Raw genomic sequence first — 72,089 nt, forward strand, 5'->3', positions numbered from 1 at the left:
ATATCAGCATGTCTGACCCAGTGAGTAATGTGGCATAAGTGTAGCAAAACATGCTGCTGAAAATCCAGTACCTGGTACCTTCGAGATTTTCACTTCAGGCTAGCTGTAGTTTGTTCCTGTGATTGCAGCTCTGGAGTAGCCCACTAGTTTCATTTGGAAAAGGAACCCATTTGATGTGTGGTGTGACCACACCGAGCACCAAAGCATAGTAAGGTGAGGAGTTTGGCAAATCAGCTTTTAAAGGATATGTTCAATCTCCTGAACCAAAGTGCCAACACAGAGGCCTGAAAATTTCACTTTTTAACTTACTCATGGGTAACCAATTTCATCCAAAGGTACAAGATGTCATTTAAAAATGTGTGATGCCTAGGGAGGCACAGCTGACTAACAGCAGCTATGAGATATGGGAGATTTCTTAAGTAGTCATGTTAGGGAATAAGCACTGCACAAACACACCTGACTTGGAGCAGTTCTAGCAGGATGCAGAGCATAACTCTGCTCCTACCATTGTATAAGGTAGTCAGGTTCCAGGTGAAATAGTAATTTCATTATTTTTGGAAATATTTGTAGTAGCACAGATATGAACTTAGACACTTTGAGGGTACAAATTGTAATAACTCCAGCTTTGACATTTCCTCTACCACATCCTTCTTAGGGGAACCATGGGAACCAGCACCATTTGCTTCCAAAGAGATGAGTGTTTCTTGCAGGCACAAAATACAGAGAAAAAGAAGGAGTGTCAATAACCCAACTGAAGTATTCGGGTACTATGTTATTCAAGTGATGAGCTACAAGCTTTGGTTTTCTATGTAGTTTTTTAACCACTTTTTATCTTCTGCATTTGGATGAGGTCTCAGTTATAAAGGACATTAAGAAGAATTTCTTCACCAAAAGGGTGATTAGACATTGGAATGGGTTGTCCAGGGAGGTGGTGGAGTCACTCTCCCTGCAGGTGTTTAAGGAAAGACTGAATGTGGCACTTAGTCCTATGGTCTTGTTGCAAAATGTGGAATATGTAAAATTTCTTTAAGAAAGTATGTTCTGTAACGTTTGATCTTTGCATACTTTCAAGCCTAATCAACAAGAAGGGAGATCTAACTGGTAAAACAGAGATCCACTAACAAGCTCTGAGGGATCTCCAGGTGTTAGAAAAACAAATTACATGTTGGTAGAATGACCTGTTAAGGTTTAGCGCTAGACAGGCTTCAGTGTTCTCAGACCTCGGGAGTGGTTAACAGAGCTTGGAAAGAAGGATGTACCCCTGATAGTGGACATAAAGAATGCAGAATTTATGGGCCATAAGAGCATTTGGCAGAATCCCCAAGATAAGGAAGAAACTAATAAAGACAACTCAGCAACTGTGCTGCAATCAGTTCCAGCTGGGTAAAAGGTAAGTACAGAAAGGGAAGATCATGGCCACAGACTCACAGCACCAACCCAAGAAACCACCAACTCAAATAAAGACTGAGCACATAGCCTAACTAACATGAGGCGGAAGAGAATCTTTAAACAATAGAAGATAAAATACTAATTTATAAGAGAACTATGTAACTTGTAGCCAATGGATAGTAATTCCTTTGCTGAAATGTATGAACAGTGTATAATGTATAGATAAAAGGTCTGATAGTTTGTGTGCTTTATTTGTGGAATACCACCGAGTACCCAGGTTTGTGCAACTCTGAAATAAATAATCAACATCTCTCGAGTGTGCGTTATTTACTTGTTGCATACCGGGTAATGAATCAGAGTTTTGTGACAGCCTGGTTGACAAAGGTGCTGTTTTGTCATAGGTCAGACTCAATGACCTCAGGGGTTTTCCAACATCATTGCTTTTGTGCCTCTGTGGTTCTGCCTGTCGCTAAACTTTATTAAAAGCTGACATTTAAAAGCACATGCTGTTACCTTTAACCCTTCTGTGATAAATGGAGATGATTCATCCTAACTAAATTGTAATTATTTAGGAAGTTATTATTATAAAGCAATAAAGGGAATTGGCGTTACTAGGCAGATGGACCCCTTTACAGATGTTACATGTTAAAGATAGGATACAGGATGTAGTTTTAAGATAAGTAATGTCCCAAGACAAAATCGACCTTGAGATGGACAAAGTTGGAACGACTTTAGGCATAGGGCCTGAAATTATGAAATGTATGACTAATTAGTAGAATATAATGCTTACATAACATAACACTTAGTACGCATGCACTACCTGTAAGGCTATCCAGAGGACAACCAGAATGAGTGTAAGCCTTCATCCAAAGACCACCAAAAGAAGACTGAAGACCCCCAGCAACAACTGAGGCATGCGCCATGAAGAATAGTGACGTAAGATTTAAGAATCAGAAGTAGGAGGAAACTTATGGGAAACATTAATGAATATGTATAAGGATACAGTACATAAGTTTAATTTGAAGTGCTTTGTTTTGTATGTGAGGTAGGATGAGAAGCCCTCTACATACCTTGGTTGGTTTTGTACATGAGGTGGGGTGAGAAGCCCTCCCCGTACCCTGGTTGATTTTGTTTATGCTGTAATGATACTGAATTACTGGCAAACTATATTCACATATGTGTGTATATATATATATATATATATATCTATCTGTATCTGAATATATTCACATATATTCACTAAATCGTACTCTTTTACTAAATTGTATTTCTTTTATACCAAATTGCTAATGAATCTGAATAAATTGTATCTACTAAACTGTATTATTGTATTTCTTGTATTCAATTCACCAAACTGTATTCTTTTTTTGTTGTTGTTGATATTAAATTGCTGTGAATAGACCTAGATGTCCAATTTTGATTTCACTTAAAACACTCCCATCGCAGCCGCACCGTTTGCAAGACCCAAAACGCCGGGCGCCTGCCAAGAGCGGACGGCAGGATTCCTGTTGGGCGCTGAATCACGGAGCAGCATCCCGTGCCGGGGGGTGGCCGAGGGACTGTCCTGCTGCCCCGCTGCCTCTCTCCCCCGCAAGATGGCGCCGGCCCGGCCCCTCAGCCCGGCCCCTCAGCCCGGCCCCTCAGCCCGGCCCCTCAGCCCGGCCCCTCAGCCCGGCCCCTCAGCCCGGCCCCTCAGCCCGGCCCCTCAGCCCGGCCCCTCAGCCCGGCCCCTCAGCCCGGCCCCTCAGCCCGGCCCCTCAGCCCGGCCCCTCAGCCCCGCAGCGGCCGCGGCCGGAGGTTGCGCTAGGGGGCGCGCGCGGCCCCGCTCCGTCCCCGCCGCCGGAAGCTTCGCACGCGGGGTGGCGGCGGGACATGGATCCTGAGGAGGAGATGCCTGAACTTTCCGACGGCGAAGGCGCCTGTGACGAGGAGGAGGAGGAGGAGGAAGAGGAAGGTGCTGCCGTGGCCCAGCAGACCTGCTGCCTCTTCTGCGACAGGTGGGGGGCCGCGGGGCTGGGGCCGCGGGGCGCCATGAGGAGCGCGCTGCGCTCCGAGCGCCCGGCCTCGGCCCGCGGGAGGTAGATGGTGAATTCCTACTTTGTAGCCTCGCTCTGTAGCTTATTGATCGTGTACACGGACTCTGTGGAGCCAAAGGTGTGTTAGATTCAGACTGAAGGAAGGAGTAACGTGGTAATCCCCTTCCCTCTTGCAGAAGCTGCGTGAAGGCTCTTCTCTCTCTCTGTTGTTTTTTTTCCCTCTTTTTTCCCATCGCCATATGGGCGAGACGACGAGATGAGATGACGAGATGAGGGTTTTTATTTCGATGCAGTAGGTCAAGCTGCCCCACTCACCTTGTGCTAATGTGGTTCTCAGGTTTAACGCAGGCTTTACTCTCAGGGAGTGTTTGAAGTTAACAGGATCTGTTAAATTTTTTTTTTTTTTGTTCATTGGCTTTTGTTTCAAAATGTTTGAAAGGTAAAATCTTTCTGAGGCATGTAAGCCAGTGCCTGGTCATCCTTTCTCAAAGGCAGGAAATGTGTTCTGAATTGTGCAGAACAGAACAGAGTTCTGAGTCAAGAACAAGTCAGAAGAGAGCATATAGCACTAATAAGTTAGAACTTAATATGTCAGTATTGGATATTTAATAGTTTGTTATTTACAGGTCGTTTAGTTCTGCTGAAGCTGTGTTCTCCCACTGCAAAACAGAGCATCAGTTTGATGTTAGTGATGTGATCCAGAAACACGGTAAGTTTTTTTCATGATTTGTCATTTCTTTTTGTGTACTTATTTAAAATAAGTTGCAAATATTAATTTGTTTCTGTCTGATCTCCTGGTTTGCAGCTGAAGCTTCCAAGATTGAATAAGATGAGCTATTGCAGAAAAATGCTTGTACATTTTTTTATGCTGTCTGCTTCCTGCATGCTTTTTCTACTGGTAAAGTTCTCAACTAGTGACAAAAGTGAGATTGATCTCTGTTGGCATGTGCTGATTCTTCACTGCCTACTTGATGGACCTGAGCCAGACACTACATGATTGATCTGGTTTGATCTGATCTGCTGGGAGCTCTTGCCTGACCAGTGATGCTGTTGTTGGGCTCAGTATTTAGCAAAGCCCATGGCTTGTGTCTTTCAGATGATCATAGGAAGGCTATCCTCCCGTGTCTGTTAAATTCTTTTTAGTCAAGTTTAAGGTTGGCTGTCACTTGAAGCTGCCATTATATATTATATATTGTAAGATCTATTATAGTATATATTGTAGATCTTACAATATATAATATATAGTCTGTTTTCTGTCTAAAATCCAAGAAAAAGTATTTTGGGTTTATCTTTGCTGTTCCTGGGGAGAGAACACATTTAAACTACCATTGCTCTTGCCAAAGTGGCAATTTTAAATCAATATTGGTAGATATTCTTGATGACTAACATCAGTTTACTTTCTTTTAAGCTGAAAGCTAAAAATATGAACAAGGGAGCACAACAGCCTAAAATGTCATCAAGGTAGCTGGTAGGACATAAAACTGTCTATACTGATGTACTTGATTGCTAAATGAATGAAATCCCTCTTCATAATTCCCAGTTGGATGTCTTCCAGTCTTAATTTGTGGCAGATGTATTTGCCCTGAGGGTGAGAATTTCCTGGGTTAGTCCTGTAGTGAAGAAAAATATAAATGGCAAACTTAAGATAGGAAGACTGCTCTAGATAGTGATGTGTACCCAAGAGGAAGTTTGAAACAATTATCAATTGAACAGGTAATTAGTATTCACATAACTGTAAAACATGTGGTCTTCTCTGTAATACAAATGCTCTCTCCCTTTTTATTTTTTTCCTCTCAGGACTCAATTTTTATGGATACATTAAACTAATAAACTTTGTCAGATTAAAGGTAGGTGTGCTGCATACTACTTCTGTGCTCTGACTCTGGAGAATAGTGCTGTGCTTTCAGTTTGCTCATTTCTAATAATTGCATGAGATTTTGTATTGTAGTTTTAGAAAAAGAAATCATTGGAATTAATGTAACTGTTGATTGGTTTATATAGAAATGAGGCTGTTTTAAATATATTTAATTAATGTAAAGGTTTTCAGAAGAGGATGTTGAGATTTGCACAAAGCCTCCATACTGTGCATTATTATCTTATTTTATTAGGTTTTTTTGGGCCTTCGACTCTGCTGTCTCACTTCAGAAAAGGGTTCACTTCTCAAGAACTGAAATTTCTCAGTCCTTGCATGTGTCCTGGTGTAAAAGCCTTTCCTGAGTGCATGAGCTGGCCAGACCCCTACTTAGTAAGGACAGTATCTGATACCTTAAGTTACAGAACTTAAAACTCTGCTAAAATGATACCTGAGTCAGGAAAGCTAATGAGAACCTACAGTTTTAAGATAGGCTTTCCTATAGCTTGTGTGTCTTTTGACTTTGTTATTTCGTTATTCCCTAAAAGTTGAGGTTAAAACTCAATACCGTCTTACTTTATTAAGTATTTTTTACTTCAGTCTTCAAGTCTTAAATCCTCAAGTAGTTATTTAATGAATAACTATGTAAACACAGAAAGGCAAAAACTGAAGCCCAAAACTGACTTCTCTTTTCCTAACCAAGTATTAATTGGATGCAAAGAGGAGACTACAGTGTGTCTGACTTTTGTCCCTACAGCACTGTTTATGCAAGAACACCTGACAGGATTAGTATCTTGGCATCAATTAGGCAAACACCTGAGTGAACTTCATTCCTGAGAGCAGTGCAATCCTGCAAGTGTATCCTTCAATATCTATCAATGTGCTGTGCATTACTGCTTGCACTGAATTCCTTGATCCTGGAGTTGCCTGGGCTTTCCCTGGCTTTCTTACAAAGCTCCTTCAGTAATGCCCTGCATATTTTACTGTGTGACAGAGTATGTCTTTGCCTTGTTTTCTTGAATGAAATTGAAGGGCTGGTGTTTTCAGAGAAACTTAGCTTATATGTTTTTCTCCTGTCTAGAAACCATCTGGAGAATATTTAAGTTCTCTTAGCAGTCCACTGCCTTGGGAAGGAGAGGAGTATTTGAAACCAGAACTGGAAGATGATCTCCTGCTTCAGTTTGGTAAATAACTGCTTCAGTATGACTCCTGCTTTGTGGGGTGAATGTGGTACTGTCAAAGTTCATGACATGTGAAGCATTGTCACTGTTACTCAATTGATGTATGTATCTGAGAAAGTCCACGTACTAATTATATCTAATTTAATTATATCAAAACCAAATGTCTTTTCTAGAAATAATCAAACACTGGTATTTAAGGAAGCCTGAATTCTGGATTTATTTGCCTTAACTTAGACCATGCTTCTGGCATATTGCCTTTTTTTGCCTGGTCTTGTGTTCTGTAGTTAGCCCTGTCAAATTCAGTGCCTTTTGTAAAGCAACCAGCTTGTGCAAAGCATCCAAAGACACAAATGGTATGAAATGTTTATGATCTGCTGTGAAGCCGTACATGATTGGCAGGTATTCTTTTTCCTCCCTCTTTCATCAGACATAGAAGATCTTTGTGAACCTGTGAAAGTTTTGCCTTCTAATGGTTTAAGTGATACCATGGTGCTCCTTGAACAATTAAAACATGCGGAACACAGAGCCAGAGCTGCAGAAGCAGCCTTGGCTAGAGCACAAGATGATCTTCAGAAAATGAAGTAAGTCTCTGAACTGAAGTTTTGGGGTGTTTTTGTTTGATGTGTTTTAGATGAGATGTTCATGTCCAAAGACCAATAGAAATGGAATGAAGTAGTAGAATTTAGCTGTGGAATAAACCTTGGGGTGGGACTGTAGGTTTGACTTGTCTGTTGTAGATTGTTAGTAAATGTCTTGTAGATGCACAGCAAAAACTCCACTAACACCTGCACAAATTGAAAGAGCAAAGTATGCTTAGGAAAGCTAAGCAAGCTCAGCATTCAGAAACAGGTATTTTCCTTCAGACTACTCTTTCTTTTTGAGACACCTTTCTGTTAGTCCTTTAGATAGGAATTTAAACATTGAGGATGGACACACTGAAGAAGAGAGACACTGACAAATTAAATACAGAAGTCCAGGTATTTTCAGAGTTAGCTTCAAAGAGTAGTTGTTAGTAGAGTCCAGTTACAGTTTGGAGAAACTCTCAGTGAAATTAATAAAACAACTTTATTCAGGTAGTTCTATTTTCAGTATCAGGTGAGGGTAGTAAGAATATTCAGTACATCACAGTCAGGACATCCCCGTAGTTACTTCTGAGTCTTGAAGTCTGCAAAATATGGATTGATGATGCTCATGGATAACATGGTAATATAAATTTTGTTTAAGTCCTCTACAAACATGCCATTTCAAGATCACATGGACTGGGCAGTGAGGAACAGAAATTATATTTAAGAGACTTGGAAAAATAATTAATGTTCTTTTGTGTGAGAAGTTAATCAGCAAAAACCCTTGTGTTGCAAAATACATTTGAGGGTTTGTTGTACAGTTTGACAGTACACACCTGGTGTTACAGGTAACTAAGTACACCAAAATATATTCATACATTCAAATCCTCTCAGCTGCAAACAATTACTAATGTCAAAAATTATCAGTTTTGTCTTCAGGTGAGTTTGAATTTTGTAAATTGTACTTTACAGCACACAGTGCTTTTCTGGTATCTCTGTACATTATGCATTAATTCATCGTAATTAAAAAAAGTAAGAATGAAAGAAATTTGTCATTGTGCTTCAAAAGCTTCGTGGTATTTTTCTGTGTGTCTTTTTGCCTTCTTTGTGTTCCATTAATTTGCATTTAAAACACAAAAAAAGCTTTCTCAGGTCATCAATTTCTTTTGAGCTCTCTAAACTTCAGTGAGACTTACAGATTTTTTTTTTAAGTTAGTATATAAAGTTATCTGCTCTTGTAAGAGGGAGTCTAATTTTTCTTTCTCAATGCAGCCTCTTCAGTTCAGCAGGGATTGGCTGGCAGCAAAAATAGCCAGATGTAGATCTGATGAAGCAGAACAGTTTTAAATTATGGACAGATGAGCCAGTTGCATTGTAGTAGTCTAAATGCTGTAATTCAGTGGTTTGTGCTTTAGGTTATTCCACAGAATATCATCTGCTTCCATTCAGGTAAACCTCTGTGAAACAATGACAGTAACATTTCTATCAATCAGATCTTGTAACTTAAGAGATTTAAGAGCACAGCTTGTCTATGCTGAGTTTTTTAATTTGTCACTCTCTTTAGAGGTGATGGCTTTTGTTTTTACTTATCTTTTTTCTTGATAAGAAAGACAGCAGGGCCCCTCTGTCTTTGGAGTTTCTTTGGTGCTTGTGTTACGTGCGTAGATTAGAGGAACTACTGGCTTAAATAATTTTAAATTAAATCATTTAAATATCACACAGTGCTAATTACACTTAATTGGATGTCATAGAATCCATTTTATGAAAGTTTAAAATTGTATCATGTAGCTATTTGTATAAAAATAAACAACATGCAAAGTACTGTGGTAAAGCGCAGTGTTAAAAATAAGATCTAGACTGTTTCTGAAGTTTCTGAAACTGTCAAAATTTCAATACAAAATCCCTTACTATATTCCCTTCCCTATCTAAACTAGCTGAGCAGCGAAGTATTTGAAATGTTAGGAGTGAAATAGTATTTTTGGTTTTGTTGTTCTATAAGGAGGGTATTGGTAATGAGATTGTTACCTACAATTTCTGTATGTGAAGTTCCTATTTAAGAAAGTATGATTGCTGTTACAGGTGAGTGTCAATGGCTTTGGAGTGGTCTAGGATGCAGCTTTTGTTGCTGTTGGACTGTAGACCTTGAAAGAATATTGTCTGGCTGAAATAAGTTTGATTTTTCACTTCATTGTGGGTGTAGTATGATCTTCTTGTTAACGTCTAATAACTGTTTTCATTATAAACCCCTTGATTGTGTATTTTGTCTTCAAACCTGCTTTGAGGAATGAGAACATGGAATCATGGAATGGTTGAGTTGGAAGGGACCTTAAAGCTCATCCAGTTCCAACCCCCCTTGCCATGGTCAGAAACACCTTCTGCTGTCCCAGGTTGCTCAGAGCCCCATCCAGCCTGTCCTTACATCCACAGCTTCTCTGGGCAACCTGTGCCAGAGCCTCGCTGCTCTCACAGTAAAAAATTTCTTCCTAATATCCAGTCTAAACCTACTGTCTTTGAGTTTAAAAGCCGTTTGTCCTTGTCCAGACTCCCTCTCCCTATTTCTTGTAGCCCTTTTAGGTACTAAGTGGCACAGTGGGGTCACACTGGAGGCTTCTTTTCTCCAGTCTGAGCAATACCAATTCTCTCAGCCTTTCTTTACATGCTGTGGGAATGCAAGACCAGGGAGGAGGGAAAATAAACAGCATGAAATTAAAGTAATAAATTTAATTTTAAGCTCGGTTTTCTTTTCACCCAAATGCCTCAGTTTTAAAATGCTTTTTTCTCCCTTTCAGTAGTCACCCAGTGTTGTGTGGGCTGCAGTTCTTGTGCTCCTTGTGTATTGAGTCCGTATCCGCATTACACAGCCTGGAGCACCTTGACAGTGCAGTGCTGGCTTTTGTACCAGCAAGTGCAAAATAGATAATTCTGCCTTAGAAATAGAAACTACCCCCCAATATTTCACTGCTGATAGTTGCTTGCTGTAACCAGAAAGCAGGGCTTGCAGGAGGGTGCTGGAGGGAGTGCAGCAGTGCAGCAGCCCCGGGGAGCCTGCAGAGGGAGGATGTGCACACCTACAGCTGCTCCCATTGTTACCCAGCCCCTGGATTCCTTCTCCCATGCCCTTCCCCCCACCCCCCACCCCCCCCCCGCCCAGCCTCCTTTTCGTGGTCCCATAAACGCGTCTCAAGGGTATATTTCAAATTGGTTACAGACAATTTGCTCAGGATTTTGTGATGAACACAGATGTCAGGAGCAGCTCGTCATCCAGTGCCATTGCAGACCTTCAGGAGGACGATGATGGCGTTTACTTCAGCTCCTATGGGCATTATGAGATACACGAAGAGATGCTAAAGGTTAGAAAGTTATCGCCACTGCATCTTAGTAGGACTAAAGAGGAGAGGTGAAATGAAGTGGGCTGTGTGCCCTTAAATATACTGCAGAGCAGCTGCATTTTTAACCCTTTCTGTCCAGGAGAGGTTTTTTGGTGGTAGTTGGGCCGAGAGATAATTTTTCACTTTTATTTCCTTTGTATACATTCTGTTTGCGGGAAGCATTACAAAATCATTTACAGTTATGCTTGATATATTACAATACCAGTACCACAGCCCTACCTTGCCAAAAGCAGCTTTTTCCTGCTTGTTTAAAACATGGAGGATAAATATAGTATAGGCAGTGAATATTTTTCTTTAGTTTTATATTTTCCTCATAATTGACATTTGTTAAGCAAGACTGTTTCTCAGATATTGTGGTTTTCTCTTGCACTGGGTAAACAGAAATTGTTACTTGTGCAGGGTTAAGTGTACTGATGACATGGAACAGCTGGAGTATGCTCCTTTCATATGCTAAAGATAAAAAAAAAATTGATGCTTAAAACTTCACAAAGGCAAACCTCTGTATGCCCTTTAGACTTTAAAATAAGGAAAAACAAGCACAAAGCCCAACACCTTAAAATTAACTTGTAAATTAAAATGTCTTAATGCTTCCTTTCAGAAAAAATGTCATAGCTGTGAGAGTTACAAGCAGTTTTATCATTTTAAGGCATAAATAAATAAAAGTCCTGTCTAAAGTCAAGGCAGAATACAGAGCTGTGGGGTGACTTTGTGCCTGCAGCTGGCATATAAAGCTTTCAGCTTCATAAATCATTTAGTGGCCCCAATGCAGAAATACACATGAATCTGAGTTAAGAATAGTTCGACTGTGAGGTTATTTTTAAGGGGAGGAGATTTTACAGAAACACAGAGATGGCTGCAGAAGAAGAATGTTTTCTGAAATGTATGTTCTGTAGAAATATAGCTTAAGTATAACTTGAAAATAAATAAAAATGATAGTTTTTTGGTTTTGCAGCTGTATAAAGCTGTCATTTAAGACAATGTCGGCCATAGGATGAGGAATCCTTTCTGTTGGCTAATAAAGTTTACAGTAAATCTGCATCTCCACACAAGGAGATTGGTATAAAATTGTACTTTACAGATGGAAGGGTATGTTTGTTGGAATGCTTTTAAGAAGACTTTTGACATTCCAAAACATAGGAAAATGATCGTCCTTATTGTGTGCACATTGAAGTTTTTTCTTTATGCTAGGCATTCACTTCGATTTTTTTTCTTATGTTTACCATATTTACATAAATACAGTGGTTTACTACATGAACATTTTTAAGCAAGCAGTCTTTCTGTCTGAGTTGTAAGCCCATTTCGGAAACTGTTCAGTCTTGAAACCCTTTTTTCCATTATGTCTGATAGTGATATGTCTGACAAAATTTCAATTTGGGTTTTTTTTTCTACAGATACTTCAAAGGTTGAGCAAGAATATTGTTACTTCACAATTGCCAAATGACTGGTGTTTCCCTTGCATTTCCTTACATTTTTGCTTGATAAATTCTTGGTTGTCATCTTGGTAAATTTTTTTACCGTTTTACTTAAGCCAAGAAAACATTACATGGAAATGTCAAGTGGGAGAAAGGGATGGGTGAATACAGACCCAAAGTGCCTGGTTGTGGCTACAACTGCATTGAGTTGGGGCAGGGCTGAAGCAATGTGAGGGGCAGGATGCAAGGCTGAAAGCTTTCCAGCTGTCTGCTTTCTCAATTGATTATTTATTTTTAAACTTTTTTGGTCCTACCATCAAATCCTATTATATACTGCAGTAGAAGTGAAGTACTAAAAATTCAATTGCTCTGAATATAATATATATAATATATATATATAATATATATTATATATATTATATATATAATATATATAATCATAGCAAACCAATATGGTTTTAAAGGGTCATGATAGTACTTTTATACCTAAAGCTGGATTTTAGGATTTTCAAGGCTCAAAATAATTTTTTGTCTCCAAAATTTTTATTATCATAAAAATGTACTCAGTCACTGGTTTTGATCTTGTTCTTTTATTAAAATAGACTTTGATATTTTTCACTGTAGAAAATTTCTGTTTCTCTGTTGTTTCTAGAAATTCTTAACTTGCTGTAGTAGAAAAACTGCCTAGATTTAATAAAAGTACTAGGATTTTATACTTCAGCTTTATTTGCACTAGACAAAAAATTGCTGAGTTGTTTTTTTTTACTTGTCTGTAACACTTGAACTGCAACAGCAACTCTAAAACCTATACTTGTCTGTCAATTTGTGTACCTGCTGATGCATGTATGTTTTGTTCTAGGCTTGAAAATATTCCAGCTTCTCTGGCCATGTTGAATTTCAGTCAGACTTAGTTACTGTGTTGGACTTCCATCAAATGGGCAGTATAGCTTTGACTACTAGCTTGTCATCAGGATTGCAAATTTGCAGCTTGTTCAGAAATAAAACCAAGTTAATTTGATGCATAACTTTTTTTTTTTTTTACAGAAATCTCCGTGTCACAGAGGTGTCAGAGAACAAAATGATATAAAACATTTTATGAGCTTGTGATTCAAATTTTCACCGTTGTATAGGAGCTTTCTATTTAAGTTGGTGTAATTTTATCACTCTATTGCTGCTGTTCCTGGTTAGTATTAAGTTAGTTAATTAGTATTATTATTAATACCTGGTTGGTATTAAGAACTTTGAAATATTCAAAAGAAAAGGCAGAATCAGGAAGCCATGAGACAGCTTCTTATCTTTCCTTCAGCTGAGGCAACTGGCTTCATTTACCACAGTAAATTCTGCAATATTATTATACAGAAGTGTTATGGTTGCAGGGCCCATGTAAATGCAGTATGTGCAAATCATCCTTAGGCCAAGTTGGAAAGCAAGTTGTTCAGCATTTTTGAATTTTATGCTGTGCCCAAGTAGAAAAAGTGAACCTGCTTTGTTCTTTAACTGATAGGATAAAGTCCGTACGGAGAGCTATCGTGACTTCATCTATCAAAACCCACATATCTTCAAGGACAAGGTAGGTAAAATCGCTCAGAAGGTACAGTAATTTCTACGGTTTATTTTGTCTCAAATGGCAGAAAACCTGCAGGATAGCTACTCTGTAGCTCTGGGAATGGAGAGTCACAGGATTTGATTTAATATGCTCTGGCTTTATTAGGTGGTAGAGAGCTGTTGAGCTGCTGGAGGGTGCAGCTTGCTGATAAGAGCAGTGGTGATCTCTATTGTCATTGTGCTGTGTGCCATGGCAGGGCGTTCATTAATTATCTTGGCAGGGTGAAGTTGAGCCTCTCTTGCTGAGGATATTAGGTGGAATCTCTCTGAGGGCTCTTTACCAGGATTAAGTATCAGGATTATGCCTGATACAGTAAAAATGTCCTGGAAGACCTGTGTAATTAGAGGTGGGAAAGAATTCATGTGGAACTGATTTTTTTGAATTAGTGCTGTTTTGTGTCTCCAGACTGGGTGGTTATTATTAAAGGGCTTGGAACTATGAGCTAGTACTTCATTTGCAGTGAGGGATTTCACTGATAGGATCTTACAGTGGTTATGGCCCCAGTATGGTAGTAATCCTCTTGTTGTCTTTTGTATTTCTGCTGGCTGTTTCTGATGACTTTGTTGTGTTTTGAGCTTATAGAATCATAGGATAATTTGGGTTGGAAGGGGCCTGCAGAATCATCCAGTTTGAACCCTTCTGCTGTGGCCAGGGACAGCTTCCACTAGACCAGGTTACTCAGAGCCTCATCCAGCCTGGCCTTGAATGTTTTTTTTTTCAGGGATAAGGCATTCATGCCTTCTCTAGGCAACCTGTGCTGGAGCCTCACCACCCTCACAGGGTAGAATTTTTTCCTAGTATCCTATCAAAGCCTACTCTCATTCATTTAAATCCATTCCCCCTTCTTCTGTCACTCCAGGCCCTTGTAAAGAGTCTCTGTTTATCTTTTAGGCTCTTTTCAGGTACTGGAAGGCAACAATTAGGTCTTCCCAAAGCCTTCTCTTTTCCAGGCTGAACAATCTCAATCCTCTCTCAGCCTTTCTTTGTAGGAGAGGTGAGAGAGGTACAGTTCTGTCCTGGCAGAAAGTATTTCAGTGTTTGATAAGACCTATTCTTTGTATGTCTTACCTTAGTTTTCAATTTGCAACTACAGAAAAAATGAAAAAAAAAAAGAAATTGTTTTCTTCACTTTTTTACCTCAATTCATGTCACAAGCCTGTTTCTACTAAATATTTCTAAACTCTTTGATTATAGTGAGAGAACAAGCAAAAGTATAGAATTACGCTGCTAGCTACTTAAATGATGCAGGTGACTGCGTAGGTGGGCAGCTCATCTAACAGAGCAGAAGAATCAATAAAGGGAAGAAAAATTTCCTGAGAGAAATTTAGTTTCACAGATGCCCCTAAAATTAATAACTGCAGGTTTTCACAGAGTAAGACTGATCTGAAGTTACTCAAAATGCGAGGCCTTTTGGAGCAGTAACTTTTTATGATTGATAGTGCTTCTCCTATGCTGTATGGACACGCTGGGAACATTCAAAACAAAATATGGAGTAACTATTGCAGTCAATGTTGCTTCAGCCCCAGTAGATACATGTGCTCAGGAAACAGCTTTTGCAGTATGTGTGCTTACTCTGTTGTAAAAGCATTCAACTTCTCTGGAGAAAAACTCAGGTATCACAACATCTACAAACTGATTTCTGAACATGTTTTTTACAGCAGTTTTTGGTCATGGTTAACTCAAATTAATGGTGTATCTAAACCCATCATGGTATGTTGGGGTTGAACTCAAAGACAGACTCTTGATTGCTTTGAGTTCCCAATATCCTCCATCCATGTGACCAGTGCCCTGCTTAGCTTGTGTGCCTGGCCAAATGATGTAGCTTTCTTTTGGTACACTGTTATGGCGAGTAAATGGAGTTTTCTGCAGAAACCTGGCTTTGAAGTGACATGTGTTACAGACTTCTGCTGAAAGAGCTGTGTGGGATACTTTGCTTAACTTAATGTATTGTATAATGCTGTCAGAACCATACTAATGAGTGAAAATTCCAAAGGCTGTTTTCCCTTAAATTTTAATTACAATTAATAAAAAGTCTGATGCTGTATTTCCTAGAATTCCCATACGGTATTCCTCCCTGGAAAGTACATACTTATCCTTTTTGTTTTTTTCTGAAGGAACAATTGTGAGGTGTTTTGGAAGGAGCTTGTTCAAAGAGCTGAATTTTTATACTCCCTTTCGATGCAAGTCTGTATCCTAACCTTTAGGATAGTAAACAGGTGTGATTGCATGGTGATAGATGATAACAGAGTATCTAGGTTTGTTTATTGTGCATATTATATTCAGATCCAGCCAATTTGTTTGTTCTGTGTCAGCTTTCAAAAGAAATTATTAAAACTTGAATGAATGCTGCTTGCTGCCTTTGTTTTCAAACTTGTCGAATGTATTTGAGATGAGAATGGGACAATTTAGATTACCTGGGAGGAGTAATGAAGGTGGGTGTACTCAGTAAAAGGAAGTGCGGTCCATTTTACAATAAGAGTATTTTTGGGTGGAAAAATAACTTAGTAAAGCACTGTTGCTATGCTTAGTTTTTGTTGTAAGGCTTAAGTCTGAGGCAAACATCAGTGCTAAATTCGGGGAATAAAAGCTTTTAAACCACTTCTACTAAGAGTTCATTGATTATATTAATTTAATTGGCCAAAGTCCCTGGCCTCCTGTTTTTCTGAGTTTAAAATAATTTCTTCTGACACTGAAAGTAGAATATTGGTTTTGCTTAGACTGCAGAGGATGTGAAGCTGCAGTCTGTTGTGGTCGCCAGTCCAGCTGCTTCAGGTCTTTGGTGAGAGGCCATATGTGATCGCTGCAAGAATGTGTGGGCTGTAGACCCTCATCCTTAGGCTAATTGCTGATCACTCTGTTTGTCTTTAAATTCCTGACATGTATTCCAGCTTGTATATTTTCTCTCCAGTGCCTCTTTTTCTATCCAATCCCCCTGCCTAAGGCTAGATGAGTTCCATCTGGGTTTTTAAGTGACCAGGGCAGCTGTCCAAAGTGGTGTCTGTTTTTATTTTTTTCCAATTTGTGGTGATTGCTCTCTTTCATGAAACTGTACATCAAGATGATTCTTTCAGAGTGGCTTATTTTTGTCTCTGATTTCCGAGTGGCATGGCTCAGTGATTTTGTTAACTACCATAGGTGAAGTGTTAGAATAGGTGATGTTAGAGGGTGTGAAAGTTCAGCAGCTGCAAGAATATTGACTTTTATTTTTTATTCCTGTCTCCGGTAGGTTCAGTTTAGGAATTTCCGTAGCCATAACATGATCTCACCTAACTTCTGAGTTGTAGAGTTGTCTCCTTTTGAAATAATAGCTGCAAAAGAGTTGTAGGTGGAACGAGTAACTCTATTCACAACTTCCCTTCCTTTTACAAAAGCAGCTGTTAAATGTCATCATACTGATGTTTTTTAGTCTGTTTCCAAGTTGTAACTGGCTCTACAGAGACAGGTGGCAGTCAATTCTTCAGTCACTGCTTCGCAGACCACCACAGCAGCATCTCCCTTACACCGTACTGCTAAGAATGAATAGCTGGTTTTATTCATGCTGGCTTCAGGATCATTGTTCTGTATCCATCATCCGAATGTATAGAATTGTATACAAGTAAGGCAGGCAAACCTGAGTTATGGAGTATTCCAGTATTTGCTTTGCTGGTCTTTGTCAGGTGAAATGCAAGGTTTTGTTGTGCCAAAGCAAGAGTGATCAGTAGCTGATAAGCTGAAAAGTGTATCAGCAGCAGGGTGCATTATTGCCTTGAAATATTTCGTAAAATGGGGTTATAGTTCTCAAATATGGGATTGATTAGTGAGAGATTTAATGCCTTCTTTGGAAAAATGTTTAATATAATGAAAGCTGTGAAGGTACATTTTACAGCACTCTGTGCTGTGAGGAGAAAAGACAGTAAAATCTGTTTGCCTTTCTAATAAATTCTTGTTATGACTGGTAATTCTGACTCAGTGTTCTTGTTAACTTAAGTGCATTGTAAGTTGTACTTACTCTCATGTTTAGGTCTTATGTATGGGAAAGTAAGTTCTGTCTTTACAGTTCTGATTCTGTTCATGCTTAAATGGTGTACATGATATATATATATGAGTGGGTCTACATAGTATTTGATTTTTAGACTTCGGAACACTTTTGTGTTTAATGCTTAGAGTTTTTTTAACACCATTAGTAAAGTTTAGCTATATTAGATATGATTCTTTACAGTAAGACCATTGATGATCTGGCCAATGCTCAGAATCTCCAGAGATGCCTTTCAGCCCCAGTAATTCTGTGAAAACATCAAGCCTGGAACTCAACTGAAAAATGTACTGTAACACATTCATTAGGTTTTTAGCTGTTGAGAAGTTTCCAGCAGTTAGAAGAAATACACTGTTATGATAGCAAGGCCTGAAAAAGGCTGTTTGATAAAATCTCTGTGAAGCTTAAAACTGCTGGCAGCTCAACTCTACTTATCCATAAATTCAGTACTTTTTTCTTAGTTGCTTCACATTTTTTAACTTTTTGGTCTTCCTGTAGTAGCTGATATGTGATATACAAAAACCCAGACATTTTCATAGATCTTACTATGCTGAGAGTACTTTTTCCAGCTGTAGTGGTGAAATTTACTCTTTCATGAAAACTCTAGGGATTCCATCTTAAATGCTTTTTTTTCGCTCTATTTTGATTATAAATAGTGCCAGACAGAACCAGGCGTTAAAACTGTCAGTGACCATTTTAAAATTTAGTCATCTTGAGCCATAGCTGTTTTGAGGCACTTTGGCCATGTTTGGCAGAGGATGCCTGAATAAACTTTCTGAATAGACTTTTAATTAAACTAGAATATGTTTTCTCAGTGCCAGTGCTAAGTTCAGTTATTAGTGATTCAGTAATTAAAATTGCTCAGGCTGTAATTTCTTTGTTCTCTTCTTCATGTAACATTTTGGGTGTTTCCGAGGTAATTGCTTGCTAGTTTGTTTCCTATGTGACTGGGTTAATCTGCAGCTGGAGTTAGTGGGCTTCACTGTGTTCTTAGAAAAGATGGTAGAGTGAGAAGTTAGAACTGCAGTTTGTCTTGGATATCTCTGCATGTAACATTAAGACTTCATGCCTTCTGCTGGAATATGGTATCTCACTGATGTCAAAAGAAATGTAGAAAAATCATAGCAAGGAAAATAAGATTGTTTTGCTTTCATTTATTCCTTTCAGGTGGTTTTGGATGTCGGCTGTGGAACTGGAATACTCTCCATGTTTGCTGCCAAAGCAGGTGCCAAGAAAGTGATTGGAGTTGACCAATCTGAAATCATCTATCAGGCCATGGACATCATTAGGTAGGAGAAGTGGTTGTTAGTTTTCTGTTTATTTATAGGAATTTTAAATAATTTCTATAATTTGTCTGTGTTATAGAAAATAAAAGCCCTGCACTGTCAACTGCTCTCCCCTAATTCAGCATTGCTGAGGGTGCATCCTGTCCAGTTGGGTTACTAAAGGCATTCATCAGTATCAGAAGTAGCACTGAACCCTGGCTACAGTTAGGATTTGTACTCGTCCTCTCAACTCTTGAACCTCATGGTCTAGACCCATCTCCTTGTCCATTTATCCGCTCCACATGTCACTAATTTGCCTATGGAGGATATTTAGGGAGGCTGAGCATAGTAAAAATCAAGCAGTAACATCTGAAGACTTACAAAGGATTTCCTAGGATGAGGTAAGAGGAGTGTAAGTGTTCATGGTCACTGTTAATAGCTGAAGCCTGTAGGTTTTTTCATTTAGGTTGATTTTACAACTTTGAAAATGAGATCTAGGTTGATTTTGGAAGTGACAAATTCTAGGAAGAATTTAGGAAAGACAATTTTTTTTGTGCAAGCTCAAGTGGCAGACTAGTAATGTTGACTGTACAGAATTTGTTAGGTAACATTCACACATTAGTGGTGCAGCACTGCACACTTGGATGCTGTAAAATTACTCAAATAAATATCTGCTTGGGAAAAGCACCATGCTAAACCTTAAGTGCATGTTTAACTAAAATGGTTTCCTAGCACAAGAACTCATTCCTTAATGAGAACTTTTCCCCTGAGTCCCTGACATCTTCAGAATGTTTGCAAATGTGAAATAGTGTTTTATGTCTCATGGTCTAGATTACAAATTTAGGGCTGTTACAACTTTCAACAGCCGCACAAAATCCTCTTGAGTGTTACTTATACTTAGGGGAGAGTAGAAGTAACAGTCAATATGTATTATCTTTGGAGAGGAGAAGGGCAGGCCTCTAAGAAAAACAGTGAATCAGAACTCTTAAACTCTTAAGATGATGCCACTTGAAGTATGCAGCAAGTCAACAGTAAGGCTGCATATTTATAGGTATTTTCTGCTAGAAAAGGTTCAACTCACATTAAAGTCTCCAGTTCACATCAAAACAATTTATATTTGTCTGGTTAAAGCTACTTTTCCTAAAGGAATAAAGCTGACAAAGTTGCAGTGGTGTAACAATTATTTATTGGTACACTGAACAACTCTAGCTTGAAGAATGACTGTTGGAGCGTGCTTCCACCTGTGACTAAAGTGTGTTCTCAAAGCATTTGTCCTTCCCAGAATTCAGGTTAATTCTAGCATGCAAATTACTGGAAACAGTGTAACCCATGTTGCATGTATAAGTGAACCAGATTACAGAGTATGAGTAGCCTTAAAAATAAACTTACTTTAAACTAAATGATTGCCTTTTCTTTTTCTTGCTGTGAATAGTCCCTGTAAAATTTCTAGCACAGTGAATGATTTGATTTTTGTCATTTGTCACTGTTAAGCTAGAATAGAAAGTTGAAGTAGACTTCCTAAATAACATCTCAGTTTTTCCTACAATGTGTAAACTACATTGGTTGGTTTGGGTTTTTTTAAACATTATAAATGAAAACACATATGTAGTAAATTAGTCCTGTTCCTCTCTGTTGTTTTAAATCATGTCCCTGGATGTGGTCATTTAGAAATTTATCTTTAGATCTCTTTTAATCCTTCTTAAATTGTTGTTGTGGGTGATAGCTCTTTAACATTCCTCACTTTGAACTTCTGGTTTTACTTCTGTTTAGAGCATTAAATATGATATTGGACATGAACTGCTATATTCTAACAGAAGATTGTCTTGTGTAGAGGATTTAATTGATCTTTGCAACAGCCCGTGTGTTCAAGGAGCCCTCTGACCCATTCCTTTCCCTCCCTTCATACTGACCGTTCTTCCATTGTCTTTTAGATTGAATTTTTAATGTCATTACTGGTCTGCATTGAAAGCCAGACAGAATGTAAGAGTAAGATATTAGGAGAGGGAGGGAAGGGGCAGAGATAAGAACTGCAGTGGGAAGATAAATTTCTGTGGTGGGAATATTTTTCTGCCCTCTGTAAGAATAGCCATGGTAATAAAGATAAGTGCAAGAAAGACTAATATGGTTTGCCAAGAAAAAAAACAGTACATTTCAAGCATGTACACACTGATTTTATTATCTTGCAGTTCTTGTCTCAAAACCTCTAGTACTATCCCCGTCCCTCCCTTCTTATGCAGGATGGTTGTACCATGACATGCATGTGAGGTAATCCCTGATCAGTGCAGGTACTGAATATTGCAGATGCTTTTGCCCAAATCACAGTGGGGAGGGTGTCTTTACTGTTGAATAACTGTAGTACTGATTTAGAGGGAAGCTTTGTTCTCAGTGACTTTGCAGCTGGTTTGGTTAAATAAAAAAGCGAGTCATACAAACAGCCTTGTAAGGCAGTTAATTTCTGTTGCTGTCCTGGTGTGGTGAGTAGGCTCTGATTGCTGTGGAGGTCAGAGGAGGAGAAATGGAAACAAGCAATTTTTAAATAAAAAGGACCAGCAGTTTTAAATTGTCTTCTCTGTTTTCCTGGTTTCTGAAGCTTGCACATTTGTATGCATGGCACGTTGGACGTATACAGATCTACCCCCTGCCATCTTCTGGCACTAAATCTGCTGTGATTTTTAGCTACTTGGAAATGTTCCCTGTGAAATATAACTGAGGAATAGTACATTCTAGTGCTTCTTGATTAGTTAAAAAGTTTGTGAGGGGAGAAATGTGAAATACAGATGTCAGTATATTTCTCTTGATGGCATAAATTAGAAATAGAAACTTAATTCATTTATGTTTTCACTTGCAGATTAAATAAACTTGAAAAGATTATTACATTAGTCAAAGGAAGAATTGAGGAAGTTGATCTGCCTTTGGAAAAAGTGGACATAATTATATCTGAGTGGATGGTAAGGTGCATGGCTATTATTTTCAAGTCGTGTTCAGGAAAAAGACGGGTTTTATTTCGTCTGAAAAGTTATTCTATAAGTGATACTACTTTTATTTTAACCCAAGCATCTATCATGGTTCCAACAGTATCTTTGATAATGTCAGAGATGTGATGGCAGCCCTGATTGTGTGGTACTTGGACACAATTCATGGTCCCTCTTGTTCAAGCTCTTTCAAGTCAAGCCTATCGAAGTACAGTTGAGCTGCTTTGGGTGCAGGAAGTTTCTGTTACGTAGTTAGTTTGGAAATCTATAAAGCATTCAGTCATACTATTGTGGCTGCTCAGGTGAAAATAATGGAGGAATATTGTATTAGTCATCTAGCCAGCTCATTCTGATGGGTCAAATAACTTCAGTCTGCAAATTCAGCTAAGGACTCTCTGGACTATGCAGGAAAGGTGATAAGGAGGGGAGGTGCTGCCTCTGGAAATCTGCAAATACTGAGAGAGCTTGAAAACAAGGTTGCTTTTCATTGCTGGGTTTTAGCATTACAGTAAAAACACTGATTTTAAAAGTACAAAATAAGTGTGACTGACAGCAGTGTCTAAATGAGCCATCTCTTGGAATCCATTTGATTTCAGCTGTTGGCCTGTTAACTTTTTCGTGTAGTTGCTGATAACTGTTACACACTTGTCCTTTCTACCTGCTGTTAATCCTAATAAAGAAATCTGTGTTACAAAACCTAGTGCCAGCCTGAGTTTCGTAGTGACATAGGAATGCCTGTTCCCTATCAAAAATGTGATAGAAAACATCTCTTTGAACTGTTTTTTGTGAACTTCTGCTATTCAGTATCCTAATATCACAAGCCTTCAAAAAGCACTTCAAAACACAGGTTTTCTTCAAGCGGTTGTGACTTAAAAATTCCTTTCTACCTGAAATTTAAGGTCAGTAATGACAACTTATGTTCAGTGATCCTTGTTTCTTTGTGGGGTTTTGTTTTTTAGCAAACGGTGGCTGTTCTGCTATATACAATGGCCTTTGAGGGGGAAGTCACGCACTCAGTGTGGATCCATATGTATCTACCTCTTTTTCCATAGGGAAAGATGAAAACAAAATTGGTTTGCCTTTTTTTGGTTTTTTTAATATTTGTTTATTACATTTGTCAGTGAACTAGAAATCTACAGGTTTTCCTCCCCTGCTGTAATGTACGTTATTTGAAGCATGAGCTTAATTTAGTGTTGAGGTCACTAGTTTCAATGATAGTTTAAGCCATTGGTTTAAAACAGTGATTTAAAAATAGCACATTATGGTTGGTGATTTCTGACAGTATAGTGGCTTCACTAGAAATGTAATTATAGTTTTTCAGGGAAGCTTCTATCCACTGCCTAATATGTGCACCAATATTAATATTCCCGAAACACGTTTCTCCTTCTGGAGCCCAAGATTTGGTTTTAAAGGGAACATGGGTAGGTGAGCTGAAGTCCTGTTGTAAATCAGTGCCTCTAAGATAAACTAAAGAATTTCAAAACTCAGCTTTTGTAAGAAATGTCATATTAAATGCTGGATATTTTTCTTTTGTGTGCTAATTTACCTTTTTTTTATGTTGTAATTACATAGCCATGTAATGTATGTACTGCATATATACAGTATGTACAACAGTATGCACTTAATCTGATGAGGTATTCTAAATATTTAGGTATGTTGGGATTTTTATAGGTTGCTGCTTGTCAGAGATAAAGAGGGCAATGCTGCAGAAGTAAGATTGATAGCTGGACACTGTTCGAACACTGTCCAGAAAGGAGCATTACGTTGCCTAATGCAGATGAAGATTTCTCTTTGTCTAGCTTTCTTGTGTGAATTTACTTTTTCCTTAATTTCCTTCCCTACATGATACAGTGCGAAATCTGTTCTTAATATGTAAATGTAAGTGCTTGAAAATGTTGGAAATGTTGAAGCATGAGAGGAAAAAAAGAATTCAGTATATATCAGATTTTGCCTCTTTATGCAGAGAATCTGTATGGACTGGCAGGAAAATTCTCTTGTTTTTCTTTGTAACAAAAATATGAAAAGTTGCAGTTCTGTTTAGAAAACAAACTGCTTTTAGATTAGTAAATGTCAAACCCGTTTGTGGAGCCATAGCTTTGTTTTGCTTTGTACAGATCACTGCTTAAGACCAGTACACAATAAGCTTTTTTTTTGCCTTTTAGAGCTTTGTCTGGAACATCAGAAAATTAAAAACAAGTATGAGGCAAGAGAGAGGAAAAATACTGCATTCTCCCGGGATTGTTTCTAGATTAGGCTTTCTGAAAAAGCTTCATGTAGAGCAGTTTCTTATAAAAGGTACAGCATTGCATTATGAGCATCTCAGTATGATGGTTTCTGATGATCATTTACTTAATTGCAGAAGTGACCTATGACTTCCACAAACTGCTTGCTCTTCTTCCCTTTCTTTCATTTGTAAATTTGTTCCCTTAAATAATGGAAAAATGGGAAAACCATTTCAAATTACACAGTGGGTAGGTATGTATAACTGCATGTGTGTCTATGTAGAAATTTGTATTTCAAGTGCATACTTGCCATCTTCCATATTAATACTTTCCAAATTTAAATTCCTCTGGATATGTTTTTTTCATGTTCCAGGGTTAGAGGCTGAATGAAGAGCAGCTCTATCTTCAGTAGTTTAATTTGAGCCTGTGAAAGAAACTAGCAGTGAACTTGTTTGTAATGTGCTAAATTTAGTATGTGACATCTGAAGTTTTTGTGTTTGACAATGTCAGCATCAGACCAGGACACTTCTGTGATTGTGTTCAATTCAACCCAATGTGTAAAACACAGAGGAAGGCAGTGGGAGGTGTGAAGAGCTGTGAGCTGTTCTCTTGTTGTTGAAAAGGCAGGTTGCTGAACATTGTACACTACAATGTTAGTGTACAACATGTACTCATAAATTTGGCTTTTCATGCAGTGCTTTATGATACTGAATATGCAGTAGAGTTCTACAGGATAAAAGTGGGGAAGAGATGAACTGTCAGATTAAAATACACTGAGGATACAACCCAGTGCTTGTATTTTAATAATGTCTTTGGTCAGATAGCTAATATTTTCTTTTCTCCTTTTTCTTTTCTTACTTTTATATTTCTTTCTCCTTTTTTAAAAATAATTTTGAAATTGCATGAGGATGGGCTGTGAACAGAGGCATTGAGGATCTAGGGAAAAGAAAAGGAAATGAGCATGTCTGAAACACTGAAACCATCTTCTCTGTCCTTCCTTCTTTCCCCTGTTTCTGTGAGGGATACACAGTTATTTCCTTGCATGATATTTTTTATTTTTTTCTTGTCAACACCAGTAATGGGGATCACCTTTCTGCTCTTCACATCTTCCTGTTCGGTGTTCTCACTTTTATTTATTTATTTATAAGAAAGCAACAGAGTGTGCATAATGACAAAGTCCAGTTGTCATTCTGAGATTTGTGAGCTTGTTCTGTCAGTAATGAATTACTTCCTCTTTTTTTTCTCTTTTTTTTTTTTTTTAATTAAATCGTACATGAGAGACCATCATGAAGGCAAACTTAGCATGTGAGAGATGGAGCTGCAACAGGGCATGCTGAAGTGTTTATGTGTAGCTGCTGCTTGTCATTTAAGTGTGCTGCAGCTTTGGAGGGAATTTTGTCAAATAAAATGTAAATTTTCATGACATAGAGTAGGCCACATCAGTTTTGTGCATTTGTTAATGCCAGATTAAATTTTGTATTAGAGATCAGAATCTGTTATCCGATTGTGTTGCATACCTTCTGTGACTTGCTTTACTGTGTAGGCCAATGGAAATCTTGTAGTTAGAAGCTTCAGTTTAAGAAAATAATGCACTTTTTTATACCACTGTGGATTAAAAAAAGATAAAGTCGACTCTCTGGGCCAGTGATAGTTTTTTGTCTCATAAATATTCAGTATTGTGCCTTACTGAATCTGGAGAACTAGACCAGGTTCAGTAATGTTATAGAAAATAATAAAATGCATCTTTGATAGCAAGTGGAGGGGAAACACAATGCTTATTCAAGTAGTTGAACAATTCCTCCAAATTCTATCTTTACACTTTTTTTTTTCTTGCTGTACCAAAAATTCTGCTAATTCTTGCTGTTCCCGATCCACTTTTTGATGCTTTTAAAGAGCTTAAGCTCTTTTTCTCCACTAAGATTATCATGTAAATACTGAAACACTTAAACTAAAAGAACTTGAATACTTATATTTTGATCAGTTGTAAAATATTTTTATGTAGCTTTGAATTAAAATGAAAATAAATACAAGAATGCTGTAGGATATTTGAATAACATGAAAAAAAATTATCAATGCAGGATATTAAGGCATTAATTTATGAGCCTTTTATAATTCTGTTAGGAACGGAGAATACAGATATAAAGGATATATATATAAGAAATGTAGAAAAATTCACATTGCTGTGGATTCAAGGGGCTCAGTGGATGTCTCCTTGGGGCAGACATGAGGCAGGGCAGGCGTGTGCTTGAACAGAGTTATTCACAGTGCTGTGCATTTCTGTTCCTGTCATTTGTTTACTGGCTTTATTGTTAGCTGGGGAATATTTTGTTTCATCTTTGCAAATATAAAAAATACAGAACTTCATGTTCCTTCTGAGAAGGAAATGGCCAGCTTTTTAGTAGAAAATATGTAATGGGACAGTATAAAATTTAGTTTTCTGCACATTTGAGTTGTCTTTAACAGAGAATGACACCTTTTATATGTCTTTGTTTAGCAACTATCAAGGTTGTACTAATAATATGGAGCTCATGGGTTTGTATCATAGACATCTCTTTGCACTGATTGATTTTGAGGATGTCACAGCATGCTTAAGAAAAAGTAAACCCTTGACCATTTTTTGGGTTGAAGCAAGAGTTCCCCACAGCATCATGGGGAAAAATGTCAGGTATAATTCTGTTTCCAGAAGGCTTCCCTTCAGGTGGGGCAGGAGGCTGTAAAATTACATTCTAACTTACAGATGAGCACAGCACACTGAGCAGAGTGTTTTGGTGTAAGTAGTAAATTACTTGATTCAGTACCATTGATGGTTTACGCAACTTACAGGAATGCTGTAATGAATTGGGATGGAGAAAGAACTGAGTGGGAGTGGGAGGAGAACCAGCAGTGCCAGAGAGGAAAGGGAAAGGATGGTGAGAATTTTTCTGTATTTCTCCTGAGAGAGTGTCTTCCAGCTGTACTTCTTGAACAGGTTGGCAGGTATAGTTAGTGGGCAGAAAGAAGGAAGCAAGAACTGATCCATAAAGATGTCACTTTGTGAATTACTGGCTCTTGCTAGTGATTAGTCTTCAAAGTGTCCTAGAGGTTATCTTTAAAATACTGTGAAAACAACTCATTTTCAGTTAAAGGCATCTAAAAATACTTTTCGTGAGGTAAACATATTCTGTTATTAAGCCATAACAGTATAAAAAAGAAAGCTGTGGTTCCATGCTGTTCTTCTGGCTTGCCATGGGCATCAAATTATCCCTGCCTGACGCAGCTGGAGCTTCAGGCCTTTTCAGCTGTTCAGCAAAGCTTAATAACAGCCCTATTGCTCACAAAGCAGTAGTCATCCTTCTGGGACTTATTCTAAGAATGTACAGAAATTGGGCAGTAAAGTAGAAGAACAGGCAGGATTGGAAAGAAAAGTTTTCAGTGGAGCACTATTACCGGAAGAAACAGATTAAGAAAAGGACATGGCCATTATTTTTACACTGTGTCCTCTTTGAATACAAATATTTCATGCTTCAGGTTCCTGGGGTTTTCAGTTTTGTTTTTTGTTCTGAAGGCTGTGGAAAATGGCATTTATAAGCAAATCTGAACTTTAAGCATTTTTTTTAAGATCATTGAGTCCAACCCAGCACTTCAAAGTCCAGCACTAAGCCATGTCCCAAGGTGTCACATTCACATGACTTAAATCCCTCCAGCGCTGTTCTGGGCAAGCCTGTTCCAGTGCTTGATAACCATTTCAGTGAAGAAATTTTTCCTAACATCGAATCTGGTGCAGCTTCCTAGCTTTCCGTTGGTAAATTACTGCTGACTGGGCTTGTAGGACTTCATGTCCAAAGCGTGGGCTTCAGCTGTCCATTTTGTTCTTGCCAAGTAAATCAAGCCACATGTCTAAGCTGTGTTTTAAGCAAAACGAAAATAAGGTTGTTAAATGAAAATTCAAAATCTTCCTTGGTGTTTGTCTTAATACATTTGGTGTTATGAGAATGTAGATGAAATATGTTACAGTATTGAGTAACAATGCTCAAACTTGGAGGACAGGAAAGGTATAAATTCAATATATCAATTGGAAAACAAAGGGCTGTATATCTCATAAGTATGCAGTTTGTTTAGAAGTAGTTGAGAAAGTGGATGTTCTCTGTAAAATGTTAATTTCATTTAATATTGTTTTTGAGTTTTTTAATATCTTAAATATTCAAATAAAGAATGTTTCCTTGTTTCAGCAAATGACTCATTGAAGTTTACAGTAAGTTATTCTAAACACCAATAGCAGTAAGGTTAACTTGCCATAAAATTAATTCCAACCCAAAAAAGCCCTATGCAAATCTAGTTGTAACCATTTTTATCCTGGAAATTTTGCAAGTCCAAGTGCTGCTAAATGATGTAGAACACCCAGAGAACCTGTGTTTGGTACACAATTTATTTCCACCTCTCTTAATGAGCACTGACTAGAATGATACAGGGCACCACAAGGTTGTAAATATGAAGAAGCAAAGATGCATTCCATTTGGCCTTTCTCTGACAAGTTTCAGTGTAACTTGCAGATCTGAACGGGAAGGGATTTTTTATTGTTTATTATTATTTTTCTTGGAACCTCACAGTTATTACTAAAAAATCAATACACACAGCTTTTCACTTGCTTTGAGTTGAATTCAATGTCTTTTAATGTTGTAGGTCTCTTGTTGGGTAATTATTGGTGTAGATGGCATGCTTATTTTCTCTGGGTGCTGCATACTTGCAGTTTGGGAAATGGAAGATGATACTTCATATAATAAGTTTTGAAGTGACAGTGCTTTGTTGAGAAACTTTGGGTGTATGGGCTGATAATGTTCTTAAACTGTGTTGATAAAGCCTATCTGTTGAATGTCTAAATAGAAGAAACACAATGATTTCTAAATTCTTTCCCTTTTCTATAAACAGGGTTATTTCCTTCTCTTTGAGTCAATGCTGGATTCTGTCATCTATGCAAAGGACAAGTACCTGGCAGAGGGAGGCTCAGGTTGGTGTTCAATTCTTTTAATAAATTTAGCTCTGGGGGGAAGCTAAATTAACTCAGAGACTTAGAATAAGCTATGCATGGATGAGAAAGTTGCCATTCTCAGTGAAAAATGTTTCCATTAGTAGGAGATTCAAGGCATTAATTTACTGTATGGGCAATAGAAGAACATTAGATGGATTACCAAGGTCTCAAGTTAATGGTGTTTTTAAGAATAGAGGGGGCTATTTATGCTTAAGTACAGACTAAATTTTTCCTCCCTAATTCTTCCCACACATTTGGGTTTTTGTTTTCCCCTCCTGAAATCCAAGTTTCTGCATAACTCTGAACAAATTCTGTAATGTGTGATACTATTTGAGTAAGCTACTGTGGATTAGAGGAATAGTGGATAGGGTGTTTTCCTGAAGGAGGGAAGTTGTGTGGGGTGGACACAGTTTCAAACATATGAAATAACTAATGGAATTAACACTGTTTCAGTTCAGCATATTTATCCTGGTGGTAATATGCTCTTTATTTTTATGGCTTGAGGGTAGGGTTGTGACAAAAGGGTTTGCTTTGAAGTAGAGTTCTTTTACCCAGTTAAGTAGCTTAGGTAGTGTCATTTTAAGCAGTGTTTAAATGCCTGTAAATATTTATTCCCTATGTAATGAGTTCTTTGCACAAGTTCTGCATGTGCTTAATTCCTTTGTCAGTATTGTATTTCATACTGACCTTTTCAATCGTAGTCATCAGTCTGGGTTTTTTTTTGCCCTTTTGTGCTAACCATGCACACAGTTTCACTACACTGACCTAATGATTGGATTAATGACGGTGTCACAGTGCTTGCTGCAGTGCTTCCCTATGGTTGCCATGAGCTTTTGTACACTACAGAGTGCAGCAGGAAAATGGGGTTTCTGCTGTTGTTCACAAAGCTGAATATACAAGCAAGAGATGTCTTAGAATAGTTAGTAACCACTTGAGCAATGTGACAGAATAAGAGCTTTTTTGTTTTCAGTCATGCACAATAGTCCAGCCACATCAAGAACACAGGTGTGTGCGCTCTGTGTAGATATGTGCTAATTTTACACTGCAATACAATTAAATGCAGTGACATTCCCTAAAATAATAAGGAATCATTTTATGTTTAGCTACTACTTCCAAAGCCGCCTGAAAGGGACAGAAATTTCTGACCTCTGTTTAAACTGTATTGTTGGTAGGTTTGCTCTTGGTTTTTAAGTCACAGAGATTCTTTTGGGAGATGGGGTATCCTGGTTCTGTGGTATTCTCATCCTTTGGCGTCTAATAATAGTCTTGGGTCCTTCTTTGATTCTTGACAAAGCAAACAGTGTTGTTCAGGCACTGATGGGATTTTCAGTTCTGTCAACAATTTCATTAAGGTGCTTGCAGTTACTGCTCCTCTGCTGGCTTGTCCAGCAGGTGAATGGCTGTGCCCTGGGTCTGTGAGAAGGATGCTCAGCAGCACAGACTCTTCTGCAGTGCAGCTGAATTGCACATCCAAATCCAGATGAGCCAGACGTAAGAGTTTACTCTGAGGTGAAGCCTTACCAGAGGAACGTATGAATCTGCTTAATTTTGTCTAAAGCCACTATGTACTATTGAGCCCAAGATCATTATTACAGAGAATGTTTGAAACCTGAAAAAAGCAATAGCAGCAGCTGCAATTTGACCAGATCCTTCAGTGATTGAGCTGGGCATAGAACCCAAATTTCCAGATTTGTGTTCAGTCAGTCATATTGTCATTGCTTCACTTCAGCCTATTGGCATGCTGGAGTGGCTTGTGCCAAAGCATAGAATAGCTTTATTTGGGATAATTTTTGCTGCCCAGGGCACATCTGTTTGTTCTTTGGAGCTGTTGCTGAAGTTTAGATTTTTGCACACACTCAAGTCCAGTTCACGTTGTCAAGGGATGACAAAGGTAAGGAAGGTGTCATTCAAAACATAATACATTGAAAACATAATGCTCCTTCACATCAGAACAGTGATGGTATTCACGTGGAGTTACTTCTGCACATTTGGAAGATTGCTGTCTTCGCCTTCAGTGTCCTGAAGTTTGTGAGGCATTGCTGAAGGCTGAAGGATTTCCCATCATACTCTCCCTGCCACGTGAGCTGTTCTGGTGACGGATGGCTCATGGGCACCGAGTCGAGAAGGACACAGATGGTCAAAGCAATGAATCTGGGAGAGCTCTGAGGAGTGTGTGCTTTTGTCCAATCAGCATTTTGCTCATTTCACCTGTGAGAAGGAATAATTACTGAATTATAGGCTTAATGGGGAAAAAAATGACAAGTCTGTCAGGGTTGCACAGGAAAGTATTACAGAAAGAACACAGGATTTCCAGGGAAATCAAGGGTAATGGGGAAATGGCAAATTTTATGCAGGTGCTTTTAAATATGTACAAAACTCCACAGTGTTCAGTTGATTTAGGCTGATACTCAGGTAGCACTGCTTACATTTTCAGTCAAACCTCAGCATAGTGTATAAGACATGGGTGGGTCTGTAAATTAATGAATCGCTGTAGTCTTCTCCCTGAGCCCTGTTGGTGGAACACAAATTTCTTTTGGTGAAGTCTGAATACATTGTCTACTTTTGCTGCTATTAATAGTAAAAATGCAGATTAAATTGGACCCTTTTGTGTTTACATTTTCCCTTGTTCTTAAGCACATTGTATAATCAATTATGAGTTCCACTGCTGATTTAAGGATTTGCTGTGAGAGCAAAGACTTTATAAAACCCGATTATGATCCAGTTCAAATATTTTATGATTGATAGAGGGGATTAAATTTCTCTCTGATTTACAGAATGTCCCAGAAATTTGGGCTAGTCAGAGGAAGTAAGTTTACAAAGTAATTGATCACATTTTGTTGTGGGTTTAAATTTCACTTCCACTGGCACTACAATGCTCCTTTGTGTTCTGTAACCAGGGACTGCAAGTCTTTTCATCTCTTTTCTCACCATACCATTGCATTCTATGAGACCCATTTCCCTAAAAAAATAATCCCTCTAAGGCTCTTGTCCCTCGCTTTTGTTGCCTGTATCACACTGTTTTTTAATTTTTGGAGCATCAGTGGATGCTGTTGAAGGTGTGAATGCTGTGAGGTAAAGCCAAGTGTTATACATACACACAAACAGCAGTGGGAAAGCTTGGAGAAACAGACTTCACTTGGTGTTGATTCCAGAAACTACCTGCAGATACTCCCACCATCAATGGTGATGTTTTGTGCTTGTGTGACAGCTGTCAGGTGTACTGGAACCAAGTGATTTGTTTCAGACAGGACACTTCACTGTCTTCCTGTTTGGTTTCTCATCAAACTGTCTTTTTACTGCTGAGTTAATTATAAGCTGTTCATGGAGACACCTTCTGCCCCGATTTTCTCAGCTGCAAAGTAGAGATGATGATAGTTTACCAGTGGGATTCCAGTTTAAGCCTGCTAATATTTATTTATTCTGGTGTAAACAATCAGAAAATGAGAAAAATGTCAGTGTGCTTACTTTTACATTTTATTCTTTATAGAACAAAAAAAAACTTAAGGGAAGGTTATTCTTTGCAATCACTATTTGTAAGAATATTTCCTTTGGCCTAAAACTGTTCTCACTATATGAAGGGTCTAATTTCAATTTTCATTATTTTGCAAGGTAGAAAATACTGCTTTTCTGACCTATCCTGCTGTACCAGTGAGCTATTCATTTTGATAAACTAAAATTTCAAGCAGAACTGAAGACAAAATTAATTTTACAGTTCACCAGATTTTGGGGAGGAAGAGAGAAACGTGGCTTCAGTTGTATTATCACTGGCCCTTTCATGTATTAATATAAAATAAAATTAAATAGGGTGTTTTAGTTGACATTTTGCTCTGAAATCAGGTCAAGAATTCAGTGTATGTGGCTTTAGAGGCTTTAAAACTCTGAAGAACAAAACACGAGAATTTTTGTGAAAAGAAACCTAGCTAAATATAAATTGAACTTCTTTTACTATTTGTTAGGGCTATAAACAACTATGTACATAGCAGCTTTTCTTTGTGGGTTTTCCAGTCAGTTGAGATTGCCAAGAGATTGAGTGACTTCGTTGGCAGCTGTTAAAAAGGCAAATTCCACTACTATTTGTAAAAGCTGCAGTTACTTGTTCTGAAGATATTCTTGGGAGAAGGAAAAGCATGAATGAGAAAATAGTGTAAAATTATACCTTTATTCTGAAAGTGAGAGGGAGGGAATCCATGAAGTTGTCTTCTGTCTGTTGGGCCACTTCCTACTCTTCAGATGCAGACAGAAAAGTGGTTATTTCTAGTACCCAGAAATAATTTTTTAGGTTTTAAGGTAAGAATCAGCCAGACCTGATAGCAAACAGGAATAAAACTTCTGAGTAAGAATATATGGTCTTTTCTGAAAATAAGGTATTTTCACAGAGGTTTCTTATTATTGCAAAGCCCTCACCTGAATTTCTGTTTGGGTATCTGTCTACAGTTATGAAATTTATTTTATGTTAGTCTCTGTATAGAAGCCAGAATAGGCTGTTCCAAATTATTTTCTTCAGACATCAAGTTTCCAATCATTTCCTGGTAGTGGGATTCAACTACAAAGATATTTTGTTATGAATAGGAAATAGTAGAGTAGTGAGTGAAAATTAAGTTTTTGTGTCTATTTTTTTCCTGTGGACAAATGGGACTCTAAAAAGTAAAGTATCAGAAAAAGTGTCTTGTCCGAGAGCTAAAAAATGTTCTTTTTTTTTTTTATTCTTTTGAGATGTTGTTCACTTTTAGACAAAAGAGAAAAAAAGTCATCTGTGTGTGTAAAATAAAATTTCACTACTCTGTGTTGTTACAGTTTATCCTGACCTGTGTACCATCAGTCTGGTAGCTGTTGGGGATATGAATAAACACGTGGACAAACTGCTTTTCTGGGAAGATGTGTATGGCTTTGACATGTCTTGTATGAAGAAAGCTGTCATTCCAGAAGCTGTTGTTGAGGTGCTGGATCCAAACACACTGATATCTACAGCCAGTGTTATTAAGGTACCACAGTACTTAATGCTTAGGAGCCAGGTGAGAAGTTTACTTGGTTTATGGAGGAGGGGCAAAAATTCACATGGCACACACAAACTTTGGAATCTTCCAAGTCATAAAAGTGCTATAAGGTTCTTGCTGTTAAGACTGGAAGGTTTGTATTAATCACTTTTTTTACCAACTTTGAGCTCTTAGTAAGGTAATTTTCCCATATTTAGATTGTTCTGTTCTACGATTTCTTCTCCAAAGCCAGATATACTTTGGCAATGCTCTACTGGTAACAGTGTATGCATATCCCCTTCTAATCCATGCTGTCATGAGCAGTCACTGTCCAACTCAGATGTAGGGGCTTACAAAATTTTGCCATCATGCAGCATGTAGCGTAACTGTTGTGCTGAATGGATTTATACTCATTTGTTCTCTTTTAGACAGCATGTTTTTTAAAATAACTTAAAATCAATGCATGTACTTGTTTGCTGGAGTTACAGTACAAAGTACTAAAATTAATGAGTTCAGGAACAGTGGCCTGGCCTTATAGGTAAATTGTTTTAATCAATAGCTATCCCACAGAACAAATGGATTATATTTTGTAGGGAAAGTTTAAAAATGCTCCTATTCATCATTATGATTATTACAGAAGGTACTTTGGTTTGTTTGCTCACATCAGGTGGTACTTGTTCTATATAGCTCATAATGTAACTTAACAGGAACAAAAACATTCCCTAAAGAAAGATAAGGCAGAGGAAAAATCAGAGAAGGCTTTGGGTTAAAGATCATCCAGTTCCAACTCTCTCCTGTGTACGAGAATGCTTTCCACTATCCCAGGTTGCTCAGACCTCTCTCCAATCCAGTCTTGAACAATTACAGAGATGAGGCAGCCACAGCTTCCCTGGGCAGCTTGCGCCAGGGCTTCACCACCCTACAGTAAAGAATCTCTTCCTAATATCAAATCTAAACCTGCTGTCTTTTAGTTTGAATCCATTCCCTCTTGCCACTCCATGCTCTTTGGAAAAGTCTCCCTTCATCTTTCTTGTAGGCTCCCTTCAGGTGCAGGAAGGCCACAGTTAGGTCACCCCAAAGTCTCCTCTTTCCCAGGATGACCAGTCCAAATTCTCTCAGCCCTTCCTGCCAGGGGAGGTGCTGCATGGCCATGGTGGCTTCCTCTGGGCTCATTCCAGCAGCTCCATGTCCCTGTTGTGCTGAGGACCCCAGATCTGGATGCAGAAATTCTGAAGAAAAGAGGGAAGAATAACACAATGTACCAACAAAGGTTGGGGGCTTCCTGGCTGGAAAGCAGTGTTGCACAGAGGAATTTGGGAATTCTGGTTGACACCAAACTGACCATGAGCCAGTAACACACACTCTTGTGGCAGAAGCAGCCAGCAGCTTCCTAGGCTGCATTAGGAAGAAGTATTATCTCCAGCAGCTCAAGAGAGATGGATCTTCTTTGCACCTCAGGGAGTTGGCTTGTGGAGTGCCATATCCAATCTCAGGCTGAGTGCAGGAGTGAGATGACTGTCCTGGAGTGAGTCCAGTGAAGGTCTAGAAAGGGGATTCTCCAAAGGTCTCTTTCAATCTCAGTTATTGTGGAATGGATACAAAGCCAATCTGGCAAATTAAAACCTCCCAGTTTTAACCCATACTAGTTTGATGCTGTAGTTTACCACATGACTACATGAACAAGGTGTAAAACAGGTCAAGATGCCTGTGAAAGCTGCTTACTCTCAACAAGGGGCAGCTGCCATCAAGAAGCAACTTCCCTGAACAAGAATGAGCTACTTTGTGTAGATCCATACCGCTGCCACTCAAAGTGCCTGTTTATTTCGACATGTGAGGAAGAGGAGTTTCAGGTGTTTGTCACATGAGATTAGGTAATTTTTTAGTCTCTTCCCATTTTTTGGAAAGTTGAAATAATATGACCTCTTAAAAGTTGTCTCATAATGAGAACAACTGAACAACCTTCATCTAAAGGGAGATATTAATTGACATTCCTCACTTTTACTGACAGAATTTTATTACTGATTTTGACAGCATATCGACTGTAATACTGCATCCACTCCAGACTTGGAATTTTCTTCAGATTTCACCCTGAGCATTACAGTGAGCACACAATGTACGGTAAGACAACTTTAGTTTCCTCATACATGGTCGGTATCACATTGGACTAAGAGATAATCCATTAATTATCCTTCATTTATCATCAGTCCTTGCCTTGAAACATTAATTCCTGCAGTACAGAGGTGTCAAATGAGCTCTTTCTATAAAGAGAGATGGATGTAAAAGTCCAGGAATGGTGTTATGGGGTAATACAGGTAGGTAAGGAAATGGAAGGGTAAGGAATCTTAGCACTTGGATATTTCTGTTTTGTTCCTTAGCCCACTTTCTGAAATACAAGAAAGTCTGGTGTTAGCTTGCCTAAGTAATAATGCATTGATCTTTCAAACACTACATTATAAGCAAAGGCAGGATGGCCTAATTTTTACAGTAATGTCAGTAATTTGCTTTTATATTCAATACAAATTATAAGTGCTTTCTAGCAATTCGTTAAAATACCTTCACTAAATTTGACAAAAGAGCATTACACTCTGAAAGCAGTAGTAAAAACTGAAATTTTTGCCCTCTGGAGTATTGTGGAGCTTCTGGGACTTTCATGCTTAAGTCACATCACAAAATCAAGTGTAAAGGGGTATTTTTTTGCTTACTTCTAATATATTGAAATTAATTATTCTGCAGCTGGTTTATTGGGCTTTTGCACATGTATACAAAGCAGAACTGCAGGCTTCCTCTGACATGGACACAAAGAATATGTTTCTGTATGATATATACCGCTTAGGCTGATGACAAAAACTTGGATGCCTGCATCAAGCAATGTAATTCCTGATCTGGATGCTAGTTCATGTTGCTGTATTTGCCAATATTTTTGCAGAGTAACAGTCTGCATAAGTGTTTGTTGGTGTCAAAAAGTGAAATTTTCCCATGTACATAGTTCAAATCATTATAATTTTTAATTCGTAGGTGCGTACAAATACTTCTTATTTATTTGCCAGTTATCACCAAATTAGGTAAATACACAGTAACATTTTCAGGTTTTCTTAAATGGAAACCTTTATATTTTGCTGTGCATAAAAATGAAACCACTCCTGTTTCAAGGTATCATAGGATAATTCTAGTTGCCTCAGGGCAGGGTCAAGTTTGATTTGAAATCAAGCTCCACTGCAGCCCTGGTTTAATTTTCTTAATATGACCACATTTGAATAACTGATTAAACAGAAATTGTTACAAAATGTCGGTCATCTTTCTGATGCTTGGGTAAAGTAAAATAGCTTATTTTATAAACATTGTTTTCCCCAGCAGTAGGCTCTTACAAAAACTTCATTTCTGTTCTGTAATTCTGTGGCATCATTGGCATATAAATCAAAATGTATACCTGCATTTTATGACTTCCAAGAAGGGGGGGGATGTGGGAGAAAAACGGTGTTTCTGAAATTTTGCAGTGAATGCAGGTTCTAAAAAAATATCAGAATGCTGTAAAGTATTTTGCAGTTCATCATTTAGGTTTATCGACACTTGAGTGAAATTTCCACAGTTTCTATGATGGATTGTAGAAGTTTAGTTGAGGGTTGACAGTTCATCCATCATATCAGGCTGCCTAACCTTGCAGTAAATGAACAATAAAAGTCCATTATTTATGTTGAAATTTTTGAGGAGATGCTTTAAGATTCCAATTTGTTCTTTGAAAATAATATTTGATGTTTTTCTTGTTTGCATATATTTTGTTGTTCTACTGGCATTTCATTTTCTGCATAAAAAGAGAAAGTTTACTACATTTCCCAAAATTCTAGGGTTTTTGTACTTGGCTCTTGGGATTTTTCAGGGGGTGTTTAAAAGATGAACATTTTAAAATATCTTTGCTTTATTGACAAAAAAATTTCCATGAAAATAGCAGTGGGGAAATCCATCTTCGTATGCTTGTATTTCATTTCAAAGCAACTTTTCCTCAGCCATGGAAGTGTGAAAGCAGATTTGGTTGTCTTATTCCAGGTGTTGCCATCAACACTGCTGATAGCAGAGCAGTGTTACCATCAGAACTAGGACTGCTTCTGTTGAATAATCTGTCCTTAGAAACCAGGCAACTGAAAAATGTTGGGGCAGGTAGTTCTGTTATTTGTTCTAAGGATCCTCTTGCAGACCAGCTCCTGGTTTGCAATGTCCCTGGCTATGGGGGGTGGGTTTCCGTGCTCCCTCCCAGGGCACTGTGTGAGGCAGCTATTCCTACACTGAAGGGCATCATCAGATTGGAATGCACAGCTGCTTCTGCTGAACTTCATTTTGGAGAGGTTTTGCACTGATGGGAAGTGATTTAGCAAGTTGAGGAAAGTCCTGTGGGCTCTTCTGTTTGGAGTGTGCAACATAATGTCAAGCGGTTAAAGAGCTAAACTCGCAGCTGGCATCTCTAGAAGTAACAGACCTATAAGGGTCTGCTGCTTCCTCCCATCAGCCTGTTTGCTTGTCTGTGCTAACAGGACAGGATGATGGAAAAGCTGACAGGAGTCAGAACCAAAATTGCAGCTTTTTACCAACTCATTACTACATTTGCTCTGGTCATGGTTTGGAACACCCCCGGGATCCCTCAGGCAGGAGAGGCCACACTTCATGATTCTGTGGCAAAATCATTGAATACTGTGACTTGGAAGGGATCCTAAAGATCACCTAGTTCCAACCCCCTGCCATGCCCAAGGATCCCATCCCTTTAATCAGGTCACTCCAAGCACCACTCAGCCTGGCCTTGAACACTTGCAGGGATGGAGCATCCACAGCTTCTCTGGAGAACATGTGCCAGGGCCTCACTTTTCTTCACAGTAACAATTTCTCCTAATACCTAATCTAAATCTCTCCTCTTTTAGTTTAAAAACATTTCCCTTTGTCCTAATACTATCTGCCTATGCAAAATAATGTTAAATTCCTCTAAAATCTGTTCTTAGTCTTTCCTCAGCTGATTGTTTTCTGGGTTTGGATGAATGCACTAAGGGCATGAATACTCAGCCATCATGGTGAGTTTGTGTGAAATAGAGAAGCTGTGCATTTCAGAAAACTAAGAGCGTAGCATTGACACATCTGATTTGTTTGTCCTTCCACCTATTTGAAACTACTCTCATACTTCTATGTGACCAAAAAGCCCCCAAGCAGAGTATTAAATCATGTTCATAAGAGATGAGCCTCATGTCTTACTGTAGGTGCATATTGAGTGTGTTGCAGATGCTCCTATAATGCATAGAGCCATAGCCTTAAAAAATTACTAAGGCTTTAAATAGATTTTTTCTTCCAGATCTTCAAAAAATTAAATAAGTCTGCAAAAAAAAAATATTCTAATACACATAAGAAATACAAAGTGATTGAAAAAATAAAAATTTTAAATATGTCCTTTTATGTGCTGGTTAGTCTTAGAAGTCCTGAGAACAGGGTGGTGTAGTTAAGGCTTTTTTCTGAGAATATATTCCTTCTGTTAATTTTTCCTTCATTCCTCACATGCTTTGCCACAAAGAAGCATTTCCTAGCATTAGATTTATATAGCATTATTTTAGCTTTCAAAGATTGAAGATTTTCAAAGCGTGAAACAGTTGCATGGAATCATTATATGAAATTGTTCCAAAGCGCTTTTATTGCAAGTTGGCTTGATTTTGGTCCTACAAAGATAACAGCAAAAAATAAAATTAATTAGCCTGCAGAAGTGTATTTTCCTAATAAAGAGCTAGGGTTTGTCACTGCTGATTTTAATGAGACATCTGGCTAATATCAGTTAGTAGATGCTGCTAGAAAAATACTCTGTTAATTGTATTCTAAGTTGATCACTGTGTGAGCTTTTGAGATAAAATATAATGGTAATTACCCTCGGTATAGAAATCAATTGACAAACTTTCTCTTTTGTTTGCAAGCATTTCCCCTGTGAGTCCATCAAGGTTGATCTTTCCTAGCTGAATAACAATATCCCCTAAGAGGAAAATGGTATCTCTTCATTGCTCCCAGGAGATCTTGTCAAAAAGCGGGGGATGTGTATAAAAAGTGGGAGGGAGAAAGGGGGTGAAAGAAGGATAATGAACTAATTAGAGGACGTGATGTATTAAAACCTTCAGGAGAAAAAAGGAAATTCAGTTGACTAGAGAAAATTCTTCGCTTCTTAAAATTTTGTTAAATGTTAGGCAGTTTCATTGCTTAATGTCTAGTCTTCCACTTGGGAGCCAACAAGAAGTATTACTATATAAATATTTGGTTCCAACCTTAGCTGGGAAACTACATTTTTTAAGCTAGAAGCTGGAAATACGGTTTGGGTACCACAATTAAACCCATCTTGAATTCCTGATTTCTGAGTAAAGGAAGTACTGCTCTACCATGTTACAAAGCAGGTTTTGTCTTTCTCAACTGTTTACTTATCTGTAGCCTCCTCTGCAGAGATGTCCAGATTATTAATCTTTAAAACACAAAATTGCTGGGTTTTAATTGCCAGGGGTTTCTCTTCCCTGTGATAAAAACGCAGCATCTCTGTTGCATGGATGACAAACATGCCACCTCCATGCTTGGATAAACTCCATCAAAAGCACATTATCTCCCACTTCTGTGGCCAGCTGTCTAATTGTATTTGTTGTAGCCACTCACTGTTGGAACATGATACTAGTGAAGAGCAAGAATGATAAATTACTCACCGTAGGTAATAGTGATGATTATAATTTTTAATTTCCTTGTTCCTAAGTGAATTGGTAAGACTGCCTTTGAGTTCTCATAAGGAAATGAGCAGTCTCATTTGTTTTGTCCTGTTAAAATGCTGCATGTACAGGCAGCCATTTTCTTTAGGAAAAAAGCCTTAGTATTTAGATGTATTTAAATTATAATTTAGACTTTTCTTTGCATTTCAGCTAAAGGCTCTGAGTGGAAGAGTGCAAATAATGTGTACCAATACTCATTTATTGTATGTTGAGGGTTTTTATGGTTTTATTATATTTGGTATGTGTTACATAAATAAATGGGGAGGAAAATAGTCTTGAAATCATTTAGCTGGGAGCAAAGAAAAGCAGTTTAAAGACAGGTGAATCTTACTGGCAGGACCTGCTTTATTTATAGGTTTTTCATATATTTGCATGGACAGCTGAGAAACCCTCAGTAATGGATGAAGATCTTAAGCTGCATGAACTCTTCATCAAAATATGGGGTTGAAAAAATTGGGTAGGAGTTTGTGGCTGCTATTTTAAGTTCAGGAATATTTTATTCTTACTTGAGTGAACTCTTTGTTGACCTTTGTAGGGTGTCACTCTGCAGTCTCAGTAATGTGTATCTATTAATGTATATCTAATCCTTAATGTTTCCTTCATACCTTATTTGGCCACCTTAGTTCCCTGGGTAAATAGATTGGCTTTGTTTTGAGGTTGCAATCTTTAGTCCTCATAGCTGGGCTTTTCTCCTGGAAAGTTATTTGAGAACAAGAAGAATAATATTTTGGTAATGTTTCTAATATTTACTGTCCTCTGAGGCTCAAGCATGTGTCAGGCTGGAATTGTAGTTATTTATTGCCAGTTCAGAAGTCATTATGTTTGTTTTACTCTTCCATGGTGTTCAGGAGACTGGCACTTGAAAGATTTTTCCAGAGAAGGTTTACATTCTTACTGATTAGTTGTAGGTGAAGTTGTAAATGATCTGTCAAAAGCGTAGCAAAAAGATGAGAGAAATTGCAGTAGGAAAAATAACTGCTATCATTATGCTAAAAAAAAAAAAAAAAGAAGAAAAAGAATCTAAGGCAGTAGCTGTAAAGCATCATTTAGAATTTATGGAGAAATTATTTGCTTGTTCCTTTCCTTTAGTTTGACTTCTTGTAAAAAAGATGTCACCTTTAATGAAAATCTGGCCGGCACTAAGTTTCATTTTAATATGCATGTGTCTGCTTCTAGTATGCCACTTGTGATTACTTTTCTTCTATTTTGTTGCATATGTTAAATTACAGAACAAGAGGGGAGAACCAGATCTTCCTTCAAATTGCAAACATTGGAAATCTCTTTCTTTGTAGTATTGCATATTTAATATATGCTTGTGATTATTGTAGCTACTGCCATTTGGGATAGTGTTCAAAAGTGAAATGAAAGTAAAATACTTTGAACTTCACTTTTACAGAAGTATTTCTCTGAAATGCAGTTAAACATAAGATACATAATTGTGCATTTCAACATGAAACACCAAAAGAAAAGAAAAAAAAAGAAAAAAAGGGAAAATGTAAATTCCTTAAAAGAAGTTAGTAAACAAACTCACAATAGTACAGCTAGTTTTTTATTATCAAGTATTTAAACTTTGATTTGTGTCAGTGTTTAGATTTGTGAGATCTTGTTTTTAAATACACAGCACTAGTGATTGTAGATAAAATTGAAGAAAGCATCATCTGTGTGTACTTCTACCTTTTTTTTTTCCTTTTCCATACAATACATCGGGGTGTGGGCTACCAGATCGTTTCTGAAGTGGTGCAGTGCTTACACTAATATGGCTTGAGAGTGGTGGTGGTGGTTGTTTTGGTTTAGGGGTTTTTGGAGTGTGTTGAAACAGACCTATGTGATGCTGTCAGATTTTAATTTTGCAGAGCTCTTTCAAGGAAGACTGAACCATTGGCTCAGTTGGTCAGAACATGGTGCTACAAATGCCAAGGTTGAAGGATCAATCCCGTATGGGCCATGAACTCAATGATCCTTGTGTGTCCCTTGCAACCCAGAATACCCTGTTACTCCCTCTGCTTCATTTAAAAGCAGAAATTCTAATTGTTTGTATCAAGCTTTTTGCAAAACACTGAGAGGATGAATAATTAGAACTGTGTTGTGCCTTTGTATCCTTCAGTACTTTTCCAGAGGTATACGTAAAATTCTTTAGATTGGAAAAGACCTCTAGGATCATTGAGTCCAACCTCTAATCCAGCAGTTCTAAGTCCAGCACTAAACCATGTCCCCAGGTGCCACTTCACATGACTTAAATAGCTCCAGGGATGGTGATTCCACCACTTCCCTGGACAGTCTGTTCCAATACCTGACAGCCCTTTTGGTGAAGAGATTTTTCTTAAGATGCAATCTAAACTCCCTTGGTGCCACTTGAGGCCATTTTCTCAAGCCCTTTTTTCAGGGAGCTGTAGAGAGTGAGAAAGTCCTCTCTGAGACTCCTTTTTTCCAGACTAAACACCTGCAGCCCTCTCAGTTCCTCCCCATCAGATTTGTGCTCCAGACCCTGCCCCAGCTCCATTCCTTTTATGTGAAGCCTCTTCTGAAGCCTTTCCAGTACCTCAGAGTCTTTCTTGTGTCATCCTACAGAATCACCTGGCAGGTTTTAGGACTGGGTGTGCTGTTTTTAAGGAGTTTTTAAGTGTCTGTGTAGCTGGCTTGAGATCCCTTTGGCCTGGGGCAGACAAAATATGACAAAACAGCTCAAAAATCAGGAAGATCTCAGAACACTGACAATATAATTAAAATTTTAAGCATAGCATTGTGTTTGAATGAGCACGTATGAATGTACACGAACTATGGAGGACCATACATAACAATCCTTTTCTTGAGAACAGCTGGTGAATTTAATACCTCCTATAGGGTGTCTGCTCAGAAATAAAACTGAACTTACTTCATGAAAATAATGTCTAATTTGGATAAATTGAGTTTCAAAGTGATGTTTCTGGCAGGGCAACACATGCAGTCTATCACATGAAATCTTCCATGTGAAATCAGGGAGAGGAAAAGAATGTAGTTAATGTAGGCTGGAGCTTTATGATAGAACTGAGATACATATTATTCTCTGGATATATGCAAATAACTGTTTGTGTTGAGCAGCAGGTTTAAACGTTTTCAGTTTCTTATTTTAAAAGGGAAGGCCACAGGCTATGTGCATCAAAGTGGGTATATTTATTCAGTGCTTTTTTGCTTTCTGTATTTCTTCATCTGTAATTGGTTTGTAGAATAGCTGTCATAGGGAATATTAGACAAATTTTGCAGGTGGTCAGTAACTACTGGGTTTGGCATTAGGCTTCTTATTTTCCCAAAGGTTTAAAATACGAGAGATAGAGAGTAAAAACACTGTTGGTAAAAACAAATTACATAGTTGTAACTAATTTCAGAAAGAAAATCATTAAACCAAGTGAGTGTGTGGTGGGTTCTTTTAGTTGGCTCAAAAACATTTTGAAAATTATTAATGAAACATACTCGTTAGATTTCTCAATTGCAATATGTTTAACATATAGTTTTCAAAATGTCATTCAAGCTCTCCCTTCAATGTATTTAACTTAAAAAATACAGTTTCTGTTCCACTAAACAAGGCTGGGGTTGTCTCTTGACACAACTCACCAAAGTGTGTGTTTCAGTTTTGGGGTGCCTCTACTGCCCAGTTTTAACTGACAGAATTTTGGGGAATGCCCAGAGCTGTTCACAGGCACTTGAGCAATAATATTTTTCTATTTTTGGTTTCTTTTGGCTCAACGATCATTTCAGTGTTCAATATTGAAGGACATCTATCCATCTTAGAACACAACAAGAAGAAATTAATGGATCAATGTAGAGCTGTTGTTCTCTGTAATCCCTGGAGCTCTGACTAAGGCAATCTTTGTGATGTGTAATAATTATTATTACTACTCTGGATTAGCTATTCAAAGTCAGTGTTTCAGGTTGTTTCAGATAGGGAAACCACTTATACTGTTAAGAATAAAATAATTATTTATCTAGTCATTTACAAAAGGTACAAATCCTGTTTTCCTTAACACAGGGGAGGCAGCAGGGAGCACTTTCTTCTAATTAACTCTTGTAATTGAGTTTCTTTTCAACCTGAACTTCACCCCAAAAAATAGATCCCTGGAGCCTTTTCTCAGGGTAGCATGTAGGATGTTTCTGTCACCTCTTTTTACAAAGTGTATGAATACTTGCATCCACCTTAGCTATGGTCTGTCTGCCTGGAGCTTTTGGCTTTTTGATCCAAGATGTAGCTTGATTGTCTCATTTTCTCTGGAAGCTAGATTTTTTTTTTTTTCCTCCTTGATGTATTTTTGTTGTCACAACCTTGTTTTCCTGCAGTAATCATGTCCTAAGTCTTATTTATAAGTATACCAGCAGTATTGAGCTGATGATTGAAAAATATTTTATATGACTTGGTAGATCTCTGACTAATGTCCAGAAAAGATTGTGCATCAATAAAAGTAGTCTGATGGGTCAATAGAACTTTGTCAAAACCTTCTCAGTCTTTACTCAGAAGGCATATTAGAGACAAGGCTTTAATTCACCTGGGAATGAGATTCTCAGATTGAGTGATAGGACTTTACTAAAGGGCTTGAAGAGTCACTGTTTCCACTGTCTGATGCTAATTTGTCATGAAGGGCTCTCAGTGTCTCCATAGTTTTTGTATTTTAACTCTTTAGCCATGTTGAAATTTGGAACTTGCCAGGCTTGTCTGGAGTGCCCTTTGTTGAAAAGCAGGTGCTTTAGCATAGTTTTATTGTTTTTAACACATTGTATTCTGGAAATTTTGGATTTAGACTAGAGAGGAAAAATACCGGAATGTCTTATTCATATTATATATTTCATAATGATAAAACCCTATACCCTGATTTTGTAAGCATGTTTTACTTCTTTTTCTGTCACTATCTTGTGTGAATCTATATGAAGGGTGTGCTACAGAAATTGTCCTTTTAGCTTTTCAGAACAGCCAGTTTTCTGGTACTGGACTAGGAGAAAAACCTTGGTAAGCAAGAGGTTACAATAGGTTGTTCGCCATGAGTTTTGTTTTCCTGGAACAAACTTGCCATCATTGCATTGGTACATGCTTCGTTTGAATGCATTGCAGCTGATGTGGGGAGTCCCTTCCTCCCGTGGCAGGGATGGCGATCCCCAGCTGAGTAACTTCAGCTCACTGTGGTTACTCAAAAGCTCTATTTGAGTGATTTCTTCAGGCTGGTGTGATAGAAAGCACAACTGCCTTGGCACCAGGGTCTGATGTGCTTTAGCGTTTTCATAGAACAGGAGGAGGCAAATAAACATGAGCATGGACAGGATTTCACAGGTGAAACTGAAGTGGATGTTTTCTTAGCATCTTCCAGTTGTTTATTTGGGTTTCTGGGACTCACAAGCCATTTTTTGTCAAAAAACCAGTCCATTAGCATTAAAAGACTGAGTGACTTATAGTGTCAATATGCTGTTTTGTGTGTGAACATTTTATATGTATTAGTATTAGAAAGAAATTCTTCCCTGTCAGGGTGGTGTGGAACTTGCATGGGTTGCCTGGAGAAGTTGTGGCTGCTCCATCCCTGGAAGTTTTTAAGGCGAGGTTAAATGGGGTTGGGGCAACCTGGCATGGTGGAAACTGTCCCTGCCCATGGCATGGGGGTTGGAACAAAATGATCTTTTAGGCCCCTTCCAACCCAAACTAATCTGATTTCTTTTCTTATTCAAACTTGAAGAAAAGTCCCACTAATGAATTAGGCACTGAAGAGAGAAACTCTTGACATTAGGAGTGGGATGGCAGGAGGGACAGAGATGGAGGGGCCAGCAGGAAGCATTTGTGAATGTTTTTCCTTACCTGTGTGTGTAGTAGAGGAAGAAAAGGATTCCCTGCCTGGTTGCATTGTGTGAAGCTTCTGTGGAAATTCCTGTTTAGTCACACAGTGAGTGAACAAATCATGCAGAATCCCTCATACTTGATGTGTGTTTACTGAGGATCATGAACGGGACAAGTTTTATGCTTGTGGGTTTGCACATCTGAAAGTGCTGTTTTCTCATGTATTATTCTAATTGCAGTTAAAGCAGTGTTAAAGCGTGTGAGTTGTTTTGGAAACTCATACTAAAATCTGATGTGTAATAAAATGCAGTTAAGTTACAGTGGGCTGAATATTCTCAAGTAGAGCAAAGGTATAATGGCAGCTTTCTTTTTTTCCCCCCTAGGGTTTCTAGCATACTTGAAAGCATAAATACAAGCTTGTTCCTCTTAGTAAGTACTCGTAAAGGAGTAGAAATTCCAATAAATGCATATATGAATCACAGAATTTTTCTTGAGTGTCACTGTTATTCCTTTATCGTATTTACACTTTCACCTCTTTTTTATAGGCAATTGCTGGTTACTTTGATGTATTTTTTGAGAACTGCCACAACAAGGTGGGTATTTGGGGTTTTGCATTTTAAAAATGTCTTTGAGAAATGAGGATTTTATTTTGCCCTCAAAGTGTTTGGCACTGAATCTGTTTTGCTGTAGCAAAGACTTCATATACATTTGTGTTTGGTAATTGATTGATGTGGTGTGATATGAAAAGGGTTGTTTTTAATCAAACTCTTGAACTCTCCAATTGCAGGTCTTGTTTTCAACTGGTCCCCAGTGTACCAAAACACACTGGAAACAGACGATTTTTCTCCTGGAGAAGCCAATTCCTGTAGAAGCAGGTACATTTAAATTCAGTTGGTGTGCAACAATGGTTGTGTTACAGTGCTGTAACCATTTAATCTAGATATAAAATACTTCAAAAATTACATAAATATCAAAAAGAACTAGTAAATAAATCTTTCAGCTGCTGTTGAAGGAATTTTTTTGTCTCATCAAAGCAAGGAAGTATCTGTGTATAAAATTCTTGTAGTCTCTTGTACAAAATTTAAAATTACACATAAAAGTATGCGTAAGTACCTTGTAAGTGGGTATATGTCTTATACTTGTATAGTTCCATACTGGAATTTTGGTGAGAAAAATTATGTATCAAAGCATTTCTGTTGCAGAAAAATGTAAGTCCAGAGCACTGCTATTGTCATTCTCTTAATCATTAATTTTTTTTTTTTTTGACATTGCTAATATTCTGAAGTATCAAATTTGTCAAGGAATTGCACAGGATTCCTTGTAGCCCTCCTGAGCTGTCCTGCAGTTAAATGGATATTGAATATATGCATAGGTTGTATCTGCCAGGGTGGGGTTACTCTGTAAAATCAAAACAGTTTCAAAGAACTCATAGACATGAACTTGAGTCATTGATGTATTTAATAGGTTGATTTGATACACTGTAAATTTTTATAAAATAGTTAAGTACTGTAATAAGTTTCACCTTGAATTTGAAGCAAGTAAAAAGGTTTTTGTTGTCATCAGGGATAAGCAAAATTCAAATGATAAACTGTTGTGGTGAGGTTTTGAAGACTATAAAGTGATGCTTGTTAGTGGCTTAATTAGTTCTATTTGTGAAGTCTTGAAAGCACGTTTCATACAAGTAGTCAAATATTCCTTGTTTTGTAGACACAAATGTATCTATGACCCTCATAGAATTGTCATGCAAGAGGATGGACATGCAAGACGTCAGGAATTACGAGTCTTAACCTCTTACTCGCGTAGAACTTCTTTCAGACTCTCACAGTCTTTTTATAATCCAAGGAAATTAAGTAGTTACATTTTTATGCTGTTGTTTTATTTATGTCCATTTGGCCACTAGATACTCATTCACCACTGCTGATCTCTCGCCCAGTGATAGTCTTTGAGGGCCCCTTTTCTTTACAGACGAGCAGAACCAAAGAGCCTCAGAATGGGGCTCATTTCTGCTGGTCAGTTAATAAACTCATGGTAATATGTGGCCTTGACCTGAACAGTTTGTAAATAGATCAGACATATTTGGGGAAAAGCATAGAAAAAGTTGTGTGGATGCTTCTGAACTTAATTGAACTGCTTTTACAGTTGCCTTTTCCAGCTACCAGACATGATATCTTTTTACTAGGAGCTTCTTTCCTAGAGACACTGAGGTTTGTGATATCTGACAAATAATTTCTGTCTTTCATGCTTTAACTTTATATTCTTAAAACAATTTTTATTTGTACTTTCTTAGGTCCTGTCACTTTTTGCAGTGCATTTATACTTGGCTTGTATTCTCTTCAGATTGTCTTTCTAGACAAAGCTGACTAAGATCTCTTTGCTGCTACTCATTAAATCTCAATGTCATAGAGTGAATTTTTTTAAAGTGCAATGACATTTGTTAAAATAAGCACATTATTTCATATTACAGAGATCATTTGACATTTTTCAACTGTGTGAAATTACTGGGAGATGTGCCCCAGCCTAGAGTTCTGGTGGAGGTGTGGTGACTTTCTGAAGGCTGCAGAAGTAATGTGCTCTGAAGCAGTGACCACAACCAACTTAACCTTCAAGATCACTTGTGCTGTAACACCTTCCTTTCTTTTTATTAGCTTGTATTTCTTAACATTATTCCCATAACAAATCTTGTTTCTCTTTCTTTCTGCCTGTCTCCTTCTCTTTGTAACTATTTGAGTTGCCCTTTCCCATCCTTTTGCCCATTCTTGTCTGGTTTTATATCTTACATGAAATTACCACATAAATCTAGGATTTTCTGCTTTTGCTTCTAGTGTTAGAGAAGATTCTGAGAGAAACTTGTGATATAATTTCCATTTATTTTTTAATCCCAGTCTTAATTTTTGTGGGATATCTGTTGCTTATTGATGACATAAAACCATCAAGCAGAAGGTGCTTCCTGATACTTATGTAGGAATGTGTGTTAATTTATGTAATTTTTCTGGAAAAAGCATTTCTTCTGACTGATCCTTCTCCTTCATTGTTCCAAAAATCCTTTTCCTCATGACATGTTGTTGTAAGTACGGATTTCCCTATCTTCCTTATTTATATTCTTTCCTTTGTCTAGTGACTTGAATATTCATCTTGATGATTTGTGGTTAGCCAAATTTTTTTGGTTCTTCAGTCTTTTGATTTTCTCAACTAAACCAACTGTTTAAACTCATTTTTTAGTCTATTTCAACTTGCACTTCCAGCTGTTTCTCTTGTCCCACTTGTCAGTGAGTTAGCACCACTTCTCATTCAGCCTGGCATGTTGAACTGAGCTCCATTCCAAATGCACTGAGCTTGTAGGGAAACCTTGTCTTCAAGAGGGCTTTCCTCAATGCAAAGTAACTGGAGGCAAAAATAAGTGTATTAGATTCAACGCATTGGCATCATTTGAAGCCGTTACATCCATCCCTTTGTACCAGTATTCATCAGTCCTCTGTATAAATGCTTAGATTCAGAAATACATTATGGCAGTGGGAGAAACAGCAAAGAAGATGCACTTCTGACTAAATATATTCATAGAATGATTAAGGTTGGAAAAGGCCTTTAGGATCATTGAGTCAAGCCATTAACCCAGCACTTCCAAGGGCACCACTAAACCATGTCACTGGGTGACACAACTAAAGTTCCCTAGACACCCTCTTACAGTATTTTTCAACCCTTTCCATGAAGAGATTTTTTCTAATGTCTAAACCTCCCCTGGTGCAACTTGAGGCCATTTCTTCTTGTCCTGTTGCTCATTACCTGGCGGAAGACAAACTCCCATCTGGCTACAAGCTCCTTCCAAGGAGTTGTAGAAAGCCAGGAGGCTCTAGAGACCCCTGAGCCTTCTTTTCTTCAGGTTGAGCCCCCCAGCTCTCTCAGACCTCGTGCTCCAGAGCCTGCCAGTCCAATCCATCCATCTCAATTCCCTTCTCTGAACACACTCCAGCACCTCAAAGTCTTTCTTATAGTGCGGGGCCCAAAACTGACCCCAGGATTCAAAGTAGGGCCTCACCAGTGCCCAAAACAGGGGGATGGTCACTGCCTTGGTCCTCTGGCCACACTACTACAGATCCAAGCCAGAATGCCATTGCTTAAGATAAACTTTTCTTTTTTTCCAATAAATATTGGGAAATAAACAGAAATAATGTAATTTGAGTCTTACAACAATCTGACCAGTGTTACTTTGATGGCATTTGCTTGTATCTTTTTAATAGGTTGTGAAAGAAGAATTTGCTAGAGGAAGACACATTTGTAATGTTTTCTTGTTTTGAAAGAATCTTTCAGAAAGGGCAGTGGCTGTTTTTCCCCAGTGAAGAAAAATAGTTCCTTCAGATTTTTAGTTCTGAGTAAAATAGTGAGGCTGACTAAAAGTGCCTTATCAGATGCTTTATAGCTTTTGGGGCCATGCCTGGAGTGGTTATAAAGCACTGACTGTATTTGGTTTTGCTCTGTAAAAGAGATTGAGCTTATAGATACCCAAACCTGCTGGGTATTTAACTGGAAAATGCTCCTTTATTGCCACAGCAAAATTGTTTTGTTCTGCAGTGTGGACTAGCTAATTTTCTCAGCTGTTTGGTGCCAGGGTATTTGTTGTAAAAATAGATCAATTTTCTCATCCATAAAAAGGACTGAATGTTTTGATCTATTCTAATGATAGCAGAATCAAGAAGTTGTAAGCTAAAGGATGGGTCTTGGAGCTCATCCTGTCTCCTTTGCTGGTCCTGCTGCAGCCTGTACTCCATGTTTGTACATTTCTGGGATGAAATGGGAGAGTTTAATACTGGGTCTGAAGGTCTGGACAGTGTGGCAATAAAATTTGCACCTTATTAATACTGATTATTTGCCACTGAGTTTCAGCTTGATACCTATGGTAGATAGCTTTATATATGATGGATATATGTAAATGGGCATATTTAATGGCTAATTTCTGTTCATTTCATTTAGATTTAATGTGTGAGTGGGGGATAGCCTCTTAGTACTCATGTGTTCTGAAAAGTCAGATTTTTCCTCATGGACTGTGACAAGAGACTTGAAACTGATTTTCTGTCAAGTAAAGCAAAATAGCATCAGCATGTTGGATATGCTTCAACTGTTTAGTAAGCAATTAAAATTAAAGAAACTGGAGAAAGAAGCAATATATCCTGGGTTTCCTCAGACAAAACAGTGATGTATTTTAGGCTCCCTACAGAGTACGAACACTCTCTTAGAGCCCTTTTAATAGCTTGAAATGTCTTTATTTTGAAGATTGAAATTGAGATGCCAAAACAGTATTGTTTTCTCCCTAATGGTCCAAAAATGAGTCCCCTCCTTTTGTTGTTTGTTGAAATATTCCTGCTAAGCAAACAAAAATTCTCATTTGGTTGTCTCAAGAATTCACTAAATAAATCAAATGCTTACAAAAATTATTTTAAAGGGCCCACAGAATCTTTTCACTAACAATGCATTAAGTTAAAACCCAGCTCTGTATGCAGGCAAATTCTATTAGCAATAAAACAGCCTATTGTCAGCATTGTGTGCTCTTGATATTGCCTTCCAGTGAAAATAAAACCTTGATTTGTTTTTCTATGGTGTTAAAGGGGCTAGCACAGCAAAGCTGGAGCAGAAGTCACATGACTAAGCTCCTGTAAAATCCTTGATTATCTTTAGCTCTCCAGTCTCTGTAATTGAAAAGCTGTTTGTAAATTTACAAACTGAAAGAATGTTGATTTGTCTACTTAGCACTATTAAAAGTAGGAAAACAACACTGGCACGATTAATCTGTGTAAATGTTTTCATCCTATACTGAAATACTTCAATATTGTGCGTCCCAGTTGGATAATTTGGTTCCTAATTAAGATCTTGGTGTCTGTTTTGCCTGTCTACAGCTGCAACATGGTGTCTATAGAAATTTGTCTCTTACCTATTTACAAGTGGCACCTCCAAAAATTATGCTGGCTTTTAAAATTTAGTAAAAGTTAAGACCTGAATTTTGAGGTCACACTAAGTCTGGCAAGTCTTATGTTTTATTTATCAAAATCTCCATTTTAAAATGATCCTTCTGACTTTTCAGAAACATTTTTAGATATGTGTTTCATGCCACTAAATTAAATAAAGACTCTCTTCTCATGGCTGTTCTGTCTCACTGAAAGATAATAGAAATTCCATATTTAGGCAGGAAAACTTGGATGGACTGATGACACAGATGTGCCATTCTGGGTGCCTCCCTTTGCAAGTTCTGCAGCTGCAAGGGAATATCGTTCAAACAGCAACAATTCTGTTTTCTCAGAATGTTGTCACACTGCTGAGAGAAAGCTTGGGACAAATCTATACTATTTAGAATCTCTACTACAAAAAGTGGTGGATTAAGCCAGTTCTAGGTGAGTGAGTTTGGCCACTGCAGCTCTCCATTGTGGAGGGTCTGGCCTTCATCATTCCCTGTGGCAACTCTTTGTGGTGCCTGAGCTATCTGGGAATCTCTGTCATTTGTGCACATACATGTTACCTTAGGCAGCCACAGAAGCTTGTCTTGCCTTGATCAGCTGGCAGTGCAGACTTTTTTGCAGCAGCCTCACTCCTGGGTTGTCTTCAGCAGTTGAAACTGTCAATTTGGTACAAAAACTCCTCAGAGCATGCATGGAAAAGACAGAACCTCAGGATAGTTTCAGCAGAGGGTGAACAGTGATGCAAGAGAAAGGAGTTGCCAAACAATTTATAAAAGTAGGCAGCCCAGAAGAGTATCACAGGTCAGATGGATGATACCAAAAGGCAGTGCCTGCTGCTTAGAACAGAAACTGTTAGATCACACTGGGCTGGAGATTGAGTAGGAGAAGTGGTCAAGAGGGGAAGATGGCATTCTGTGCACAGCTGCAGGTGTCTGCAGTTTAAGAGGATTAATGGGAAGATTAAGGATAAGTTCCTGAATTTAAGGGAGATGCTCTTGGTCCCACCACAAACTGTTTCAGTCTTATTTTCCATTGTCAGAAGATGGGTGATATATGGAAACTGCTTTCTACCCAGAGTAGTGCTTTGGAGACTTGCTCTTTTTTCTGTTGCATGCTAGAACTCAGTGTTGCATTAGATAGTGGGTCCAGTTATTTAAACTAGATTGTGTTTAAATTGCCAGCTTCCAGCAAAGACAACCTTATACAGAGCGGTATCAAATCATGCTGGTTTGTGACTGGGAAGGCACTAACACATTCAGTGGTTCTATACAGTGCAAAGGATTTGTAAAGGTACTTTTCACCAGCAGTTTGGTTGTGTTTATCCCAAAGCCCACTGCAGTTTTCTAGCAGCTCTCTGAAACAATTCCAGTGAGCTCTTTCATAAGATTCTTAAATTTTAATGGTGTTCAGAATAAATAATGGTTTGAGTACTGTGTTCTTACTTGTCCCATTGTTAGCTTCATAAAACTCTTCCAGGGGAAGAAAAGAAAGAAACCTGAGATACATTGACTGCTGACTGCCTTTGGTAACTCTTAGAGTCTTTTTTGGGATCAAAGAGGGAGGAGACACCAAGTTGTATTGAAAGGCAGGGTAGTTCCTCACATTACAAGCTCATTGCCATGGGTCATGCCAAGCTTTAAGTAGGTGTTATGGATATGTATGCAATGTGTAGAATCTTTGGTTCTGATCAAATCCTTTATAGACTGAAAATAGTGATTTGTTGGACCTGAACACTCTTGATGATAGAGAATCTCTGCACTGAGAGATACCTTGGCTCGCAGACTGCAGACTGGCCCCATGTATGATTGTCTTGCACAGACATAAGTGACAGTTGCAATTGTTTACAGTTTTACTGGTGGTAAAAATCAAAACCAAAATAAACTGGTTCAAATGTACAGAGCACAGGTACTGCAGAGCCTGCAGTCAGACATGCATTATGTGACAGGGAGTCAGTATGGACATAGGGATGCGTTTTTTCCTGTACTAGCCAAGCTTACACAGCACTTCTCCTGAATTCTTCTGCTTTTTCCATTTGGGGGAAAATTTCAAGCCTCCCAAGGGGATAATAAAAGTGTGGAGAGGGGATGGTAATGGATTCTGTTTTGTCCTAATCAAACTGCAGTGGCACTGTGTGGTTTACTTGTATTCAGCTGAGCATGATAAGAGCAAGGTGATACAGCTGAGTCCCAGAGACGGCTTCCTCCAGGCAGCTCCTAGGACAGAGAATAGGGGAAAACATCCGTCATTTTCTATCTACATGACATTGATTAATTGTTCAGAACTGCCTTTCGGTTACTGCTGTTGTTTGCTTCAGCCCTCGGAAAAGGCTGCTCAGAAAAGCACATTTAATGTGGTTACAGCATAAGGAATAGCTAGGAAAAAAATTAATGGAATGCTTTGTTTTATTAACTGTCTTTACAAACAGAATCTGAGGGTTCTGTTCTATGAAGTCAGCTATTTAAGAAATTATATTTAAGTTTTTGCCTCATTTGTTTTATTGTTTTGTATTAATGTTTTAAATGGGAAGATTGAAGTATGGATTAATTGAAATAATTAATTTATAATTTATTCTATTTATATATAAATAATTTATTTTATAATAATTTAATTCTCAGAGGTTCTTTAGTCTTACTGAACTGTTATCACAAGATGTTAAAATAAGTCAAATAGGTCATTTTGTAGCAGTTTTGAAAATCTGTATGTTCCAGTCAGGTTAAATTTCCTAGCTGGACTGAGACTATAATGCACTTTTTTCTTTATCTTCCTTCTGTCCTTCTGTCTGGCAAACTTGTCTCTGTTTAAATAATCTGTGAAACTGTTTTCACAATTCTCTGCATATTGCATTGTTGTTATGTCAGTCTTTTGTTTCCTAATAACAAAGCTGCACAGGAGTTGTAGTGGAATCTGCAGCTAACTGCTACATGATGGAAAAATTTTTTTTTCTTCTGATCCTTGGTACTATAGTCATTCTTGCTGATAAGCCTTTTTTGGTATTTGTACTGCAACCTTTAGCAAAACGCCCTGCATTTATAATTTGGACTTTCTGTCAATTTACTGTTGGTGCATGCAACTGAGAATTGTGCCAAATGGAGACCTCCAAAATTCTTTCTGAATTTGGAACCACATTAATTTTGAAATTGCTATTTGTTTTCATTTTTGCAGTCAGAAAGCTTTTTAACAGGATATTAACAATGGCTTTTAAAATCATAGTGAGTAATGAACAGCTGGAAAATACTTCGGATCCAGTGAGATAGAAAAGTATCAGCAGAGGACGTGGCTGGTGTGAGTGATGAAGATGAATGGGGCAGGGGAGGCCTGATGGAAGAGTAGAAGGGAACTTCCTGCTGTAGATTGGGATCACAGCCTGATGTAATGTGTTCAGCACAATCGTCTGTGAGGATGTAGCTCTTTTGGGTTTAATATTGGTGGAATTTTAATGCTGAGGTGGCTCAGCAGTGGATTTCCTAAATGCACACATTTACAAATGTGTGTGTGTGTGTATTTTGTGGGTTGTATTTTCCTAATTTACAAATTTACAAATAATTCCTTAAATGAAAGGTCTTAATAAGGACTGAAACGAAATTGAGATTAGGTTTTTCCCTTCTGTGTAAAAACATTTGCTCTGAGTATAACTGAAGGACATAACTATCAACTGTCAACTGTTATGACACTGACACTTTGTAAAACAAAACCTGCAATTAATAATGCATATACTTGAAATGCCGCAAGGATTTCTGTTCTAGTTTCCTACCAGATTAAAAAAAAATAAATGGTCAGAACTTAAATGAAATGCAGTGCAAATACAGAGCACATGGCCCATACAGCAGGAAGGGAATAGGCTTTTGTGGTTACATGGTTCTAGTTCAAAATGGTGAATATATCCAAGGGATACAGTGGTTTTCCAGCCACAAGTGCAATTTTTGGTATATCAGTAATTTGAGTGAAGCATTAGCCACAACTCAGCACCTCTCCAGGTTTAACTGCAGTTAGACTTTTGTTTCAAAGTTTTGTTTGATTTGTTGTCAAAAGCTTCAAAAACTTAAACTTCTGTAGACTTTTAAAATTCTGATTAATTTGGAACATCTTCTCGTGCAACGTGGATGCAATGCATCTTTGCTGTTACTGTGGGTGATTCAATACTGTAACCAGCGCAATTCTCTTATTTTTTCAGGAGAGGCCCTGAGAGGAAAGATCACAGTCCGCAAAAATAGAAAGGATCCACGATCCCTCTTCATCACCCTCTCAGTGAAGGACGCACAGCAGACCTACAGCCTTCAGTGAAACTCTGTGCATGTCTGGGAGGGGTTCCATTAAAATGCTGCATCTGACTGCTGATAACTGTTCTGAAATATGCAAAAATGGTAAACTCTTGGGTTTCTGTGTGTGTGCACACAAGAATATGGAAAAGTTACCTACAACTGAGATATACAACAAAATCTGATTCTGCTGCTTTACATGGTGTGAGGAAAGCAAGAAGGATGGTTTGGGTTACCTGAGGCTGCTAGGTGAGAGAAAAAACGAGCCTAAGGTCTTGCTGTAAGGTACAAAAAATATGATCTCTCAATAATGTTTTATTCTTCCACTGGCAAAATGCTTGTATAGTATTTTCTTTATGAAAGAAGCAGCTAAATCATGTGTCTGTGCACTTCAGCAGTAGCTGGAAAATCCCAGTGGGAATAAGTTGGGAATTCCAACTGCAGGATTGCTGCAACAAAGTTGGTATTTTTATTACACTTCTGCAGTTGAAAAGTTGTACACATTTTAGTTACATTTGTCTAAATAAATGAACCCAGCGTGATATATAATGCAGTTGCTGCTTTCCTTGTGTTCTGTGTAATTGGATATTCTGTCTATCCTGTGATGGCTCATTTATTTGTGCCTACATTTTTTTCTCTACTAACCTGTTGGGGCATCAGTGGATGGAAGTGTGTATCTTAGCAACTTTAGGAAAACCAGCAAACAAAAAGCAGTTGCTGGAAGTGTGGATTTGGTTTGGCTTCTTCCAGAAACACTGGACACTCAAAGGTTTACTGTTCAAGGGTAGGGGGGTGTACATATAGGTATTCATTTTAATTCCCTTTAGGCTCCTTAAATGTCCTGATTAACATGGATGTTCAGGAGCTCAGCTCACATAACAAAAATGCTTAGGTACTGATTTTAGATCCCTCAGTTTAAGCAAGTGAGACTGCACACAGCCCTTAAATTCTATCTATTTTAGGACAGGCTTTACTATAAAAATCTTCATAAAAAATGAGACAGTTGAACACACAGAAAAAATCAAAGATAAAAGTTTTATTTCCCAGTAGTATCTGAGAAGTGGGAATGCTCTACAGTGATAAACATGTGTGAGTCTCAGTGAGCTGATAACACTTGTCTGGCTTGGTGACATATATCCATTTTGTTCAGGGCCTTTCCAATTTGAATTTTTTTATATTTCTGCATATTCTGTGTTTGTATAAACCAAAGAAGGCAAGAAGAGAAGAAAAAGAATCCAAAGGGAAAGCAGTACAAAGCCCAGTAGAGAGTTTGTGTAGCCATGAGTTGCAGGGCTAAAAATTAAAAGAAGCTTGAAAATGTGTAAATGCTATTTTGAAATAAATAAACAAATAAACCCCCCAAAAACCAACTCTGCCAAGAACAGAGGATTTGGTATCATCTAGCCAGAAGGAAGATGTTTTGAAATGACTTTCATGAATGTAAAGCCTGAGGAGGGTCATTTAATAAAGGCACTGGATTTTCAAAGAACTTCAAATACAAAAGTGGACATTGATCTAATGATGACTCTCACAGCATCCTGTGGAAATAACCCATCAATTATAGGGGGCTTTTTTCAGTCTAGCTGTTGAGTAATATGGGATTCATCTGACAGCACAATCAGTTATTTGCATTTCTTAATTGTAACTAAGAATTAAATATTGTAGGAAACGGGATCAATAAATACTCAATTAAAGGGATTCTAATGATTGAATCTGAGGCAGAAAAGTGGAAAGTATTTGGAGCAGAAGTATCTTTGAATTTGTTCAGTGAGAGATAGTAATCCTTCATACAAATGTGATCCTTTATTCTACGGCATATGGTCAGTGTGGCCAAAGATGCAAATGATCTGTAGCTGAATTCAAAATAAATAAATAAATAAACAAAACTGTGTGGAAATGGCTGGTATGCTGCACAGTTCATGGAAACATTTCTTTCTCCAGGTGGTAGTAACAACTTGTTCATCAGCCATTGGTGTATCACATTTTAAAATATTTTTTAACAATTGGGATAGTCACAATTTCAGACCTAAAATTATTACTTCAGTGTGTGCTCATGTATTGAGAACAGAAAGAAAAAAGTAAGTTGTAGAGAGCCTGAATTTCACTTATCATCTGACATAATTTGTCTGTTATAGCAGCTCATCTAAATTTACCTCACAAGATTTCTTTCTTTAACATCTTATGTGACAAAATATTTTTTTTTTCTCTGACTAAGCAGTATCAAAATTATTTATCATATGGGTTAAATCTCTGTAACTTTGAAATTCAAATAAGGCCTCTCTTAGAGGTCTGTTTTCTACTGTTCCTCCCTTTCCTTCCTTGGTGCTGCTGTGGACAGATGCAGTTTTTTATGCAGAAGCAAATCCCACTGGTGACTGCTGCTCTCCACTGCTCATTCTTCACCTCATGATGCTCGTCTGACATGATCCACAGAGCTGTTTGCTGCTGGCTCCTTTCCAGAGCATCTCTTGTATCTGGCCTTTGGGTTTTCCTGTTCTGGGGTGTTCTGTTGGTTTTCATTTTGTTTGAACTTCTAATGTGCCCTGACAGCATTCTCTTATTTCTGATGACCAAACTTGTCCCGTCCTAGGCTACTCCTCTTCTCCCTGATCCTTTCATCTGAAGTGTTGAATGTGCAGCTGATTCTTAGGAGATGCTACAACCCCTGTATAAATCTAATCTTTGCTTCAGCAACCAGTGCTGCTTAGAGTGTGCTTGATTTGCAGGCATAACAGAAAGGTGATGCAGATGTAGTAAGACAGATACAGACAAAGGGTTGTCACAGGCCTTGAAATGTATGAATAAATTGTTGCTAATGGAAAACTGCAAAAGCACATTAAAAAATCTGATTTGTTCTATGATGCATATCTAGGAGGATATAAAGAAAAAAGAAATATGATTGGTAATTTCAGGTCAGTTGTCAGATGCATGAAGAAATACAAGATGGAATTGTGATACCATCCTTAATGTGTAATTTCATGCATAAACAAAGCCTTTTCTTCAACATCAGAAAATTTAGGACCCTTAATTCACTTTATAAATTCATTTTGTGAAACTTGCACCCAACAAAGGGCAAATGAATACATGGGAGTAAAGGCATGTCTTGTTTCCCAAGAGGATAAAATTTCCCTGACCCAAATTAAAGGTGGCAACTAGAAATTTAATGGGGAAGTGTCTTAATTTGCAAAACCAGGGAACCTGTGCAGTAGGTATTAGCAGTGTCATGTGAGTTTGTATATGGGAGTGTTTTTTGGGAGGTTGGGGTTTTTTTTGGTTTCTTTTGGAAAGTATGTTTTTGCCCTGCTTAATAATGAAGTCCAGCACTTCTGAAGAACTTTGTGTGGACAGAAGTTTTTAGTGTTCAATCCCATAGTTAATCTTTTTCTCTAGGAGTGTTCTTAACCAGCAGTTATCAATCTCTATTCATGCTGAAGCAATTTGCATTATACTTAGCCCGAAGTCAGAGGAGTTAAGATTGGCCAGTGTCGCTAAAGGACACAGAATGATTCACATGGACACATCTCAGTGGTATGGCAAGAAAGGAAGTAACTTCATTTTCTGACTCCAGTATTTACAGATTCTTGACAATGGCCAGGGATTGGATAACTAAGTTACCACCTTCCCAATCACACTGGTTTTGTGAAACATCCATCAAAGACATTTCTTTGGAAGGAATGTGTAAACACTTATGTTTATAGTTACTTTCCTGGGAAAGTAACTAAAACTATGAAAACAAGATCAGAAGGTTTAATTTTCAGGGCAACAGGCCAGTGATTCATAAAAGTTCTTTTAAAATTCAGATAAAACCTGGAGGTTGGCCTGTCTTCTACTTGCAAATCTGTGCACATAGTCTTTGTACTTAAAGATAAATAACTCACCTGAAAATGGTATGGATGCTCACAGCTCTACTTCTTATTTAGAAGCTAATGATATGTTGGGTTTTGGTTTTGTAAAATCTTGTCTTCTGCAATGCTTTTAGATGTTTCACTAAGCTGTAAAATTGTCTTTCTGCTTCTACCCATCAGAGATCAGCTAAACAAGACTGACAAACTTGGAAGCTTCTGGTCATTGGTTAATTACTCTTCAGTGAGCACCATACTGGGGTCTCTTAATCAGATTTTTGTGTGTACACCTCAGTTTGACCTTCTAAATTCTGTCCTGTGGGGTGTGCTGTAATGAGACAGATCCAGCTTCTGTGATCCAGAATAAAGCAAAGCCTCAATTTTAAATAAAGCTCCACAGAGCTGGTTTGGGAGATACAGCTTTTAACTAAAAATGTAGGCTGCTAGCTAAGTTTGAAGAGTTTTATTTCAAGGATGTTTCTCTGCTCGCTGTTTAACAGTGCCTGACGTTCCCAGCAGTAATGACTCTTAGCATTTTCTGTCCCTGGTTTCTGAAGGAAAAATTGCAAAGTGTGTCTTCCCTGAGGTTTGTGGAGTGACACAGCCTAGCTGTGGCTGGAAGAGGTAGGAGGGGGAGTTGGAAAATCAAGGGTTGAAAGTAAAGGTTTGTGTGAAGACTAAAGTGATGATTTTATTTTTAGAAACCAGGTTTAGAGGTACATTTTGCTATTGTTTTTACTACATGGATTAACTGCATAGTGACAGCATTTATGAGTGTTCAAAGGCAACCAAAAAGAAGGTCATGGGCATATATCTGAAGACACAAACTTTGAATGGAATGGCAAAGACATTTTACATTATTTTGTTTATCCAGACATAGACAGATGTTAAAGCTGGTGAAGTAGTGACATCTAATTAAAAGACAAATACCTTATTACGTGGAAAGGGAAATTGGAGGGAAAATCTGGCTTTTAATGTTATGAGCACTGCAGACAAATTTGCAGAAGGACTTAAATAGATGATTAAATGATTAAATAGATGTAGAAAACATCCAGTTTGAATTGCTTTTATATAACTTGACAGAAACCTGAAGATAGTTCAGTTTCCCCAGCTTAGTAAAAGTTTAAATACATACTGTTTGATATAATTTTTTACCGTATATTAAAATCACAGGTCAATAAATAACTTCACAGGGAAAAGTGGTATTGGTAAATACCAATTTAATGGTATTGTTGAGCAGCAAAGACAAAAGGAGAGGCCTTCCTGCTGGTGAGGTACCATGCACACAGGAATTATTAATAGGATATTTAAAAAGCTCATTTTTTTTCAGCACCTGAATGTAATGTATAAATGTCTGTTTCCTGGCACCCACAAATTGGCTCAGAATTTTTATCTGCTTTGCTAATTCCCATATATGAAAACAGAAACAAACTTCATTTCTATCCCTTTCTGAATGGCAATGGTGTTACTGGGTTTCTTTGAATTACTGATGCCTCCAGGTTCCAATGCTCTCTGAACTTCTCCATGGTAAATGAAAATGCCTCACTCATCCCATGGAAAACCTCTACCATGAAACAATCGATTTCTGGATTTATAACATTTCTATTGCTGTTCCTCTAACAATTAACCAAAGTAAAATAAAAGACTCTTAATGACAGCAATAACAAATTAAAGAGGAATAAAGCTTACTCAACATGTTAATTCTATTTTCCACTTGGGTACTACTCAAAATATCAGAGCAAACAGAGTGATAGCAAATATGTCTCCTGGAAAGCAAACTGGCTAAAATTAACCTTTCACAAGTAAGAACTACAACCCAAACAAAATTATTCTCTTTGGATTCAACTAGCAGATGCTAAAATAATCTCCCTTCACATGGTGATTTGAGAGGCTTTTCAAATTACTTTGTTTTCTTTCAAGGAAAAATGGGTGAAACAGGGGATACCCATTTTTTCAGGGCTTTTTTTCTTAGATTTCTGGCATCCTAGTACATGATCCCTTCCCATACAAAAGAAGGGATGGATTTTTCCAAAGTGACTTGCATTAACTGAAAGAGATCACATCTGCAGCTCAGAGTAATGTGCAGTGAGGAACAAGGTGTGGGTGATTCAAGTACTCAGAGGATACCCACATCTGGCAAATGCTGAAAACCCTTTTTCTGGACATAATGCCAGTGCTACCAGAATATAATCTGTGCCAAGTGTGCTCCTCTTGGGATCACCACACCTGATTTAATTTGCTTACCTCTTGAGCAGATGATATTCATAGATTAGAATTAAAAATAAATAAATTAAAAGCTGTAAAATTGACATAGTACATCCAGTATTGTCCAAACGAATTAATACACCTTGGCTTCACTCTTTAGAACCATTGCTCTCTGTTTGCAGTACTTTTCATTATAAAGTCAATCTTGGTAAGAATTGCAGCTTTTGCTTCTGTTTCCCTGAGTGTTGCAGACTGCCTGGATGAAAGAAAGAGTGCTAGGGTGAGTGAGCTGGTGGGAGACACACCAGAAGACTGAAGGTTCTGGGAGGCACTTCACTCCCTTGAAGAAGTGTTGATCCACTTTGGGTAATGATGGTTTTGGTTATTAAGCCTGAAATACAAGTAGGATTCAGTAAGTAGAATTGAATTTTGATTTAACCTTCTGATGGGTTATGCAAAGAGAGGAGCTGTGAAGAGAGGGAATTTCTTAATAATATTGACTCCTGTCACAGCACTGGACTTTCTTGGAACAAAGGCTACTCAACTGGAAAATTGGATATGAGGAGGAGGAGGATTTCTCTGTGACTCAGATGCTAAATTGTGCTGTACTGCTTGCTTGGGAATTAGTACAAAGCCTTGCACTGAGGAGAAAAAGTGGTGCCAAGTTAAGTTTTTTGCCTCATGAGCCTACATGCACTGATGTTAATTTTGGATTCATTGTGCCTTTAGAACAGTCATAGCCCTTGTGTTTGTGGAGACCCCAAAATGGATTTGGCTTAGATAATAACAGATGTTATGTAGTGTCCTCAGAGGTAGAAATAATGCTGTTATCATTGCTCTGCAGTGACATTGACCTCCTTTAGGGTGCCAGGTGACAATGACCTGGACTGAGCAGCCTAGTGAGGACAGGTATCCCCAGTCTTTTGAACTTCTCACCTGGAACAAACCAACGTCATTTGCAAATGACAGCAAACTGCAGCAGGGAACAAGCAGACTGCCAGCTCAGGAAAATTGAAGGAGAGGTAGTTTCGTTAACTAAGGTCGTTTAATGTTGTCAAAACCAGAGGATATAGAGGTAAAAATTACAAGCTCCTTCTTTAATTATCAAACTATTCAGCTCTAAACAAAATTTTCTGAAGTGACTAGGAATTTTAATTTTCTTTTTTTTTTTGTTTTTATTGCTCTGATGAAACTGAGATTTATATTTTTACAAAAGTTTGCCTTTCTGAATGCAAGCTCCTCAAAAACCTGGAGGCAATCTCCTTTGTAGTGCCTTAAATGAAAGATAATTTAAGATATTTTCCTCTTAAACTCTAAGACTTCTTGAAGGTCATTTCTTTAGAACAGGTTGATCTATGTTTTAATATTTAAAAGATGTTATGCTTTTCCTCATCTTCCTATGTTAAAAAAAGCCCCACAAGCAGATGATGTAGTATGAGGGCAGGAGTAAATACTCCATCTTTCATGGCTTTCAGATCACCTTTTAATCCATTGTTTTGGTCAATTCTTAACTTGAAACCTAAATGCAACATCTGGCTAAGGAATACACCATGGAGTTAGGGCTGTGGCTGAGCCCATCCCTTAATGGAATTCTGTGCTTTTCACAGAGAACTATTTCTCTGAATCAGATGTTTTGTGCCTGATTTATTCATCCATGTGACAGTTAATTACTTTTGAAGTAAATGAGACATTATTGAAGAAAGTGGGTAAGAGAGCTGTCAGCAGGAAAACCTCCACAAAATCAATATTATAACATCATCTGGCACAGGCTGCCCAGAAAATTTGATAATACCCCATCCTTGGAAGTGTCCAAGGCCAGTTTGGATGGGACTTGGAGCAACCTGGTCTAGTGGAAGGTGTTCCTGGCAGGGGGAAAGGAACAAGATCAGCTTTAGGGTCCCTTCCACACCAAACAATCCTATGATTCTGTGATCCTGTAGCCTGCTTTTGTGGTTGACATCGGAAAACTTTGCTTCAGTCAGTGGAATGTCTGAGCTGTTACCCCAGTCCCACCATTTCTCTGCTTGCATGGATTTATTCCCAGCAAGAAATTGTCATGACAGTCTACAGAGTTAAGAAAAGACTTTTGAAGAACTTACAGGGTATTTTATTAGGTTTTTGATAAAACGCTACTCTTTGATATGCCTGCAAGGATATGGTTGCTTTTCCTGAGTTCTGTCATTGCTCCTCTGAAACAACTCTGTACTTGAATGTTTTTAATAAATTCCTGTGTTTGTACCTCATGTTAGAGCACTGAGATCAAAATGAAGCCATCCCCATTAGTCAAAATGCCCAGCTAATATATTACTAATAAACCTTGTTTTCAGTAGGTCATTGCCAATAAATCTGGTCTTCAGCATATTCTAATGTTGTTGGCTATATTTTTAAAATACTGAAGTGTAGCGATCCTTTGGAAGAGGTCAAATACATCTTTTCAAACATCTTTCCCCATCCGCATTCACTGTTTGATATGTGCAGCTTTTATTATTTGGGGAGGAGGGAAAGTGATCAAGCATGAAGCTTTGATTTGTTTGATGTGTGCTATGCACTAAACAACATTTCACCAGTCTCTTAGGAAAGGTGGTGTGGTGGAGAGCCAGAGAGGTTGAGGTGCTGGGTAGATCTACCACATGCTTTTTTGCATGAAATATTTTAAATACAGAATCTCTTTTCAGAGTGCCTCACCTCTACCTGTCTTCCATAAGGAATTAAAACTTAGATGGGGTTAGCCATCTATTTGTCTAGACACGAAGCTGAATTATGGAGTGGAATGCATAATCCTAGCTGGTAACAAGAGTGTAGGTGACAGGAAAATCAATAAAAGGCAATAAAATTACCTGCAACTTGGTAAAGTAATTACCTCAACCTAGAGCAGTGTATGGTTTAAGAAAACATCATGAGATCCTATTACATTTTCCTGTGCTTCACAGAAGCCTCTGCAGGTCATATTTCTCTTTCTTCCTCATTCCCTGCATCCTGTTGCAGCTCTCACTGTGAAGCTATTTTTCATGCTCAGTAGCATGGAAATAGAAGGGAGAGAGATTAGCTGTCACTTGGAGGATTTTTGCAGGGCATTACGTGTGGATCTGATGAACGGCCAGGGGAGAGATGGTGCAGGTGACATTTCATCTTTCTGCAGTGCATTCCAGGGACTACAGTTTGCTCTAGATTGCTTCCTTCTGATTGTGTGGGATTTGAGAGAGATAAATAAACCATGGAGGTTAATATCATGTTGCTATGGGTGTTAATACCATTCTGGCTCCACATATGAGCTTTCTGTGCTTCTATGTTCAGTGATAATCACACCAAAAGCAAATACTGAGCATGCACATGACCCTCTTTTCTGCCTGTGACTATCCAAGGGGAAGGCATATGCTCAAGTCCTCCTGCCTGCTGTATATAGATCTGAGTTTTGAAGTAGGTTGTGGTGGCCTTGCTGGCCTAAAAAAAAAAAATAAAAAATTAGAGATTCTGGATCAGCCCTTTTGAACACTGCTGACTGTCAGCTGATATCGGGAGCTGCTGGTAGCTTTCAGATCATCTTTGCAGAAGAAACAGTTCTGCTTTGCAGACCTTATTAGTGCTTGTCCTAGGAGGGTACATTCATTTCCAGTCCGATTCTGGCTATTTTTGTTTCTTTCCCTGAATCTCACACCTGCTCCCAAATTATGATTGTCTGAAGGTTGAAGTGTGTGTATCTTCCTTCACTTTCTTAGGGGTTCTTTGCTTTCCCTCAGGATCAGTGCTGTGTGGTAACTGGAATTTGTTCCTCTACCTGCTGCAGACCAAACTGACTTGTTTCCTCTATGCCTGAAGAATAACCACTAATAATTGTCAATCCCAGGAAAAAGTTGGAGGAAGGAATATATGGCAAAGTTCCGTGAAATTCTTCAGGCTAAAGTCTCCAGACATCAAAATCAATTTAATTTGTCTGTCTAAATGTTATTGCTCAAAGTTGAGTAATGATGTGTTGCTTGAAGATTAGCAAATTGGGTAGAAAGAAGCAGGAGCCATCCTCTAGATCTAAGATATCTCTGTGTTGTCAGTTTTATAATTAATAATTTCTGTAAAGCAGTGAAAAATTTCCTCTGACATAGGACAGATGAGAACACTGACATTGAAGTAATTGGTTGGTCCAGGTGGTTATACTACAGATATCTGGGAAGGCATAACTTGTCTGGGGTTTGACCCTCTGGCTCATCATCCCCATGACGATTTCCATGTCGGTGACTGGAGTGGGGAAAAGGCAGCTCAACCCACCTTGTCTCACCTGACTGAGCCCTACACCCATGATGAAGTGGCAGAATGGAAAAGAAAATATTTCCACTGTCAGAAAGTATCTTCAAAGGATATCATCTCACTGAATGTCTTTTCCATCCATCTTCTCTGTTGCAAATAAAGGGGGATGTTGTCCTGGGTTGATTATGATGTTAAATTGTATCCCCATTCGTCCACCTAACCCAGACACAGGTTCTGTATTCTTAAAATTCCATCTGAGAGTAAAAGTGAGTGGAAAAGAAGCACCAAGTCTGTTATCAGACTGTACTTGCTCCCCCCGCATCGGGAGTTTTGACTACAGCACAGACAGACAACAAGACACAGATCGCCTTGACTTTCCAACTAGCCAGAGCAGAGAGGTCTTCCTGGACTGTTTTCTTTCCCTTTTCTGAAACGAATCGAACCTGCTCTGGACTGGGGACTTGGGGGAGCACCAGGAGCTTGCACCCGTGGACTACCGGGAGCCCAGCCTGGGCAGCGGCGTTTTCCAGCGCCAGAAGGACTGATAACAGAGCGAACACCCCCAGGAAAGAGACCCTCTGAAGTTTGTCATCTCTTCTGAAGGGCAAGAGGTTTTGTAATTTGATATCATTCATTTTTGTGCTGGGTAGTGCTGTGCCTGTGAAATAAACAGGTTTTTTCCACTTCTCTCAGAGAAATCTCTTCCCGAACCGGTCGGGGGGTGGGGGGAAAAGGGCCACGTGGGTTTGCTTCCCGGGGGGAGCCCCACTGGAGGTTTTCTTCCAAATTTGCCCTAAACCAGGACAAATACATTCATTGGCGCCCAACGTGGGGCTCCATACGGCTGCTTTCCACTTCCGGTTCATCCCTATGACGCGACAAGAACCATCAGTGAAAAGAGCGTAGCGTGTTTCTTCTGCTGGCAGCTGGTTATATGGTGGAGCTTCTTCAGCCCTTGTCACTTCCTCTTGTTCTTCATCTGTGGGACCAAAATTTTCACCTTCAGGCCAGTTTGTAATAATTTCCAAAATCCAGGTCGGTTCAGTTTACCAATACGGGCGCGCTGCATGATAAGAGCAATCCACTTGCTCCATGTGGCACTGGTTGCATGATGGATGGAAGGAACCTTTCCCTTGAACATCCATCCTAGCACCGGTAGTCGGGGTGCCAGGAGGAGTTGTGCTTCAGTGCTAATCACTTCTGAGGCGTCTTGGACTCCTTCATAGGCTGCTAAAATTTCTTTTTCTGTTGGGGTGTAATGTGCTTCGGACCCTCTGTAGCTTCTACTCCAAAATCCTCATGGTCGGCCTCAAGTCTCCCCAGGCACTTTCTGCCAAAGGCTCCAGGACAGACCATGGATCCCGGCTGCAGAGTAGAGCACGTTCTTCACATCTGGTTCTGTTCTGACTGGGCTAAGGGCTACTGCATGGGCAATCTCTTGCTTGATCTGAGCAAAGGCTTGTTGCTGCTCAGGGTCCAAATGGAAATTATTCTTCTTCCGAGTGACCAAGTAAAGAGGGCTCACAATCTGACTGTATTCAGGAATATGCATTCTCCAAAACCCTATGGCACCTAAGAAAGCTTGTGTTTCCTTCTTATTAGTTGGTGGAGACATTGCTGTAATTTTGTTAATGACATCAGTAGGAATCTGACACCGCCCATCTTGCCACTTTATCCCCAGGAACTGAATCTCACGAGCTGGTCCCTTAACTTTGCTCTTCTTGATGGCAAAACCAGCTTCCAGGAGGATCTGGATGATTTTCTCTCCCTGTCCCCTTTCTCCTGTCTGCTGCCCTACAGTATCCAGCAATGTGCGGTAAGCATATGCCAGGGCCCAGCTTACTGCAATGATATTTTTTTCTTTGGAATTATCCTGACACTTCTCTTTCAGGTATCTCCCCACCTCAGCTGGATTCAGAATTTGCTCATGTGTAAAGTCCCAACCTACAGGGTCAGAAAATTCCTTCAGGATTTGGCCCATATCCTCCCATTCTCCACCCCACTCAGGATTTTCCATGCTTGGTTCTGGGGTCTCATCAGTCCCTCTAGAAATCTCAGCCCTCATTCTAGAGAGGCTGAAGACTGTATAGAGGAAACTTACCAGATTAAATGCCAGAAAGATGGTCTCTTTAACATTCAGGGGAAACTGAACACTCTCCAATAGTGATGTAACCGATTCAGAGGAGAAGAAGGAAAGGAAAGGTTGAAAAGCCTCATTCCCTACTCCTCCTCTAACAAACTGGGTGCATAACCATACCCATGAATCCTTTATATTTGGAACAGACTGCAGCACTTGAAGAAACTTGTTTATGATTTATGATTGAAGAGAGATGCTATTGTCACAATGCAGGTATGTGAACAAAAGGCTTCTCTTAGATTTTTGTGTCAGCTTGAAGAGAACTGAGGGGTTAGTCTCAAAACACTTTAAACAGCGAGAATAACAAAAGGAGAAGGGAAATAAAAATGTCTAATAGGATTCTGCATAGTGTCACTCAATGAACCACCATACTAGTAGCTGTAATCCAAAAAGTTACAGCTCTGCAATAAGGGCACTGGAGATGTTCGGCTGCCAAGTTTCAGTAAAGTCCTAAATGTTCAGGCTCCAAAAAAAAAAGTTTTACGCAGTGTCTTATTTTCTTAGAAACTGTGCAAGGTGGACTGGAAGTAATCACAACCCCTGCCTCATACCTTGTCAAGGGACAAAGGTGTATTAAATTATTCCTTTTAGTTGAAACATTTACTAAAATATTAGGAGCATCTCCCATGGAAAAAACTGAAAGTTTGGGTTAGAGTATCACAATTACTTTAAAAATTATTATGTATAAGAATTTCTATTTATGACTATTTTTGATTGTCTTTTAAAAATTCTAAGATTCTTTTGCATTTATAGCATCTGAAATGGAGAACACATATACAGAGGTGCATGAAAGAGGAAATCAATCACCATATTGCACACCAAGCCAATGGTGCCTGTCAAGCACCCAATCACCAAACAAGATTTTTCAAACTTTAGTATAAAATCATGCAGAGAAAGTAAACCTCATAAGGTATAGCTATATTAAAATGAAGAGTGCAATAACAATGGCAATCATATTGATGAAATATTAGAATTATGCTTAAAATATGTGAGTTTTGACTTATATTTTAATATGTTTAAATAATAACAAAACAGTTGCAATGGATAGCACTACCATCTCCCTGAGCCCCAGTAAACTGATTTGCTTATAAATCTGCTAAGTTCAAACTAAAATTACACATTTAGTTTTCTGGCTCATGCTATTACATGTATTTTAAAAAGACAGATATCTAAAATAATAAAATAGAGGGAGAACATTTTATATTATTTCAAGTTTCATTGTAAAGCTTTGTTTGGAATTAAGATGGATTTTTAAAATTTCTAAGGCGTGTAGGCATCTAACTTAGCACAGATTGATTCTAACCCCATTCAAAAGTCTTTAAATTCTTTGGAAGTTGCATTTTATTTTGTGTTTGTAGGTAGTGATGTATGAGTGTCTTGGGGCATATTTCAGGAAAAGATGGAATGGGGAGTGTGGATAAACAAATGTAAGGAGAAACCTGGAAAAGCTGAACACTAAGGAAGCAAGGAGTAGGCTGAGGCTGTTATTTTAGGGTAGGGAAGAGCAAGGGACATGAAACTTTACACTTTAAAAAAAACAAACCAAAATCAACCTTAAGAATTAATATAAATTCATAAAACTTTGAGGGCCTGCTTTGGGGTGTTTGAAATGGAGAAATCTTATTTTCTGGATGTCTCTTTGTACAGATGCCTCTTGTGTCAGTGAGCCACCTGTTTCTGCCTTTTTTAAAAGGGCTCATTATCTTTTGAAACCATTTGAGGAGTTAATGTTAATATAATTCTAATGTCCCAGGTCTGGGTTTATATCTCTTCTGTGAAGGAAAATTGGAAAATTTAGGTATTGTTAAGTCATTTTTTCTTTTGTTAAAAACTAACAATATATTTTCACTAAATGACTGCTTATTAGAGAAATTTAAAGTTAGCTGTATGATTGTAGCATATTTCTGGATCCAGATAGTATTAATAGAAAAGGCTTTTATAAAGGGATTTAGTTGTAAGATAATTATTTAATGTTATTTACATGTATTCCTTTGGTTATATTAATAAAAGTTTGCTTATAGGTATTTTAAGGAAGCCCTTCCAGTCAAGGCTTGAGCCCTGGCCAAGCCCTGGTCCTGGCTGGTTAGGGAAGTAAGCCATCAGACCCAGGTGTTTCTGCACTGAAAGTGTAACCTAGTCATTTCGACTTGCTGATTTGGTCTTCCAAAAGCTGGACCTCCTTTTGAAGTAAACTTGGAAACCGTGTCTGGAAAAGGTTTTCCCAAGTCCTCATGGTGAAATGAGGCTCCCCAGCAGTTGCAGACTCTGGGTGATGGTAAAGTACTTAGGCAGCTGATTCTATTATCTTGCTTATTTTTGCCCAGTGGTGCTTGTTGTTTTATTAAATTTATTGTTTTGCTGTTCATAGTAAGAAAAGTGCATGTTATGTTAAACCCTGTCCTGAATTTAATAGGTTGAAATATATTCATGTTACAGTTGTTAAAACAAAAAAGAGGGAGTGCAGGGATGGGATATACCCCCACAAAAGCTTTATATGTTCTTAATTTTTAGAATTGCATTCAGAATGACCTAACCACTCTCCAACAACATTTTTTTTAATCACAAGCTTATTTAGCGTGGTAGCAAAGATAAGCTTGTGTTTCCACAGATTCCATTCCATAATGGGTACCTGCAAGAGTGATCCAACCAGCCCTGGTTACTTTGGCTTCATCATCAGCTCGTGGGGTAGCTGAGGGAGCTTGTTTGGTTCAAGTGGTGGGACCAACATATTCTAATAAATTGGAATTGCTTTGTCTCATGATTCTTGTTTGTATAAAACAAAAAAGAGGGAATTGTGGAAAGAGGATAAAATTGAGCTGCGGGATGTGAGATGTGCCTGCAGAAGCACAGAGCAGCACAGAGCAGCTTGTTTCTGCCTGACCTTGGCAGGAGGAGGTGTCACACAGCACAGCTCTATGGAAAGGAGACTGCCAGAAGCTGACAGATGAGCAGGTGAGCAGTGTGTGATCATCCCATAAAAGGACATTAAGAAAGTGTTGCTGACATGGCAATGTGTGATAGGTCACGTAGTGAGAATTAGCATACAAG

At 38.3% G+C, this 72,089-nt stretch overlaps 1 protein-coding gene across 6 annotated transcripts; it reads left to right on the forward strand.

Moving 5' to 3' along the window:
- The first annotated feature begins 3,242 nt into the window (after positions 1-3,242).
- Positions 3,243-57,171, forward strand: PRMT3 (protein arginine methyltransferase 3). Of its 6 annotated transcripts, none has more exons than XR_015288009.1 (16): positions 3,243-3,386; positions 4,052-4,134; positions 5,223-5,272; positions 6,359-6,461; positions 6,886-7,039; positions 10,230-10,371; positions 13,327-13,392; positions 18,608-18,729; positions 21,554-21,653; positions 28,805-28,883; positions 33,699-33,886; positions 35,909-35,995; positions 46,804-46,849; positions 46,966-47,013; positions 47,208-47,295; positions 56,534-57,171. XR_015288009.1 is itself a non-coding variant. In XM_086893012.1 (15 exons), exons 1-15 carry the CDS (start codon positions 3,262-3,264, stop codon positions 56,641-56,643), a joined length of 1,545 nt encoding a protein of 514 aa, XP_086749138.1. In that variant the 5' UTR covers positions 3,243-3,261; the 3' UTR covers positions 56,644-57,171. The 6 variants fall into 6 exon arrangements, 4 of the variants coding, with proteins under 4 accessions (XP_086749138.1, XP_086749139.1, XP_086749142.1 ...); XR_015288010.1 differs by having other exon boundaries at positions 33,699-33,841; XM_086893012.1 differs by lacking the exon at positions 46,804-46,849.
- The last annotated feature ends 14,918 nt before the right edge of the window (positions 57,172-72,089 follow it).

The sequence above is a fragment of the Cyanistes caeruleus genome, chromosome 6, assembly GCF_971803275.1.
Source record: "Cyanistes caeruleus chromosome 6, bCyaCae1.hap1.1, whole genome shotgun sequence".
Taxonomy (NCBI): domain Eukaryota; kingdom Metazoa; phylum Chordata; class Aves; order Passeriformes; family Paridae; genus Cyanistes; species Cyanistes caeruleus.

Excerpts from the sequence above, each read along its gene's own strand:
- PRMT3 (XM_086893012.1), top strand. The coding sequence starts at position 3,262 with ATGGATCCTGAGGAGGAGATGCCTGAACTTTCCGACGGCGAAGGCGCC. Across the intron at positions 28,884-33,698 it reads CCTGGCAGAGGGAGGCTCAG|TTTATCCTGACCTGTGTACC; the intron begins GTTGGTGTTCAA and ends GTGTTGTTACAG. Across the intron at positions 33,887-35,908 it reads CTACAGCCAGTGTTATTAAG|CATATCGACTGTAATACTGC; the intron begins GTACCACAGTAC and ends TGATTTTGACAG.